The following is a 72,089-nucleotide window of genomic DNA, read 5'->3' on the forward strand; positions in this document are numbered from 1 at the left end:
CACCGTGCCGCTCTTCCATGTTGGCTTGCTGATCTTTCCAAAAAGGAGGTGGGCATGTCTGAATAACTCTGTCATTCATTTGACAACGTGAAAATCATTTTATTCATTGCTTACGAATGAATGGCCTCCTTTTGCACTGCAGGGTTTCTATGATTCTATGAACTTCATCCAATTTCTGCAATTTTGCTTTCAATTCCAAACTAAATAGAATCCCTACAGTGCAGAAGGAGTCCATTCAGCCCATTGATCTTGAACCAACTCTCTGACGGAATATCTTACCCAAGCCCTTTTCCTCAAACCTAACCCTTTACACCCGCACATTTAGGATGGCATATTCACCTAACCTACACATCTGACCACCTCTTTTAAACAACAACATGAGAAGTGTGGTCACCGCAGGGGGACCCGATAATATTGGGAGCACAATGCAATTTACTGGCTTTTTATTGGTTAGATCACCTGGTTGCACTTGACTGCTGCTGACTGTAAAGTGAGGGCAGTCTTTTTTTTATAAACTATCTCAAAACAACTAAGACAAAAATCAGTCCTACATTTTTCAGTCTGGTGTTGGAATCCACACTCCCAACACTCAGCCAATTTAGTGACAGGATCTACACATACTCAATCACAGGCTGTGATATAGTCAGGAGCCAACAATCTTCAACAAAGATTTTTTTCCCAAATACATTGATGGAATAAAATGTCACCATAGATTATTCCTTTCACACAGATCTTCTTTGATAAAGTCGAATGATGCCCTGGTCCGTGTAGACAGTCTAGTGTAGTCGTGTGTTGCAAATCCAGGACGGGTATCAATGTTTGAATGCTTCCTATCTATTAGGAAGCAATGCGGGGTTCTTTCAACTACCCAGAAATCTGCCGATATCATGCTGTCTCAGTGACTACAGAAGCAACAGGGATTACAAGACATCAAACCAGAATCCTTTATCCTATCTTCTGTGTGGAGAAACAAGAAACCAGGTTCCCTTTGAAGTACTAATTGACTGTCTGTATCAATCAACGGCTAAGCCCTTTCCTGCATGCATTCGGGTCTCCAGAGTAACTGTGCTGTGATCTCCCAGTGCCCATCCATTGCAATACATTCAACTGCATTACTATGCAGTGTAACGATGTTTTCAATGCAGTCTTTTCAGATTTCTTCACTACTTGGATCTGTGTTAAAGTACTGAAAGATATAAAATGTTGATCACGACTTTACTGCTTCTGGTATTTTCTTGTGGTGAACTGGAATGCTGAACAAACAGCTTAGAAACAGAAAACAGCTCAGGCCAGTATTCTTATTTCCTAGTTTTTACTGGTGTTCCATTTTAAGGTGTACAAGACCAGTTCAGATCATTATTCTTATTTCCCTGTTTTACGGGGCGGTGTGGTTAGCACTGCTGCCTCGCAACTCCATGGCCCTGGGTTCAATTCCCAACTTGGGTCACTGTCTGTGCAGAGTCTGCACATTCTCCCCGTGTCTGTGTGGGTTTCCTCTGTGTGTTCTGGTTTCCTCCCACAATCTGAAAGACGTGCTGTTTAGGTGAATCAGCTGTGCTAAGTTCTCTCTCCATGTACCCGAACAAGCGCCGGGGTGTGGCGACTAGGAAATTTTCACAGTAACTTCATTGCAGTGTTAATGTAAGCCTACTTGTGACTCATAAATAGTAACTATAAAATTTGAAGTTCCATTTTGAGGTATAAAGACCAGTTCAGATCACACATTTCCCAGCTTTTATTATTTTTTCCTTCTGGGTGTTCACAATTAAATTATATCTTAATGTCTTTTTCAGTCTGGGTTAATGAAACTTGCTGGCTAATCATCGCAACATTGATTTTTTTAAAAAAATGATTTTATTCTAGTGTCGTCTCCTTTAGTTTTGCATTATTCCTTCAAAATCAACTGTAGGTGGTCTCACGGGACCCTCTTCGGATTTTGAGTTTTTATTGAAAAACACTGCCATCAATGCTGTATATTTATTTGGGGCCTTGAATATAGTAAAACGCCACAACTTCCCTGATAGGAGGTAGTTATCTATCAAAATTTAACATTGAGCGACGCACAGAGACATGGTGAACAAAAGCCTGGACGAAGACTTCAGTTTTAAGAAAGGTTATAAAAGGCGGAAGAGAGATCGGGACGTATTGAGAATTAAGAGGGAGAGCTAAGGGTCTTCTAGGCAGTTGAATGTGGGAGCTCAATAGTTGAGTGAAGGGAATAAAGGATACATACAGAACAGGTAGGGATTTTAATCTGATCCAATTCACGATGAAACCTTATTTTGACTACAGATTATTGATGTAAATGTGGGATTCTGCGCCTCCATGACGGAAGAATTTAAATAAGAATCCACAAAGCTGTACAGTTTTCTTAAAGTCCTATGGATGGCCGGAATCTTATCACTGTTCACGTCAACGGGATTATCCCATCCCACCGCAGTGAATGGAGATTTGGCTGGCACCTCCGACTTCGCTGCAGTGGGAGAACGGACGTAAACGGACAGTAAGACCGGGCCCCATGCCCCCATCTCTTTCCTCCAGTTTCACCGTAAGCACAATAATTTCGGAGTCTCTCAGTTGGTTTAATCTCGGGTCCACGAGCATAACCCTAACTAATGTGTGTGCAGCCTACTCCCTAACCAGTAAACTTCATCCATCAAACATGAATTGGCAGTGGCTGATTGGCAGACATAATGTGGCGACCTAGGGAGGCTGATGCTCTGCCACTGAGCTGCATTTGTGGGGGTTCCCCATTCAACGTTAGTGAAACAGATTGTCAAAGAATCTGATCACCTATATGAAAGACTGTGCAATTTGGAGAACTGTCTTGACTTGAAGTTGATTCATCTAAAGCCTATAGACTATTGCAATAATTCCATAAGAGCAGGATGGTGGATTTATCTGTAGAAGGGCACATCCTTATTCCAATCTTCTCATTACAGCAAATTCAATCAGAGTTATATGTTACTTCCAAAATCACAATGGTCTAAATCTTATTATTACAAAACATGCTACGAAAGCAGTAACATGAAGTTTGCATGCTGTGCGCTTCCTGTCCGGAGGGAAAGGTGGAAGGGGGAGCAGATCGGTCATATCCCAGTCACAGTCGTTACCCAGTCTCTGACATACATTAAACAGAGAAGTCGTTACCTGTCTCCTAACCCCACTTGTCTCTTCTCTTGTCATTTGCTTCTTACTTGGACTGCAGATCCATTATGCATTCTTCAAAAAAAAAATCAGTGGGAACAGAGCCTCTCTGTTATTTAACTAAAAACCGATGCCTGATTATATGTGCTCATTAATCAAATTGCATTGTAACTGTAGCATGTTCACCATTTTTTTAAAACACAGTAATATTGCTGCAAAAGCATCCTTAGGGGAGTCATATTAATTAGCACAGGGCAAACCAGGGCCTTTTTCATATTACAGCATTTTAAGTACCCTTATGGGAAGAAGGTGAATTATTTTCCCTTGTTCGAAGGAAGAGGCATATCTATCATTAAATCTGCATGGAGTTCAAAAGATTTGTTTTATATTCTCTGCGGTTTTATCAGGCTTCTTCATTAGTTAGTCTTCCTGTCAGAAACAGACAAGAATTTTGGTAACCTGAAACTTAGACCTGTCCATTGCCAATGGAGAACCAATTTGCTTTGCCATGCGCTGAATGTAAAGACATTTTAATGGAAAAAAAAGTCACTGAGGGATACCACATTGCTTTAGATGGCAGCAGTAAACTATACTCTATAGGTAACATAAACACCATTTTCGTCCCTCTTGGTAACTGCTTTTCTCCTTTGTCTAGAAATAAAGTAACGCTTGGCTCGAGTTATCTTTAACACCCCCCCCAAGACGTTGTGTAGTTTCATGTGCAACCTTTAATTTGTCAATTCTAATGATGTCTCTGCACAAAATAAAGATTCTAAAGTTTAATGATTTAGGTCATTATGCTTTATACTTCTAGACCTGTACTATATGAAGCTATACCTCTACACCTTGGGCGGCATGGTGGCAAAGTGCTTCAGCACTGCTGCCTCACAGCACCAGCGACCCGGGTTCGATTCCCGGCTTGGGTCACCATCTGTGTGGAGTTTGCACGTTCTCCCAGTGTCGGTGCGGGTTTTCTCCAAGTGCTCCGGTTTCTTCCCACTGTCCAAAAATATGTGGGCTTGGTTGATTGGCCATGCTAAATTGTTCCTTAGTGTCAGGGGGTTAGGAGGGTTATGGGGATAGGGCCTGGGTGGGATTGTGGTTAGTACAGACTTGATGGGCCGAACGACCTCCTTCTGCATTATAGGATTCCGTGATTCCACTTACCCTTTAAAGATCCTAATTAAATTCAACATTTTTTTTAGGACATATTCTGAGGATTTTTACTTATATTCATTAGGGTTGGAAATGTGCAAAACCAAGGTGCAACTTGGATTAAATGTCAGGATGTCTACAGTTGAAATTTCCCATGTAGGCCCTGCCAGATTTCACCCCTAACCCCACCCCCAGTGAGATATACTTCAATAAGTCCCTTAACTTTACAAACAAATTTCTGGAGACCAAGCCCATGATCCAGATAGAAGATTGGGAATACCACTGGCCTTGCAGGATGAAGGCTGGGTCCTGTGATTACATAGCACCGTGAACTCTTTCATCTGGACTTGCCATATTATTCAGCTGTTGACCTAACCTTCAGACCTCAATGTATGGTTGGTTGAATTTTGTCACGGATATCTTTGTAGATACAAGGGGCTGGAAGGGATCATTAAACGAATGATTTTTAAAAAGTTCATTGCTTTTCCTTTGCCAATTTCTTTTAAATTTCCCCTCCTAAATGAGAATGAAATCAAATCATTTGTTGCTAAGTGATAATTACAGCTTGATCCCACACACATCCAGGTGTTAAACGCTGAAGGAAGGCATGGTGGCATGATGGTTATCACTGCTGCCTCACAGCTCCAGAGACACATGCTAAATTCTGACCTTGGGTGACTATCTGTGTGCAGTTTTCATGTTCTCCCCATGTCCATGTGGGTTTCCTTTGGGTGCTCCGGTTTCTTCCAACAGTCCAAAGATTATGTAGGTTAGGTTGATTGGCCATGCTAAATTGTCACTTTGTATCCAAAGATATGTAGGTTAGGGGGATTAGCCGGGTAAATACTTAAGGTTACGGAGTTAGGGCCTGGGTAAGATACTCTGTCGGAGAGGGGGGAAAGAATTGATGGGCTGAAAGGCCTCCTTTGACACTCTCATGGAACATAGAACATGGAACATTACAGCACAGTACAAACCCTTCGGCCCTCGATGTTGCACCGACCTGTGAAACCAATCTAAAGCCCATCTAACCTACACTATTCCAATATCATCCATATGTTTATCCAATGGCCATTTAAATGCCCTTAATATTGGCGAGTCCACTAGTGCTGCAGGCAGGGCGTCCCACGCTGTTACTACTCTCTGAGTAAAGAACCTGCCTCTGACATTTGTCCTATACCTATCACCCTTCAATTTAAAGCTATGTCCCCTTGTGCTAGCCATCATCATCTGAGAAAAGAGGCTGTCACTGTCCACTTATCTAATCCTCTGATCATCTTGTATACCTCTATTAAGTCACCTCTTAACCTTCTTCTCTCTAATGAAAATAACCTCAAGTCCCTCAGCCTTTCCTCATAAGACCTTCTTACCATACCAGGTAATATCCTGTTAAATCTTCTCTGCACCCTTTCCAGAGCTTCCACATCCTTCCTAATAATACGGCTACCAGAACTGTACACAATACTCCAAGTGCGGCCGCACCAGAGTTTTGTAATAGCTGCAACATGACCTCATGGCTTGGGATTCTATGAATCTCTTCTGTGATTCTAAGTAACTATATGGGAATCTTGATCCACTCACACTCGGAGGACGGCATTGTGGCATAGTGGTTAGCACTGTTGCCTCATAGCGCCAGATTCAATTCCAGCCTCAGCTGACTGTCTGTTCTTCTCATCGGTTTCCCCTGGGTGTTTGGGTTTCCGCCGCACGGACCAAAAGGTGTGCGAGTTAGGCTGATTGGCCATGCTAAATGGCCCCTTAGTGTCAGGGGGACTAACAGGATAAATACAGGCAGGGGATATATTTATGCGGGGTTTACGGGGGATAGGGCCTGGGAGGGATTGGTGTCGGTGAAGGCTTGATGGGCCTCCATCTGCACTGTAGAGATTCTATGATTCAAATATATGAGGTTAAAGTCCAACAGGTTTATTTGATAGTAAACCCACTAGCTTTTCAGGTTTGCCCCTTCGTCAGGTGAGTGGAGAGTTCTGGTCACAGACAGAGCATACGGTAAACTGTGTGTGCCTTTATATGCTCTGTTTGTGACCAGAACTCTGCACTCGCCTGACGAACGGGCAAACCTCGAAAGCTAGTGGGTTTACTATCAAATAAACTTGTTGGACTTTAACCTAGTGTTGTAAGACTTCTTACTGTGTTTACCCCAGTCCAACACCGGCATCTCCACGTCATCAAATATATGAGAGCAGAGGTAGGGAACGCAACCAGGCTTTGCTTTTGCAAAATGATCTCTCAAGTATATTTTAACACAGATTTAATCAGTTTGTCTTTCTATTCGAAAATAAAAAGGGAGAAATGGGTCCCCAAAGAGATGTAGCTTGGTGTTCAAATGAACAAAAGCCCAGCAGGCATTCAGAGGCCACCTGGGTACCTGGACACTCTGCTCTGTTTCTGCATCAGCTTTATCCCCACCAGACTGCATGCCGCCACCTGCCACTTCTCCACAGCACGCAACTTACAATTACAGCCGATTGGAGTGGCTGATGGGGGCTCGAGAGGCGGGTAGCTAGGATTACAGTGTGCACTGAATGTCAGCACGTAATTGGGTGGAACCTAAATCTCAGGGCTGCACAGGTGTCTGATCGCAAGCAAAAGCAAAGCTCACAGCAAACAAAATAAAGGATAACCTTCTCCGCTGTCGCTGTTTAGTTCTTTTTTCGCACTGGCCTACTTCAACCTCAACCTTCATAATAAGGGTTTAAGCTTCTCAGTTCTTTTTTTTATTCCTCCCCCCCCTTCTCTTTTATTGGTGCCTGTCAAGATTTAATCTGGACTTGATTGATTGTGAGAAACTCTTGAACAAATGCCTGCTGAATTACATCATGCGTCACACTACCGCTTCCTCCAAACCTCTGAATTATGCCCTTTCTACACTGAGCCCCCCCGCATGCCTGAAGAGATTGCGTCATCATGAATGAACAAAAGGTTGTGCTGCTATGGTTGATTTGAGCGCACTGAGTCCATCTTGGCACGGGATGAAGACACTTCTCAAAATGGACCCTGAAATCCTCCAAATCCAGCAATGCTGTGTGCTTCGGGAGGCACTGAAGTCAGTCGATTGGAGTACGCGGCGAGTTATTTTAAAACTCTCCGTTTTTTTTAAGAAAAGAACTTTTTATATGGCTTTTTATGAGCTGTAACTTAAAGAGATAATGTCCCCTGAATGGGCCAAGGTCCTTGAATATCGAGGGAATACCTCATCTGCCCTGAGAACTTAACTTCGGTACAAAAGAGTTTGGCAGTCACCGAGTGTTATATAACTGGGAGTTGACAGTTTTATTTTCTTCCCCTTCTCTCCTTGTGAAGGCACACAGTTGCAGGGTGCTGGCAGGCCTCCAGCACCTTGTCAAAGTGACCATTCTTTGTACGGGCCGAGGCACTAGTTTCAGCAGGCTGTAGGGATGTGTCACAGCCAATCAGCCTCACACACAACTTTCCAGCAAGGGTCATGGGATAACAATCAAGAGCGGGGACCTGGGGTGACTTTCTCTCCCCTCGCTGACCCGAGGGAGCTGAAGCCTATTTCTGCCGCCCTACCATTTGTCTTGGCTGCAATCAGCTATTGCAGCACATACTTGGGGGATTGAAGCTGCCCCCTCCCTGATCTTGATGACTCAGAATCATCAGCGAGGCTTTGCATTTATTCACCAGGGTATGAGGAGTTTCGTGAGCAAATGTGTTAGAATGCGCTGAGCCATGGAACAGGAAATTATTGCCACTAAAACAAATACAAATAACACATTTTCTGGTTGTATCACAGCTTGGTGTGGCTCCTGTTCTGCTCAAGACTGCAAGAAACTACAAAAGGTCATGAATGTAGCCCAATCCATCACGCAAGCCAGCCTCCCATCCATTGACTCTGTCTACATTTCCCCTGTCTCGGCAAAGCAGCCAGCATAATCAAGGACCCCACACTCCCCAGACATTCACTCTTCCACCTTCTTCCATTGGAAAGAAGACACAAAAGTCTGAGTCAAACTGACTCAAGAACAGCTTCTTTCCTGCTGCCATCGGACTTTTGTATGGACCTACCTCGCACTAAATTGATCCTTCTCTACATCCTAGCAATGACTGTAACACCTACATTCTTCTTTCCTTTCCTTCTCTGTGAATGGTATGCTTTGTCTGTGTAGCGCACAAGAAACAATACTTTTCACTGTAAATACATGTAACAATAATAAATCAAATCAAAGCATTTAGATTAAGAAAGGAATAGTGTTTTTCATGGCCTGGGGACATCGCAAAGCACTTCTCAGCCTTTAAAGTGTACCCACTGTTGTAATGTAGGAAACATGGGAGCCAATTTGCACACAGCAAAATATGGAATACTGACCAATTAGTGATACTGCTTATCAAAATAATGCAATGGGATCTTTCACATTCACCCAAGACAGTGGATATAGCCTTCATCTTATGCCTTCTGACTTTGCAGCACCTTGTATTCTGCTGTTTGAATGTGATCAGCTCTCACTCCTATAAACTCAAGTGAGTATTGGGCCAATCTGCTCCAACTTTCCTTAGAACCTCAAACTCCTCATCTCAGGAATCAGCCAAGTGAACTTTCTCTGAAATGCTTCCAATCATAGAATCCCAACATTGCAGATGGAAGCCATTTGGCCCATTGAGTCTGCACAGATTTTCTGACAGAATATCTTACCCAGGCCCTCTCCCCTGCCCTATCCTTGTAACCCCACAGATTTATCGTGGCTAATCCATCTAACCACCATACCTTTGGACACTAAAGAACAATTTACCATGGCCAATCCACTTACCGCCACATCTTTAGACTGTGGGAGGAAACCAGAGCACCCAGAGGAAACCCACACAGATGCAGGGAGAATGAGCAGACTCCACACAGACAGTGACCCAAGGCTGGAATTGAACCCGAGACCCTGGAGCTGTGAGGCAGCAGTGCTAACCACTGTGCCACCGTGTCTTTATATGTAACTATATCCCTCCTTAAGTAAGGAGACAAAAACACAGTAGTCCGGATGCAGTCTTGCCAATGCCCTGTACAACTGCAACAAAACTTCCTTATTTCTTGTGATTCATGTACAAGGAGACCCAGTTCTCTCAGTACATCAACCTGTTACAGTCTCCCTTCATTAAAAAAGAATCTATTTTCTTTCTGCTAAAATTGGCAATCTAACATTCTTGACCATGGTACTCCGTTAGCCAAATTTTTGCACACCCACTTACCTTTTCATATCCCTTTGCAGACTTTCTGTATCCTCCTCACAATTTGCTTTCCTACTTACCGTTGTCTCATCAACAAACTTGGCTTTAATATGGTCTGTCCATTGACCCAAGTCTTTGATACAGATTGTAAGTAATTGAGGCTCCATCACTAGCCCTTACAACACTCCACTAGTTTGTGTTTGCCAACCTGAAAGTTTTGGATTTATTCCCACTTGATGTTTCCTGTTGTTAGCCAATCCTCTACCAATGCTAATACATTCACCACCGCCCCCCCACCCCCCCTCCACACACCATCAGTTTTTATATCACCCAGTAAGCTTTAATGTACCATTTTATCGAATATCGTTTTGGAAATCAAAATACACTACATCTATTTCTTTCCCTTTATTCACCTTGCTGGTTACAACCTCAAAGAATTCTAACAAATTTGTTAAACACGACTTCCCTTTCACAAAATCCATGCAGAATCTGCCTGATTGTATTATAATTCTTTAAAAGCCCCGACACAACCTCTTTAATGACAAGTTCTAACATTTTCCCAATGACAAATGATGCGGCAACTGACTTGCAGTTTCCTGCTTTACTTGTTTTTTTTGAACAGTGGTGTTATATTTGTGGTTTTCCAAGCTGCGAGGACAATTCAGGATCTTGGGAATTTTGGAAGATTACAACTAATGCACCAAAACATAAATGTCCATCTTTTCTTTCAATTTGATACCATCCTTAACTTTCTTTGATAGTCATAGATGTTTAAATTTTGAAGTTTATTTATTAGTGTCAAACGTAGGCTTACATCAACACTGTAATTAAGTTATTCTGAAAATCCCCTAATTGCCACATTCATGCCATTTTTGCATTTTTTCCAATCTGACTTCACTTGCTGGTGCATTCTAATGTTTGCACGTTCTGTCCCTACCTGTCAATTTTAACAGTACCCACATTGTTATCCTGCATTATTGCCTGAACCTTTCCCTTTAACTTTCTGAATGACTCCTCATGTGAGCCTTGCCCTGCTAAGTTTAGTTGAAAACCTTCTTTATAGCTCTAGTTGTATGATTCACATGCATAATGGCCCCAGTGTGATTTAGCTGGGAGTTGTTCTAGTGATGCTTCCCTCTTTCCCCAGTGTTGGTGTCAGTGCTCCGTGAATCAGAACCAAGCCCTGATTTTACTGGTACACCTGCCCTGGAATTGCATTCTCCACAGGCCTCAGGTGCGATCTTATGAGCCTCGGGTTGACATGCCAGTAAAATCCAGGCCCTTATTTGATTTGATTTATTTTTGTCACATGTATTCGTATACAGTGAAAAGAATTGTTTCTCACGTGTTATATAGACAAGGCATAGCATTCATAGGGAAGGAAATGAGAGAATGCAGAACGTAGTGTTACAGTCATAGCTAGAGTGTAGCGAAAGATCAACTTAATGCAAGGTAGGTCTATTCAAAAGTCTGATGACAACAGGGAAGAAGCTGTTCTTGAGTAGTTGGTATGTGACCTCAGACTTTTGTATCTTTTTCCTGACGGAAGAAAGTGGAAGAGAGAATGTCCGGGGTGCGTGAGGTCCTTAATTATGCTAGCTACTTTGCCAAGGCAGTGGGAAATGTAGACAGGGTTAATGGATGGGAGGTGGTTTGCGTGATGCATTGGGCTACATTCATGACCTTTTGTATTTTCTTGTGGTCTTAGGCAGAGCAGGAGCAATACCAAGCTGTGATACAGCCAAAAAGGATGCTTTTTATGGTGCATCTGTAAAAGCTGGTGAGAGTCATAGTTAACATTCCAAATTTCCTTAGTCACAACTTTCTCCCACACCAATCTTTGAGCCATGCATTCAACTCATTAATCTTATTTACCCTTTGCCAATTTCCTTATAATTGAAGTAATAATCAAGCCATTATTGCCTTTTGTGGTTCTACTTTTTAATTTTGTTCCTAGCTCTCAACTTCTCGCAACAGAACTTCTTTCTTTATCCTACATATGTCATTGGTATCTACATGGATCATGACCACTGGATTCTTCCCCTCCCACTCCATATTTTTCGCCAGCTCTCAGGAAAGCAGGCACCAGCAGGCAACACAGCTCTGGGGTCACAAGTTCACAGCAGATAAGAACAATATCTTTGCTTCTAAGTACATTGTCCTCGAATGTAACTACATTCCTACTCTATGATGCTGTGGTCAGTTTGCCCATCCTCGCTGCAGTTCCTAGTCTCATCCATACAAATTATAAGAAACACAAATCTATTGGGTAATTACAGGGGCTGAGGCTCCTCCATTGCTGCCTTTTAGATCCTCAAACCTGCCAGACTCAGTCACACTTTCCTGAACCTGACCATGGACCAAATCTTGAAGTGTCCCCCCGCACCCCACCCACCCCCACCAACCCACACTCCATAAGACCATTATAAGAGCAGAATTATGCCATTTGGCCTGTTGAGCCTGCTTCGCCATACAATCATGGCTGATATGATTTTCATCCCCATTCTCCTGCCTTTTCCCTGTAACCATTGATCCGCCATTGATCAAGAACCTACCTATCTCTGTCTTAAAAGATACTCAATGATCTGGCCTCCTCAACCCTCTTGGCAATGAGATCCACAGATTCACCACCCACTGACTGAAGAAATTTCTCCTCATCTCAGTTTCTAGTTCCAAGAGTCACTGGTAGTCGACAGACCGAAAAGAAGCCCACCTCTTTTCCATAATGTGCTGAGTGTCCCTCAAAAGGAGAAAGTCCCATCCTCAAGAGCTGTCAGTCAATCAGACTGACTGGCAACCCCTGCAGTCCCACCAGTGCCTGAACCGTGACTGCAAGGAGGCCCACGCAAAAGGCAGCCACAGCCATACTGGACCCAAGTAAGTATGAATGGGGAACTGTTAGGCTGCCTTTAGGAGTGCTACGAAGGGATTGGGAGGGCTTGCTTTGATGCCAGGCAGGGAAGTCAAAGTGCGGAGGAAATAATATCTTGGAGGGGTGCCCCCATTGCACAAAGGGAACTCCTCTAAATGACGTGCCCACCTTCCCTTCCATCTTTACAATAAAAGAACTACCTGCCAATGCCAACCACATCACTGCATGGGCAGCATATTATATCGGTCAATGACATGTTGGCAAACTCAATTGGCCCTTCATTATTTGTTTAAAAATGGTGGGGGTGCTGCCAATTTTGGTGCCCTCTCACCTAGTGGCTGGACATTTACTGCCCTGTCTGCCACAGGAATCGGAGTGGGTGAAGGATGGACAATGGAAAGATGCTTTGACACCGGGCAGGATTTTACGGTTTTGGAACAAGTGAGGCCGTAAAATCTTGCCCAACATGTTTTGAGGACAATTTGTGGATAGGTGGCAAAATGGTGGGCTTGAAATCCCTCGTATTTTATGCATCCCCAATCCCTTGTTGAAAATACACCTGTGGTGGTTTGAAAATCCAGCCCTAAGTGTACAGATAACTTACTCTTTCCTTGATGCATCACAGGATCCGAAGCTTGGATTCCGACTCATCTACTCAGAGTTAAATTTCCTCAAGCTGCAGGCACCGATTGCAGATGTGGTTGCTTTAATACAGATACAGCTGTTGTGTTCACAGGTTCCCACGCGGTGCAGCAACAACACATCAGCTGTCCTTTCACCTTTATTGTGTTCAGCTTAATTAATTAGAATTCAAGATTAGAAATATCACTCAACAGTTGGTTACACTGAGTAATTTAACAAGTTAAGCCATAATTTTAATGCAATACTTTACCACCTGAATGCTAGTTTAAACTGTGCTCGAAATTAGAGGGATATGATCTTAAAGGCCTACCAAACAATTACTTACCTGCTCACCTAATTAAAGCTGTGAATACGCTCCAGCCTCCGGAGGTTGAAAGAAAACAGTACTTCTTCCCCATTCTGCATCAAAATCTTCAAGTTAAAACTGACATCTCATCGCACTTGGGTCATGCTGCACTCTGTGTGTTATAATTGATTCATACAGACATGTGCAAATTTCTCAAGTCATGTCTTTAAGATAAACTTACATTTATACAGCACTTTTAATGTGTTATAACATTCCGAAGCGTTTCACAGAAACTTAACTGGAAAATACTGACACTGGATTAAAGGAGGAAACCTTTCTTTATTCATTCGTGGGACATGGGTGTCGCTGGCTGGCCAGCATTTATTGCCCATCCCTAGATGGCCTTGAGTGGCTTGCTAGGCCATTTCAAAGGGCAGTTGAGAATCAACCACATTTCTGTGGCTCTGGAGTCACATGTAGACCAGACCAGATGAGGATGGAAGATTATCTTCCTTAAAGGACATTAGTGAACCAGATGGGTTTTTCTGACAATGGTTTTACGGTCATAAGTAGATTCTTAATTCTAGATATTTTTATTGAATTCAAATTCCATCTGCCATGGCAGGATTCGAACCTGGGTCCCCAGAACATTAACTAATGACTGAACATTGCCAACATAATAATACTTACTGCATTTCAAAGTCTAACATCGGCCGTAAAGTTGTCTCAGAGATCCTGGGCGGGGTTTTATGCTCCTGCTTGCCCAGGAACTGTAAAATCCCACCCGTCTCAACAGACCCATCCACTGCCTGCCCCTCAGCTGCTCGGAGTCCCGTGGCGGGTGGAGCAGTATAATTCCAGCCCCTGAGTGCAGATGGTAAATTCACCATATTCACAGGTGACCTGAGGCTGCTCTACACTTTGAGGGGAATAGTTGATGTGGTGGTGATTTAACCTGAGGATCACCACACCTCAGGCAAGGGGCAAGGTTAAGAAGGCTGAGCTCTCATGAATAATCTCGGCTGGTACGGGAATTGAACACACTCTGTTGCTGTTTCTCCGCATCACTAACCGGTCATCCAGCTAACTGAGATGACCAACTCACTTGTGAAAGGTGTTGTATTAAAGGATTCCGTTGCTTTATTATCTTTTGTTCACTTTTATCTTTTATTTACTTAACAGGCTTACATTCACACTGCAATGAAGTGACTGTGAAAATCCCATTGTCGCCGCTCTCCGGCGCCAGTTTCGAGTACATTGAGGGAGAATTTAGCGCGGCCAATGCACATCATTCAGACTGTGGGAGGAAACCAGAGCACCCAGAGGAAACCCGTGCAGACACGGGGAGAACATGCAAACTGCACAGATAGTTACCCAAACTGAAAATCGAACCCAGGTCCCTGACACAGTGAGGCAGCAGTACTAACCACAAGTGCTAACCGCTGTAAATATCATAAACGAGACAAAGGCGGAATGCAAATTATTAGTTGATTCTTCTAGAATTGGTGTTCCTCCTTTCTAAGTGACAATGGGGGCAGCATGGTGGCACAGTGGTTAGCACTGCTGCCTCACAGTGCCAGGGACCTGGATTCAATTCCTGGCTTGGGTCACTGTCTGTGTGGAGTTTGCATATTCACTCCGTGTCTGCGTGGGTTTCCTCCATATACTCCAGTTTCCTCCCACAGTCCAAAAATGTGCAGGTTAGGTGGACTGGCCATGCTAAATTAGTGTCGGGGTAAATGCATAGGATTATGTAGATAGGGCCTGGGTGGGATTGTGGTTGTTACATTTTCAATGGGCCAAATGGCCTCCATCTTCACTGGAGGGATTCTATGAGTCTTCAGTAGCCTGACCAAGAGGGGTGGAAAATCACACCTGGCTAATTTTACCCAGAAACCTGCAACCCTTTGATTTTGTGTTTAACTGGTGTAAGGAACAAAACAAATGAGCTTGGCTTGCTGGGGGTTATTTCTCTTTCCTCAAAGTGCCACTATTACCCTGCAACTAGAACCTCCTCCCTTCATGTTTTATCTTGTCAACACCCCCAGCCCAAAACACCCTAAGATGCTGCTCCCTCACCTTTTTCTAAACCAATTCCTCTAGAGATGTCCCTGAGCTAGCATTTGCTGTCACTGAACTGTGATAAACTTAATCAGTGTGGCCTGTCGTTGGGTATGACTGATTGAACAACTACGCCAGTTATAAATGGAACACCAAGGGACAATGGCAAAGGGCGGAAGGGAGCAGCACGGTGAGGAACAGTGCCAGAGTTAGAAAGAAGATTGGGTGAAAATTATAATACAAAATTATAGGTTCCAACAAGGACCAGTGGGGAAAACAGTCAATTGCTAAACAACTAAAGCAACAGATTATGAAAACTAACTCCCTGATCAGTACTTGTAGTGAAAGGAAATCGTTATTGATAAGAATTTGAATAGCTAATCAAATGCAGAATTGATCCAATGTAGGCAGAAAAGGAGGTCCATAAGCAAGTACTGTAACCTCACAGCTTGTGCACAATGCCAGGACCCAGGTTGAGCATTGCAAAATATTGCGGCACGGTGACACAGTGGCTAGCGCTGCTGCCTCATAGTGCCAGGGATGCGGGTTTGATTCCTGGCTTGGGTCACTGCCCATGCAAAGACTGCACGCTGTCTGCGTGGGTTTCCTCCGGGTATTCCGGTTTCCTCCCACGGCCCGAAAGACGTGCTGGTTAGGTGCATTGGCCATACTAAATTCTCCCTCAGTTTACCCAAACAGGAGTGTGGTGACTGGGGGTTCTTCACAATAACTTCATTGCAGTGTGAATGTAAGTCTACTTGTAACACTAATACTACTTTTGGAGACATCCCCCCCACCCTCCCCCCCCCAACTTCTTCAGCCATTGTGATATGATTTTTGGAGGAATGTTTTGCAGCGTCCCTGCTCTAAACAGACAACATCCAACTCTGAACTGACCTGAATCCCCCTGCAGCCTCCAGGCTCTGGGAGGGGGGGGCTGTGTTAAAAGCAGGAGCATTTGAGGCATTTACATCCTGAGGGAGCTGGTGCCAGTGAACTACAAATGTGGAATGGCTTATGTGCCATCAGCGATGCGGCACATGGACATGAATGAGCTAACCGCTGTAGAGCGGATGGCTTTTAATCACAGGCACAGCTTCTTTCTTTGGCTCTTTCCAGACGGCCACCCCAGAGATAAAAGAATAAGAATGACAGCTAATCTCAGGTCGCCATAACCAGGGAGGGGGGTTGGGAGTGCTTAACTGCATCAGTTCCTCAGCATTTTTATCAGGTTTTTTTTAGTGGTACGTCCTATTGTGCTTGGTATGGGAGAAACCTATAACAACAGAGTGGAAGTGACCTATTTCGACTTGAGGAAGAAGGGTGGATAGTGGTTGCTTGCCAATGCGCTTTGTGTGACCCAACTCTGGAAGTGGAAAGATGGACAATGAATTTACAAAGAATCCTCATAACCTAATTACAATTGTATGGTCTGCTGCAACCTTACCACACCAGGTTGATCAAGGAGAGCATCATGGGTCCCACCTGGTCAGCGCAGTAAAGCATCCACTGTGACTGACATATTTACTTTAGCCTGCCCGTGATGCTATCTGAAGCAGTAGCACAAACAATGGCTCCTTATTTGCACTTTTTTTTTATATATATTCGCTAGGCAAACTAGCTGGCTTTTTCTTGTGAACCTTCTGACCCGGGGCTGACCCCTGTAATTGTGGGCCACGACCTTTTGTGTTCTTTCATGAATGTTTGCAAAGAGGCCTGTCAGAAAGTGTCGCCATCACTTGCATATTGCAAGGTCAGGAACAGCATGAGACTTCCAACTTCCTGTTGAAAGAAATAAAAAGGGGAGGTTAAAAAAAAGGGGGGTGGGCCGGGCGGAGTGGGTGGACAGGGGACGAGAGAAAGAAAAGGATCCCAGCTGTGGCTTGGTGCGGCTCGCATCACTTTCCAGCAATAATAGTGCCATCAGATGACCTCACCCAGAGGTGCACTGTCAGGCCATAGTTCATGGGTCAGCGCTCCTATGCAATGCCTGCTGAATCAGATTGCGGGGCAGTGGGAGATAGTGTTCTAGATTGCAATTACATAACACCCTACAGCAAAGAACAGACCTCACATATTTAAATCAGGCACGCATATAAAAAAAACATAGCTATGGTCAAGCATTCTGCCAATAAATCTTTAGGTCTTCCGTTTGCTTCTGACTCCAAGTCTACTAGTGTTTTAGATTCCTGTAGAGGTTTTCAATGAAGTGGCCAAGCAATGAACATGTTCTGGAATATTGTTATGAGTCACTTCTCTGAATTCTGAATATATAATGTGTGTATGTCTATGTATGTACACTCATACACACATTATATATATATATATACACATACACATATATGTAAACTTTGCATCTGTGTTTCTAAGCTCCAGTGCTTTGTAGCTTATTGTGCACCATAGATGTTGTAGTTAATTCTACATGGCAATCTGTTTTGCACAGGCTGTCAACATGTTGGAATTAATCTGTGGACTTGTCTGCCAACCCCTGCTTTCTTCCTTCGTGCTTACCTGAAACCATTGCTTCCAAAGATCAAATTTCTATCACTCGCTAGTTTTAAGTTTAAGTTTATTCATTAATGTCACAAGTAGGTTTACATTAACACCACAATGAAGTGACTGTGAAAGTCCCCTAGTTGTCACGTTCCGGCACCTGTTCACGTACATTGACGGAGAACATATCATGGCCAATGCTCCCAATCTTTCAGACTGTGGGAGGAAACCAGAGCACCTGGAGAAAACCCACACAGCCATGGAGGCAATGTGCAAACTCCACACAGACAATGACCCAAACGGGAATCAAACCCAGGTCCCTGGCACTGTGACGTTCTGCCACCATGCTGCTAGATGGAGCTACAAGAGAAAGACCCTACACTTCGAGATCTGTAAGCAAGATTTCTTACCAGCAGTGAAAACTCACCTGATAAAAAAGGGTTAATTCCCGCAGTACCTGATAGGCAATTTGGATTACTGCCTGGAGTTTGAGTGATTAAACTGCACTGTATCACCTATTGTTTTTCTCTGCTGATTCCTTCCAATTGACTGCAGTCACTGTTAATCCAACAAGCTCCCTGGAAAGCACAAACATTGTGAGACATTCTGCTTACATTAAATGATGCAAACTTCACAACTGAATGAAGATGGCATTTAAATTGATCAATCAGACCATTATAGACCCAAAATCTACTTCGTTCTAACTCCCCTTTGTTCAATCCCCCATTTTCCCTGATTGTGAAGGCACTGTGTCCTCTCCAAACCCTGTTCTCAGAGACACAAGTGTCCATTTGACCCTAATCTACAACAGAAACAGGCAGGGACTTTAGGTCAAAAGCTCTTTTTACTTCACTAATTCCCTCTAATCTACACATTTTGGGAAACTAAGGGGCAATTTAGCATGGCCAATCCACCTAACCCGCACATCATTCAGACTGGGAGGAAACCAGAGCACCCGAAGGAAATGCATACAGATATGGGGAAAATCTGCAAATTCCACACAGTGACCCAAGCCAGAATTGAACCCAGGTCCCTGGTGCTGTGAGACAGGAGTGTTAGCCACTCTGTCACTGTGCCGCCTCATTTTGCACTGGGCAGCTGCATTTACCATACAAGAAGTTATATTGGAAGGGGTTCTGTAGCACTGCTGCGCCTATGTTACATCTTGTTGTACACCATATGCATTCTCAATCCCAGTCTACAATCCCAGCATGCCCTAGTCTACTTTGGAGCACGTGACCATGTCCAGAGTTGCTACTATGAAGAATGAAGAGCCGTGCTGACCTTTGCAACTCTGGACATGATCACATGCTCCAAAGTAGACTAGGGCATGCTGGGGCTATGTCTGGAGTGAGGGGCAGAACCACACTGTTCAGGGTTATCAAGGCAGCCATCTGCAGGCTGCTCTTTCGCCCATTGCTGCTGCCCCTTTGGAGTGGCAGAGGTGGAATAGAAGCAGCATGAGCTATTCTCTCTTTTAGATATCTGGACGTCTGCTCCTTCACCAGCCCCTAAACCAATATTTGCCTGCAAGCCTTGTTGGGTAACTACAGCAGCAGCTGAAGGCTAACTATCTGAAACAAGACCGCCAGCAGATCTGAGCACCAGGAAATCACTGGTCTGAGGCTGTCTGATATATCCTAACTTGACCATCAACAGCCTTCCATCAGATTTATTTGATGCTGCCTTGAACATAGAACATTACAGCGCAGTGCAGGCCCTTCAGCCCTCGATGTTGCGCCGACCACTGGAACCAATCTAATGGCCCTCTAACCTAAAGGGAGCCTTGGGAGTAGGCAAAGTTACAGAAAGAAAGTTGCAGTGATATTTGGGTGAGAAATTAAATCAAGGTAGTTCTTGTTTTTGTAACTAATCATAGTTATCATTTTAGCACTTGGACCAACAATGGCACTAGGTAAAGCAGCTCCTGATGCTAAATTGTCAGTTCATTATTCACATAAATGTCTTGTTGAAGTTGGATAAGCCATTGGTAAGGCCACACTTGGAATACCGTGAACAGTTCTGGTAACCCAATTATAGAAAAGACACCAAACTAGAAACAGTACAGAAAAGATTTATTAGGACGAATCATAGAAACCCTACAGTGCAGAAAGAGGCCATTTGGCCCATCGAGTCCACACCAACCACAATCCCACCCTACTCCCTTATCCCTACATATTTACCTGCTAATCTCTCTAACCTGCACATCTCAGGACACCAAAGTGCAATTTTAGCATGGTCAATCAACCTAACCCGCACATCTTCGGACTGTGGGAGGAAACCAGACCACGCAGAGGAAGCCCACACGGACGTGAGGAGAATGTGCAAGCTCCACACAGATAGTGACCCAACACAGGAATCGAATCCAGTACCCTGGAGGTATGAAGCAGCAGTGCTAACCGCTGTGCTACCGTGCGCCCATGCTACAAGGACTTTATGGTTTAAGGAGAGGTTGGGTAGACTGGGACTTCTTTTTCTGGAGCGCAGGAGACTTCGGGGTAATCTTATAGAGGTCTATAAAAGAATGAGGGGCATAGGTTTAAGGTGAGAGGGGAGAGATACAAAAGGGTCCAGGGAAGCATTTTTTTTCACACAGAGGGTGGTGTCTGGAAAGAGCTGCCAGAGATAGTAGTAGAGGTGGGTGCAATTTTGTCTTTTAAAAAGCATTTAGACAGCTGCATGGGTAAGATGGCTATGGAGGGATATGGGCCAAACATGGGCAATTGGGACTAGCTTAGTGGTTAAAAAAAAGGAGCAGCATGGGCATATTGGATCAAAAGGCCTGCTTCCATGCTCTATACCTCTATGATTCTGCAAAGATTGGCTAAGGAATTTCCATGTTCTTGAATACAGGATTCAAGAAGTTAGGAAAGGTCTACTAAAGAACTATCAGAGCAATTGAACCTGGACTTCAAGAGTCCTCCAGTATACTTACTAATATTCTTGGTAGCCTCATGGTTGTACTTGTACCTGTGTTACAAAGGGATACAGAGGAGTGTCATCACCCATTTGTGGAGGGGTAGGTTTCATCCGATAATTTATTGTACTGAGAGGTGTGTAGTAATGGAGAAAGAGATGTTTTTCACAGGATAAATTTGTTGTGAGATCTGCCTGTAAAACTGGCACAGGTCTCCGTTATCCTTCCGTAACGATTTCTGGCCAGCTGTACATTAATGGAGATTCCCTGGATTAAGTTCTCCATTTGGTCTTCTGGTACATTGATGGAATGCACAGTAAAACTCCTTTGGACAAAAGAAAGCCAAGAGATAAAGGCAAAATTCTGCAGATGCTGGAACCTGAAACTAAAACAGAAAATGCTGAAAAGTCTCAGCAGGTCTGACAGCATCTGTTTCGAGTCTGGATGACCCTCCCTCAGAGTGACACTGACAAGGGATCATCCAAACTCAAAGTCATAGACTCCCTACAGTGCAGAAGAAGGCCACTCAGCCCATCAAGTCTGCACGATCACAATCCCATCCAGGCCCTATCCGTAGAACCCTACTTAGTCCCCCAACACCAAGGGGCAATTTAGCACTGCCAATCCACCTAACCTGCACATCTTTGGACTGCGGGAGGAAACCGGAGCACCCAAAGGAAACACTAGTAGACACAGGAAGAACGTGCAAACTCCACACAGATAGTGACCCAAGCCGGGAATCGAATTCGGGTTCCTGGTGCTGTGAGGCAACAGTGCTAACCGTTATTCGACTGTGCCAAAATGTTGGCTCTATTGTCTCTCCACAGGTGTTGTCAGACCTGTTGAGATTTTCCAGCATTTTCTGTTTTTGTGAAAGAAAGCCAGACAATGTAGCAAACTCCAGGTCTTTCTCCTTCTGACTGTGAGACGCCACAGGAAATACATTACATTGGATGTCTCTGACAAACAGGTCATTAGTGATCTGCTTGATGCATTTGTCACTGCAATAGCTGTCCCTGGAGGCACTCACTGAAGAATCTGAGGCAAACAAGATAGGAGCAGTGATGGGTTTGACAGTCATTGACAAAGTATGGCTTGCTAATCCAATTGGCAGTGGGCCTTTTGCAAGATGCTGCAGAGGTCAGAGAGAGAATCAGGCCACATAGAGAATAAAAGCAGGAGTTGGCCATTTGGCCCTTCAAGCCTGCTCTGTCATTCATTTTGATCATGGCTGATCATCAAAATCAATATCCTGATCCCACCTTCCCCCCCAAGAGCTACATCCGTTTCCTTCTTGAAATCACACATTTTGGCCTCAGCTACTTCCTGTCATATTGAATTTCCACACTTTCACTCTCTGGGAGAAGAAATTTCTCTTCACCTCAGTCCTTACCCCTCATCCTCAAACAATGACACCTGCTCTGCTTACCCCTACCTTTTCCTGAATGACCCCACCCCACCCCCATCAGAGATATCAGGGAAATTCACCTTTGGCCCAGCGGATCTGTTGGATTTGGTAAAGCCATTTTGAGTAGCCCCATCCTCTTACCTGCTGTCACTGAACAGGCTAATGTGCTGTCTTTCCTGGTCGCTCTGCTTGCTGCTGGTGCCAGTGCTATTCCTGCTCCGATTCTATCCACAACAATCAAGCTGGAATAAAGATTACAGAAATCTGAATGCTTCTTCAGAGTAAGGCAAAAGCAGAACCAGAAGCAAGTGATTGCCAAGGTCAAATTTCCTTTGGCACCCCAAAATGGACAATAACACACAGATCATTGTTATTTGAGACCCTTCGCCTCCAAGTAAAAGTTGGCATAAAGGGATCAATTTTAACCTGGGTTACTTGTCTGACCTGGAACCGGAACCTTAACCCACCTAAATGAATAGGAAGCAAGGGCACCCGTCAAAAGGCAATGGGTTCCATTTTTCCACAAGCATTTCAGATTATATCATTAGCACCCGACTGCAATTTTAACTCAGTGGCCTGATCGGGAAGCTACTGTGCCTGCTTGGCCAACGGAGAGGTGAAATGGATCTGTGCCAGGAAAAGGGCCAAATATGGCTTTCCTTGCAGGAGCAGTGGCATGGCCCCAAGCAGTTGATCCCACTGCGAACCTGGTCTTGTTAGATCATCTCCAAGTCAGGCAGTTTTTAATCCATTCCTTTCCCAGAATGGGAGAAGAAGAAGTAGGCCGACCGGAACAAAAAAAAACCCCGGGAGTTAAAATATCCTAGGCCTCAATTCTAGGTGGCTGTAGCTCACTTTTTGGGCCACAGCCCCCAAACTGGCCCTAAAGTTAAAATTTGGGTCCAAGCTTAAATGGGGAAGGTGGGGGAGAGGGGCGGCGTGGTTAGCAAAGATGACCCGGTGCTTTTTGAGACAGGTGAGCAGAAAGAGGAAGTGAGTTGAAGGGGTTTAGGGAGTCAGTTAAGGGCTGCAAGCCGGCACAGTGTAGCTTCACAGCGCTGGGGACCCAGGTTCAATTCTGGCCCAGATCACTGTCTGTGTGGAGTTTGCACGTTCTCCCCGTATCTGCATGGGTTTACTCTGGGTTTCCTCCCACAGTCCGAAGATGTGCAGGTGAGGCGGATTGGCCATGCTAAATTGTCCCTCAGTGTCAGGGGGACTAACAGGGTAAATACGTGAGGTTAAGGGGATGGGCCTCGGTGAGATTGTTGTCGGTGTAGGTTCGATGGGCCAAATGGCCTCCTTCTACTCTGTAGTGATTCTACGATCCCAGACAATAGTGCTTAGGTGGCTGAAAACCAAAACCAGTGGTTTCTGTTAAAAGGAACAAAAGTGCTCGGGAGAGAGCGGAAAGGTGAGGGGGGGACGGGGGGTGGGGGGGGGGGGTTCTCCAAGGCAGGGTGGCTTAACAAAGGCACGCTGCCTAAACAGACTCTTGGGCAATCTCAGTAATCCTTCCTCCTTACTTTCAGCAGAGGGACGTGAGGAGAAACCTGTTTCGTGTCAGCGCTGCTGCTGGCTTATGGCAATGTCATGTGCATTGATCCCCATTCGAAACAGTGAACTGGTGCAGTTAATTAAAGTGCTATTGACAGAGCCCATTTGCTGAACTGAAGTCATTTTAGATATCAAGTCTACCACCTGAACAAACAGGAATGTTCTGTTTAGTTAGAAGTTACCCACAACTGACACCAAATCCTCCCACAACATATTTATTTTTTAAACAACGTATTATTTTTTTCCCTCCTCCCTCTCCCCCCCCACCCTTTAAGCATTTTCATTGCCATTTGCTGCTGCAGTTCTATTCATCAACTATCAATCTAGGAAAGGCAAAAAAAACAGTCACTTTAATTGGACCCACTCCCATCGCATGATCGGAGATTTTTCCCAGAGAATAAAAACACAATCGTTTAAAAAAAAGATTCTGAGTCAGACTTACAAGGAAATCTGCTTGAAGCTAAGTGCTGTCACTGATTTGTCTTAAAAGGAGCATTAGATTAAAAGTTATCCTTGGCAGCAGCCACCTATGGCTGGATTTTGTCACCTTTGCAACCAATTGTTTTGAAACATAAATTGGACTGATCCACTGAGAATTAATCACCAGCATTGATTCTGGGTGAAATGAAATTAATAGAGAGGTCCCTGCAATCGATTGATGGGCAAGGGATTATTCTGTTTCTATGGCAACCCTCCTTTCGTTCGAATGTTTGAGAGAGATAAAGGGAAATTTTAGAATATTTCAAAATGTAACTGTGCAGTTTAAAACAACCTGAGGAAGAATGAGCAGAGGCATTGCCACAAATATTTAACGACCTGTTGGTAAAAAGCGTGTCACAAGAGGACTGGCACATAACTGAATTTTATGCCTATATTTAAAAAATAGACATAGAACATTTCCCGTGAACTACAGATCAGAGGAATCCAACCCCACTGATCAGCCCTGCAGCCATTTTGTTATAGTATGCCTTTAAGGGCGATAAGCATGACATCACTCGAAGAGAAACATGTCATTTGATCCAGTCTTGGTATCACTTTTGCTTAAGCAGGGCACACACACACAACTCTGATGCTTACAAGCTTTATTTCTCCATGTATAAATATTCTCATGTGCCTAGTTCTTATAAATGGAGACACAACATGTTAGCCCAATCCCTTCTGCTCTGTGTCCTGTACAGTAAATAAGCCCAAGGTACATAACATGGTAATCAGCAGTGGTGAGGCAGGGGGCAGCAAGGTTAAGTGCAGGGATGACATGGTGAAGAGCCTTGGACCACGTTGCATGGCATGAAGAAGAGACCATTGACAATTTGGCCAGATCGCACCCAAATTGCAGCATCAGAGAGTTTTAAAAATGCAGCATGGTGACTGCGAAGAAAAGCTTTGGGGACACAGTGCTAAGTTGGATGCTCAGGTAGAGTCAGTAAGTAGACTGATTCCTCCTAGGGAGATGGCAGCGTATAAACTGCCAGTTGCATGACTGGGACATGCATTGAGAGGACGAGCACCTAATTATCTCAGTCAGAAAAGGCAAATAGTAATGCTGGAATTTTAATGCCCTGCCCACCATGGGAATCGGATGGCCGAGGGCTGGACAATGGGAAGGTCCATTGACCTCAGGTGGGATTTCATAGTTTTAGGATGGCCAAGGCTGTAAAATCCCATGTCAAGAGTCTGGGCAGGAACAATAGTCAGCTAGAGGGGGGCAAACAACAAAAAAAATCATAAAAATTGGGCCAGGAAAGGTTGAATTTATAATAGGCAGCTTTGGGAGTTACTGAACTTTAAATTGAATAAGAAACATGGACGCCATTACTTGGTGGTGCATTCCCACCACAACCCGTATTCGTGAGTGGAGGTTCTGTAAAGCACACAAAAGTCCCTATTACTAAAGAAGGAAGGTCAAAGGGATATTGTCAGAATATCCACAAAATTCCCCAATTTGAGTTAGGATGCAGATCCAACTTCAAAATATTTTAACAAGGGGGCGGGGTGGGAGGGGAACTGATGTAATCGGATTCCTGCCATAAAAGCTGGGGAAATTCCATTACCATAACTTACCATATCAACCCCCCCTTCACAGTGCCCCCCAACGCACCATCTCACCCAGCCACCCCCCGCAGCCTGATGTTGCATTGGCAAGGTTTGCGATGGGTTTTATTAACAGGGATCTGGTAAACAGTCCCCCGTTAGGGGCGCAGTGTTAAGTACAGCCCCCGCAGGCAAGTGGGTCATGCCTGGGCAAAAGAAGCCAGCAGGAAGGGGGCCCCTGAGTGACACAGTGGTCTGCTACAGGGAGGCTGTGTAGATATCCTCCGCATCTGGTGAAGGGATCACATAAACATCAGTAACATATCAGCGCTGGCATAAATTTAGTCCCCTTTGGGACTTTAACTGGATTAATTGACTTCCTGTCTACTTTATGCTCTTGTTGCCTTTTAGATCCATGATGTTGGTAAGAATCACTTTAGCTTGGGAGATGGGATGGGAATTCTTTATGTTTAATAGTTTTCATGCTACCTTGTATAATATGACGGGCTTAGACTGATCCTGTTACACTCACCCGCGTCTTTAAGGCTGCCGTGTAACGTGTGCTGGAATTTTACTGGCAATTCCATCCCAGAATCAGGGCAGACGAGGCTCACAGAACAGAATTCTCCATTGGCCTCAGGTGGGATCTTACAAGCTTCAGGTGGGTGCGGCGGTAAAGTTCCAGCACACTTAGATATAACAATTAGTTCCTTGCTAATTAATGCTTTGCCCGTTATAGATATTTACAGCTAATATAGCAATAGATAACATGGCCTCCATAGAACTGGCAGCCAACCTTCTTCCCAAACTGCCCCGAAGAAAGTTCCACAGATGTGGGGATCTGCCAGGGAACCATTCCAACATGGCTCCTCCTTCTCTGCACCCCCTCGCTCCCCCCTTCCCCGCACACCCACCCTGCCTCTGCCTCTGACTCTGTTTCCTTACAACTGGGAACGTCCAAGCCTTAGAGAATCTTCTCTGTATTCTCACCTGGCAATTCTTTCATACAGGTACTGACAACACTGCAGGTCAGTAAATCTAGTGTTGCATTGATGTATATGTATATCATTAAACTTTTCTACTTTAATGTAAATTAACGTGTCTTTGAGTCTCCAAATGTCATGGAGCATTCTGACCTGAGAAACTGGGCATGTGACAGCATATCTGTTGATGTGGTTAACAATCTAGAAGATTATCTTGTGACTATGCCACTCCCTGATATTCCTTTTGGAATTTCTATTCTGCTCTCGATCAGCCCTTTTAAAAGTTCCTATTGAATTTAAGGGCCAGGGTGCCTAACACTTCTGCCTCACCATGCCAGAGGCTGAGGTAGAATTCCCAACTTGGGTCACTATCTGTGTTAGAGTTTGCACATTCTCCCTATATCTGCGTGGGTTTCCTCCGAGTGCTCCGGTTTCCTCTCGCAATCCAAAGATGTGCAGGTTAGATGGATTGGCCATGATAAATTGCCCCTTAGTGTCCCAAGATGTGTAGGCTGGGAGCATTAGGGTAAATATTTGGAGTTATTAGGATAGGGCAGAGGGTGCGCCTGGATGGGCTGCTCTGTCAGAGAGTCAGTACAGACAATGATGGGCCGATTGGCCTCCTCTGCACTGCAGAGATTGCATGATAATTGACTTTGGGTGCCTTCCCTATTCCCTCTGTCCCAACATCCTTTTGGAAATCTGAAATGGTCCCAGAGGCATCAGGATTTGGAGACAAGGTCTGGGATGAATGTTTTCAAACCCTGCCCACAGCTGTCCCTGCCCCTGCCGGCTATTGAAAATTCAGCCCAACTTCCTAATTTAGTAGCAATCTTATTTAAATGTTTACATCTAAGAAATGCTATATTTGCTCATTGTTGCATGCACTAAATGCCAGCTGAAATATCCAATAACTGCCTGAGAATGCGGCTGATGTTGTAACAATATCTGAATTGAGACGATGCAGAAAATACTTCACTAGTCTTTTGAAAGTTGCAAAGCTATGGAAAGACAAATCTACGTGTAAGGCTTTTTGCTTTATCACATTTTGTGCTGAAGCCACATTATAAATTTCCACCCTTGCTGAGCCCCACGCCCCAGCACTAATACCTTATTTCCCCCGTGGAATGTCTTTAAGCTCACTCCCTCGTCTGATCCCTGACTCTTGTGCACCTAAAAATCAAAACGTGCAACTTTAAAATTCCTCTCTGTCTTTCTGAATGAATGCTTGCCTTTCCTGTCCATTAACCTCTCGCTGGAATGTGCATTTACTGTCTAAGTCTCCGGCCGCTTTTATTCTCCTTTTAAAACCGCCCTCCCTTCCTGGCACCAGGCTGCAAGTAATATTTCCCCTCTGCTGAATGAAGCGCACTTAACCGGGTGTTTGATATGGTCTGAGGGCTCACAGAGAAGCAGTGGAGCACAACCCGCTTTTATTTCTCGGGGCTGTGGGAGTTCAGAGAGTTGGGAGTCTCTTTCAAACCAAGCAGACAGAGCGTTTAGCAAAAGAAAAACAAATAAAAGAGTCATAATGGCTTTTCCCATCACTTAATGCTTTTAAAATTGAAAATGTTGGGTTGACGACAACTGTCTTTTTTTTGTCTCAGTGGCCAGCTATGAAACATAGTGGGACACATTAAAGCAACGTATATTACAAAGAACAGTCTTTGTTGTAGGGTGACACTTCAGTTACCAGCAATGTAAAAGAGGCATAAACATTTGGTAAATCTTTCCTGTGTTTGCCAAGCAGTGCAACACAATGATACATCCATGCAACAGCTACCAGTGGCCTGATTCCTTTCTGAGAATCCCAGCTTATGGTTACCAAATGTTATGCAGATTATAAATATACAAATATGGACATTTCCGTCACTCTTACGCATAGGCTGAAGTTTGATGTGGTTTCAAAGCAAACTGCTTCTATTTGAGTCAAGGAAAGAAAGACTTGTATTTATGCAACAACTTAACCTCATGACGTTGCAAATTGCTTTACAGCCAATTTAGTACATTGAAGGTCTAGTCACTGTCATAATGTAGAAAATGTTCAATTTACACATTGCAAGCTCCCACAAACAACCATGAGCTAATGACCACACAATTTGATGTTGATTGAGCGATGAAGATTGGATAATAAGTATCAAGGAATCACAATTGATAGATTAACACCTATCCAGACAGGGAATTGTCGGAGAAAGTCTGAGTTCCCACCAAGATGAAAATGGGCTGAATGACCTCCTTCTGTTCTGTACCAATTTTATGATGCTATGAAAGCGGAGAATGTAGCAAATTGCTGACAACAGTTTTCCTGCTTTGCTGTTTCTTCTCAGTGATCTTGGCAACATGGTGGCACAGTGGTTAGCACTGCTGCCTCACAGTGCCAAGGACCTGGGTTTGATTCTCAGCTTGGGTCACTGTCTGTGCGGAGTCTGCACGTTCTCCCCATGGCTATGTGTGTTTCCTCTGGGTTCTCCAGTTTCTTCCCACAGTCTGAAAGACGTGCTGGTGAGGTGCAACGACCTTGCTAAATTCTCCGTCAATGTACCCAAACAGGCGCCTGAATGTGGCAACTAGAGGATTTTCACAGTAACTTAATTGCTGTATTAATGTAAACCTACTTGTGGCACTAATAAATAAACTTAAACTAAACTTTTTGCTCAGTTTTGTGAAACCGTGTGTGTGTTCAGACCAGTTGAGAAACTAAAACCCAATCTTGATCTTTTTCAGAACTCCACACAAAAGCTGGATCTGACCCATAGTGCCACAATCTCCAATACCGGTAGGGAAAGGAGGCAGATTCTGAATCAACCTCAGGCTGAAATGAGGATCGAACCATGTCCTGCTGGCATCAATCTGACCCACACTGGCTGTCCAGTCAAATGTACCACCCAAGGAATCAGAGTTGCTCTGGTGACATTCACTTTTACACGTATGTTGTAGCCTAGAGCTATGGGTTTGAGAGGTACCAATTTCTTTCCATTACTGTCTAACCAGGAATCTCTCCCACTCTTATCTCTTGGCATGTGTTGGAAACAGATAAGCTGTTTGGCTGTGTTATCAATGCTTCTCCCTTGGCCATGAACTTCTGAGGTGGGACTTGAGCCCAGAGCGTCTCGGTCAGAGGTAGACTGCTACCCATTGCATCACCAGGCTTCCTCCCAGACCCAAAACAGGGACATAGTTTATTAAACATTAAATTTTTAAAAATTAAGAGTCAGATTTTCAAATCAGTGGGGTCATAACCTGGTCCGGCGCAATGTCAGAATCAGATTCATGGAGATGGTCTTTGGATCCTGATATCTCTGAGACCGACTGAAATATCCAAAGGTGGGAGAAGGCGAGGGTAACGTGTTTTCCATTGATTAATGGATGTGTAAGCTCCGTTAAGAGCTTGCTAAGGGGCCAGTGCAGTCGGGAATGGAATTTTTATTATTTACTTTGGTGAAACCGAACAGTCTGGTCCACGTTGGTCAGGATCACAGCAGGGCGAGTGAAAAGTTTACCTTTCCATGTTTAAAATAACGGGGCCCGCGGACATCCTGTGCCAGGACCCACACAGTATCTCAGTTCCATTTGGTCGCTCTCTGATTCATGGTTTCATATCCTGATGGTCCACTGAGGATCTGCCAGCTCTCTTTCATGTCCTGGCATACGTGCCACACAACTTTTCCGCTGGTGCTATGCAAGTAGCCCCGGCCTCCTGAAGGCATGCTTGCTTTGATTTGATCTGATTTATTATTGTCAGATGTATTGGTATCCAGTTAAAAGGATAGTTCCTTTTGCGCTCTGCAGACAAAACATACCATTCATAGAGTACTTAGGTACATGGACAGTACAGTGGTTAGCACTGTTGTCTCACAGTACCAGGGATTCAGGTTCGATTCCCAGCTTGGGTCACTGTGTGGAGTCTGCACGGGTTTCCTCCGGGTGCTCCAGTTCCCTCCCACAGTCCCAAAGACATGCTGGTCGGGTGCATTGGTCATGCTAAATTCTCCCCCTCATTATACCCGAACAGACATTGGAGTGTGGCAACAAGGGTATTCTCGCTGTAACTTCATTGCAGTATTAACATTAACCTTCTTGTGACACTAATGAACAAACTTAAACTTAGAAGGAAAGGATAGGATGTAGATTATGGTCATAGCTAGGGTGCTGAGAAAGATCAACTTAATACATGGTCGGTCCATTCAGAAGTCTGATGGCGGCAGGGAAGAAGCTGGCACATGGCACAAGCCTACTCCTCCTACCCAGTTAGGGTATTTGTATTGAAGCACCGGTCAGAATCTGGAATTCACCCAGGTGTCAAGATCCCAACTCAACTTTGGAAATCAAGCCCAATATGGCGGAAGTGGAACATAACATAAGAAATAGGAGCATGGGTAGGCCATCCAGCCCTTCGAGCCTGCCCCACCATTCAATAAGATCATGGCTGATCTGTCGTGGCTCAGTTCCACATTCCCGCCCTCTCCCCATAACCCTTAATCCCCTCGATTATCAAAAACCCATCAACCCGCGTCTTAAAAATATTTAGCGAGGTAGCCTCCACCACTTCAGCGGGCAGAGAATTCCAGAGATTCACCACCCTTTGAGTGAAGAAATTCCTCCTCAACTCTGTTCTAAACTGCCCCCCCTTTATCTTGAGACTGTGCCCCCTAGTCCTATTGTCCTTTCTGAGCGGGAAGAGCCTCTCCACCTCTATCCTATCCATCCCATTCATCATCTTATATGTCTCAATGAGATCTCCCCTCATTCTTCTAAACTCTAACGAGTACAAGCCAAGTTTATTCAGCCTCTCCTCATAGCTCAACCCCCTCAACTCCGGTATCAGCCTAGTAAACCTCCTCTGCACTCCCTCCAAGGCCAAAACATCCTTGCGTAAGTGCAGCGACCAAAACTGCACACAGTACTCCAGCTGCGGCCTCACCAATGCCCCAGCTGCAGCAAGACCTCCCTACTTTTATATTCAATCCCCCTCGCTATGAAGGCCAGCATCCCATTCGCCTTCCTGACCACCTGCTGCACCTGCAGCCTGGGTTTTTGCGACTCATGCACAAGGACCCCGAGGTCCCTCTGCACCGTCGCATGCTGCAGTTTTTCGCCACGTAAGTAATAGTCCTTCCTACCATTATTCCTACCAAAGTGGACCACCTCGCACTTGCCAACATTAAATTCCATTTGCCATTTCCTGGCCCATTCGCCCAGCCTATCTAGATCCTTCTGCAGACTCTCCACACCCTCCGCGCAATTTGCCGTTCCACCAATCTTGGTGTCATCAGCAAATTTCGACACCATACACTCGGTTCCCTCCTCCAGATCATCTATATAAATGAAAGGACAAATACCGCTTTTCGAAAGGAACCATTGCACACGTTTGACGTTTTGAAGTTTATGATATGGACAGAGAGAGTGAGGATTTCCTGTGTGGCAAAATCATAAATATGTGCCTTATAAATGGGTTCATAGTTTTCTTACAGATGAGAAAACTTTACCTCGCAGCTGACACTTTGAAATCAGACAAAAGAATCTCACGGTTCCTTTGATGTTTCAAGTTGCTCTGATCGATTTCATTTTTTGGTAGTTTTTGTTTATTGTATTAGAGGGACATCGAGGAGTCGGGCAAATGAAATGATTCATTTTTAACAGCATCGCATTGAAATGTAAGATCCAGCTCAGTTTTCATCCACCGGCTGGTTCCCTTCGATGAAACAAAAAATTGTACTGTTTCCCCGAATAAAAACACTGTAGAGTCATCATTCACAGGAAAGGATGTTTTGACTTTTTTCTCCCTGAGCTTCTGCAGCAGTCATCAAAGGGATTAGGATAAAGGGACAGTTCAAAAGAAGTTCAGTCCACCATTTGAAACCCCTTTCAAGAGATGGGTTTCAGGAAATCCAGAACACTGTGGTTTTTCTGTGCAATGAAAGAAAATCATTAATTGCTTCTCCCTTGTTTGGGGATCTATCATTTACCAACTGCTGGGAACCAGCAGTGTTCCGAGAGCAGATTTCTTCATAGCTGAAGGAATGGTGTGCCAAGTATCAAAGTTTGCTGTTGACGAGATGGCAAAGTGATGGGAGCAGAGAGTGGCATTAGCAAAATGGGCAAAACTCTGGCAGGTTGAGTTTATTTTGAGAAGCCATCCACTTTGGACTTAGGAAAGATAGACCGCAATATTTAGAAGCTAGGCACAGTGGAAGAACAGACGCATTTAGGGGACACATACAGAAATCAGTCAACCTTAATGGGCAGATACCAAAAATAATTCATGAAGCCAATGAATGTTAGCCTTTAATATCTTGGGGACAAGGAACTAAAGGGATTGAAGTTATGTATCAGATGTATGGGGGTCTAGTTAGATCACATTGGCGCGATCAGTGCTGGGCACTGCATCTCAGGAAGGATTTAGGCGGCATGGTAGCACAGTGGTTAGCACTGCTGCTTCGCAGCTCCAGGAACAACCTGGGTTCAATTCCTGGCTTGGGTCACTGTCTGTGTGGAGTTTGAACATTCTCCTCATGTCTGCATGGGTTTCCTCCGGGTATTCCGGTTTCCTTCCACAGTCCAAAGATGTGCGGGTTAGGTTGATTGGCCATGCTAAAATTGCACTTAGTGTTCTGAGATGCATAGGTTAGAGGGATTAGTGGGTAAATATGTAGAGATATGGGGGTAGGGTCTGGGTGGGATTATGGTTGGTGCAGACTCAATGGGCCAAATGGCCTCTTCCTGTACTGTAGGATTTCGATGATTCTATGATACATTGGAGAGGGCAGCACAAATCATAAGAATGTTACCAGGGTTAAAAGGTTATCCCTTTTAAGTGGAAGACTAAAGGGTGACTTGATTGATGTGTTTAAGATAGGCAACAAGAGAGGGACTGTGAGTGAATTTCACATTAAGGGGGTATGATGGAAATCAGAGCTAGGCCATAGGCTGTTGACATCGAGAAAACGTTTCTTCACACAAATGGTAGTGGAATCCTGGAACTTTTTCTTAAAAACTATTGAGACTTGAGAGTCAATTGAAAAATTCAACGCTCAATAGAGTTTTGTTAGGTTACGGTAGTACAGCGAGGTGCAAAAATAAGATAACCTCCAGTCTTTTATATTCAAATCCATGCAGGATAAGGCTAACATTCTGTTAGCTTTATCAATTAATTTTGGTACCTGAAAACTAAAGTTAGAAGATTTCTGTACCTATATCCCAAACATTTCTGTACCTTTCCTAACATGGAGCAAAAGTGGTTAATTGGGATTAAGGTTCATTTGTGTTCCAATTGTTCAACAGAACAGCTCATGAGGCCTAGTGGCCTGGCCTGTTACTGTGATGTGGAGATGCCGGTGTTGGACTGGGGTGGGCACAGTAAGAAGTCTCACAACACAAGGTTAAAATCCAACAGGTTTATTTGATGGCATGAACTTTCAGAGCTGTGTGTTACTCCATGTATGTAGCAATAGAAAAACTCCAAAAGATTTTGTTGCAATCTCTGTTTCTGTGAAATACTGACTGAAGTTTTTGACAAAGCAATGAATCAACCTGGTATCAAAAGAGAAAATGCTGGAAAATCTCAGCAGGCCTGGCAGCATCTGTAGGGAGAGAAAAGAGCAAACTTTTCCAGTCCAGATGACCCAAAGCTTTGACAAAGGGTCATCTGGACTCAAAACGTCAGCTCTTTTCTCTCCTTACAGATGCTGCCAGACCTGCTGAGATTTTCCAGCATTTTTTCTTTTGGTTTCAGATTCCAGCATCCACAGTAATTTGCTTTTATTTAGTAAACCTGGTATAGTTGACCATTGAAGTCTTTAGAATCGTGCAACCACAGAATCCCTACAGAGCAGAAGGAGGCCATTTGGCCCATCAAGCCTGCACCAATTCTCCAACAACAATCCCACCCAGGCCCTATCCCTGTAACCCCAGATATTTACCTCACCAATCCTCAAAACCTACACACCTTGGGACACTATGGGGCAATTTAGCATGGGCAATCCACCTAACCTGCACATCTTTGGACTGAGAGAGGAAACCGGGACACCCTCAGGCAACCAATGCCGACTTGGAGAGAAAGTTCAAACTCAAGTCACCTGAGGCTGGAATCAAACCTGGGTCCCTGATGCAGTGAGGGAGCAGTGCTAACCATTGTGCCACTGTGATGTCCATTTGCAGAGCTAAGTGTGTTGCTCATTGAATGAAACTATTTGTGCTATCAAGGATTTGAATTTTTCAAAGTTCTGCATTTTTTAATATTCCTGCAGTACATAATTTGCACACTTTGGAAAAAGATAATTTGAATGTATGCAGGAACCAGTTGAGATTGAGAGTGTTTATTTTTGCACTATTAAAACTTTCTTCATCTTTTCATGCTTTATATTTGGTAAGATTTCAAATAGGTAAAAAAATGGCAAGCTAAAATGATTTATAATGACTCAAGTTTTTCATCATCTTCTCCCCATAGGAGGACTTGTTACAAAATCTCAATCAGGATAAGGCTTTTTTTATTTGGTTGGAACTCATTCTACTTCTGGGTGGCATAGTGGATATAGTGAAATGGAAAGCCAATACACTGTGCCAGCTGTGTTTGCCCAGGTGCCAATTCATTTTAAAAGTTCAAGTCTCCAATGGTTTTTCCAATATAAATGTTATTTGTAACTTATTCCTGAAGTCATTGAGGAGAATTTTACAGAGTTTAGTTTAAAGTTTATTTATTAGTGTCACAAGTAGGCTTACATTAACACTGCAATGAAGTTACTGTGAAAACCCCCACATCACCACACTTTAGTGCCTGTTCGGGTAGACTGAGGGAGAATTTAGCGCGGCCAATGCACGTAAACAGCACATCTTTCAGACTGTGGGAAGAAACTGGAGCACCGGGAAGAAGCCCACATAGTCACAGGAGGAATGTGCAAACCCCACATAGACTGTGACCAGGCCAGGGAACGGGGAACAGGGTGAGAGGGGAAGAATCAGATTACCTGCACCCTGAACTAAGAAGTCCATCAGTATGATGGCACAGTGACACAGTGTTTAGCACTGCTGCCTCACAGCACCAGGGACCCTGGTCCGATTCCGGCCTCGGTGATTGTCTGTGTGGAGTCTGCACGTTCTCCCTGTCGAAATCCTAACGTTCTACGATTTCCAACTGGGCTGATCAATATTCCATTGCTCCACAGTGATAATAAACTTAATTGGCTCAGAATGGGGCTAATCTACTTGTCGATCCAATTGGCTAGCAGATCTGTAGTCCCAGCAACGTCAGAAGTGAGTATTGACCATTGCTGGAGCTGCAAGCACTCTACAAAGGAAAGTGATGAATCCCCAGTTTCAGCTCAGACATGGACCTTGCTCAGGGCTGCCTGGCAGACCCCAACAAGGAGTAGGGGATGAGATTTTAGAAGCTGAGGCTGAGACAGGTCGGAATAAAGCTGGCGGGAGAGGGGCGGGAACAGATCTTAAATCTGTGTCTCCCCTCTTTCTTGTATAATCAGCTAATAAGAACCTCTTTTCTTTGTCTACCTTATCTAAATCTGTCATCAGCCTGTATCCCTCTCTCTGATCTCCCCTCAATCCCCTTTGGTTCAAGGAGGACAATCTCAGCTTCTCCAAGTATAGTTACAATTCCTCACCTCAGACATCTCTGGCAAATTGCTTCTGCACTTTCATATTCATATCTTTCCTAAAGTGTGCTGACCAGAGCTGGTTGCAATACTCTCGTTGTGGTCTAACCGTAGCTGTATAATGCTTCACTACTTTACTAAACTTTACTACTTTTGTACTCAATACCATCATCTGTGTAGCTCAAGATCTCAAACTTTGTTACTGATGTTTCCCAAGAACAGCCGCAAATACGTTTGCACAAAACACACGCACACATGCACACACTCACATGCATAAGCGAGCACATGCATGCGGAGACACACACATAAGTAAATACATACACAAACACACACATACACATGCTCAGGCACACTGACATACATAAACACAAGCACACACAAACACAAACACACAGAATTTTCCTTGCTGTTGGTGATGCAATTGACTAGAAATTGGCTTAACTGGTACAAAAAAAATGCTCACAGGATTTTAAGTGCTATTTTCATTCAGGACAACTTATGTTTCCCTGTCGTTTGTGTTCGAGCTGAAAGTATGCACCTCCACAAATGAGGTTGCGGCCCCAGGATGAAGTTTGTGTTAAATGTGCCTATTTGCATGCCTACAGGGAGGTTTTAAGAATTAAGCTGGTTCTTTGGGAATGTGGATATGCACAGGTAAACTTTGAAAGATTTTAAGGGTGATTTTTGTTTTAATTTAGTGAGAGCTGGCTAATGTAACAGAAATATATTCGAAGCAGATTTCAGTAATTGAAGATCAAATTACTCAGTGGGGGTGGATTAAGATGTAATGAATAATTCCTATTTTTTGTGCTAAACTTGCTTTCAGCTGTTTTAATCAAACTTCACCAGGTTACCACTTCTAAATATATGAAGGAAAATGTTCTACTGCAAAATAAATTTTAAAAAAATGCTGCCCCAGTAGAGAATTTGCATTCAAGGGAACACAAATGAGGTTGAGTCGAAATTTAGGGGAAAAAAGAAAGGGCAGCATGGTGACACCGTGGTCAGGACTGCTGCCTCATAGCACCAGGGACCTGGGTTCGATTCCTGGCTTGGGTCACTGTCTGCATGGAGTCTGTACATTCTCCCCATGGGTTTCCTCCGGGTGCTCCAGTTTCCTCCCACAGTCCAAAAGATGAGCTGTTAGGGACATTAGCCATGCTAAATTCTCCCTCAGTGTACTTGATCAAATAGAATCATAAAAACCTATAGTGCAGAAAGAGGCCCTTTGGTCCATCAAGTCTGCACTGAACACAATCCCACCCAGGCCCTACCCCCATATCCCCACATATTATACCCACTAATCCACACATCCCTGGACACTAAGGGGCAATTTCTTAGCATGTCCAATTAACCTAACCCACACATCTTTGGACTGTGGGAGGAAACCGGAGTATCTAGAGGAAACCCACGCAGACAGGAGGAGAATGTGCAAACTCCACACAGACAGTGGCCCGAGCCAGGAATCGAACCCAGGATACTGGTGTTGTGAAGCAGCAGTGCTAACCACTGTGCTACAGTGCCACCCAATAGGTGCTGGAGTGTGGCGACAAGGGGATTTTCACTGCCGTGTAAGCCTACTTGTGACACTATTAAAGAAACTTGAATTACTTTTGAAGTCAGTATCAATATTGGGTGTTGGGATCAGCAATTCAGACCGATCTGGAAACTCCACTCCTTGGTATATGAGTTCAGAAGACAGTACTGTCCCTGTGCAGCGATCATCTTTAATACTCATGAATAAACATGAACAGGAGAACACATTTCGCCCCCCCACCCCCCAGGAAAAACAGAGCCTTCTTTAAAACTAACATTTTAAAACTAACATTGGAGGTTGAATCAGAAAGCACCAGTCGATTTTGATTTTAGAAAGACAGCTTCTGTAAACTGTCAGATTTGTGGATAAAGGTGACCTTTAACCTTGACCTCTCACCCACAGGACCTTGAGGTTGCACTTCAGGATGTGCTGTTAGTCTGGAGCACATCTATGCTGGGGTTATGTACTTGACATCTGTGCATACTGAAAGCTTGGCTATTTCCTATTTGGCAAGAACACTTAATCACCCAATCATCTCCATAATCAGAGTGGATTAAAAGCCAGTTTTTCTAGCTTTGCAACAGCTGGTATTTCTGACACAATAAAGGACATGTTAAATGAGGAATAGTGATAAGCAGCTGGCCTCATCCTTCTCATTTGTCCTCTTGCTTGCTCTTGTCATTCCGATAGGATAAATTGAGGGGTTAGGTTAAAAATGTAAAATTTGTTGCGATCAATGGAGGGGAAAAAAAAATCAATCCACAAATATATGCACTCAGGAATTTCAACGGTCTGTGTAATAGTCCTTTAAATGGTGGTTAGCACTACTGTCTCACAGCGCCAAGGACCTGGTTTGACTCCAGTCTAGGCTGACTGTGTGGAGTTTGAACATTCTCCCCATGTCTGCATGGGTTTCCTCCGCATGCTCCGGTTTTCTCCCACACTCTGAAAGACGAGCTGGTTGGGTGCGTTGGCCATACTAAATTCTCCCTCAGCAAACCCAAATGAGTGCCAAAGTGTGACGACTAGGGGATTTTCACAGTAATTTACTTCAAATGTAAACCTATTTGCGACACGAATAAAAAAGATCTTTCTACATCCGGTTCAGCATAAAGTGGAAAATATCACTGCCTTTTCAATTTATAACTATTCAAATTGGAACCATTTACTTTTGAAACCTCGTGTGGCCATTCTACCCTTTGAGTGGAATGATTGAAATATGATCATAAAATCATAGAATCCCTACAGTGCAGGAGAAGGCCATTCAGCCCATCGAGCCTGCACTGACAACATTCCCACCCAGGCCCTAACCCCATAACTGCATGATGGCCCCTCTCAGATGGGAGATACCACAAATTGGAGGTACTGGAGCAGGAGAAATAAAAAATCTTTCTCAAATGGTCTGCTACTCCGATGTTAAGCATTTCTAAGAGATAGGATAAGAGACATTATTCAATTTTGTAGATAGTTGGGGCAATAGTGCATGAGACAGTTTGAAGCAATTATTCAATACTAATCGTTCTGATTAAAGGTTACCTACCTGAAATGTGAGATGGCATTTACTGATCTCCCCTGTGGCAAGTTTGATGGTGGTGGGGGATATGTTATGGAGTGGGGAGCCAGTCACCTTCTTGTCTCCACCCCAATTAAGTCTGTCCTGGGAAAGATCCACACATGGCTTTCCTTCAACTGCGGCCCTTAAGTAGGCAACTGCTACAAGTGGAGGGCTCACCGTGCAGGGAGTATAACAAACAAAGCCACACTGGGTTGTTTGTGGGCCATCTGAAGGAAGGGAGGGAGGGGGTCAAGAGTACTCAGTGCCTGATTGAGAGGCATCAGGGAGTGGCAGATCCACTGGCAGCCATTCCCCCTATCCCCCACTCCTCCCCACCAACCATAACTGCCAACTCCTCTCAGAACACTACCTTGTGACTCACCTCCCACCATTGCACCTGTGGTCTGGGACCTGGGGGGATTCTGGGATTCAGCTGGGTGTCATACCGGGAACAGCCACTGCCTTCCTGTTGGTGCTGCAGTTCCGTAGAGCTGCCTGGCCTCTGATTGGCCAGCAGTTCTCAAACCTCTCCTCACCCTCCACCCCTGCCAGCACCCCTGGGACACAAGCACCTGAAGGACACTTAGCGCAGGGGACCCTCTGTAAAAGATATGAGTGGCTCCCATTGATTTGATTTTGATTTGCTTTGATTTATTATTGTCACATGTATTAGTACACAGTGAAAAATATTGTTTCTTCGCGGTATATAGGCAAAGCATAGCGTCCATAGAAAAGGAAAGGAAAAAGTGCAGAATGTCATGTTACATTCATAGCTAGGGTGTAGAGAAAGACTCTGGGTAAGCCCATTCAAAAGTCTGATGGCAGCAGGGAAGAAGCTATTCTTGAGTCGGTTGGTACGTGACCTCAGACTTTTGTATCTTTTTCCCGATGGAAGAAGGTGGAAGAGAGAATGTCTGGGGTGCGTCGTGTCCTTGATTACGCTGGCTGCTTTGCCGAAGCAGCGGGAATGTGTAGACAGAGCTAATAAGCGGGAGGCTCTCCAGTTGGCAGGAGAGAACCTCCATCACCTCGAGTTAAATCCGGCTCATTTATTTTGTTTCTTTCCCCACAGGTGCTGCCAGGCTGGCTAGATATTGTGAAAAATCTTTGCAGTATTCTGCATTTGTACTGTTGTGGCAACTTTTAACCTTTCTTCAAAGTGTCAGTTGCTGCCGAGCACGTTGTGATGTTTGAGGGGGCTAATCTCCCTCTGCTTTGTGCCCACTCAGTTGGTTCGTCTCACACTGGCATAAAGCTTGAAGATGTTTTGATGAGGTCTCCTCGGTTCTTTTCAATTATTCACTTTTGATGTTATAAAAACATTTCTTTGATCATCAATTTTTAAAGCACAATTCCCACTTCCAATCCTTTTGTTCCAGTGAAAATATCTCGCAGTGAATTTAAAAGCTGAGGTTTATTTTAGATCAGTGGCCATCTTCTGCTCCTTTCTGTTGCACTCAAACTTTTCTCAAACTGTTTTAACAATTTTTAGTTTGGGCAGTTTTCCTCAGGTGAAAGAAAGGCAGAAAGAAAGAGAAAGAGAGAGAAAGAGGAGAGAGAGAATGAAAGTTAAAGTGAGAATGAGAATTAAAGAAAGTGAAAGAGAGAATTAAACTAAGAGAGAGAGTGTAAGTTAAAGAGATAGAGGGAGAGAATGAGAGTTGAATAAACAGAGAATGAGAGTTAAAGAAAGGAACACAGGATTGGAATAAAGGAGAGAATGGGAATTAGAGAGAGAATGAAAGTTAAGGAGAGAGATATTGTGTGGGAGTTCCTGCCCACGCTTGCCCCAATCTGGAAATCCCTGACCGAAGCCAACAGATCTTTGCTTGATCTGCTTCCGGCCAATACAATTCCCATGGCGGACGGGATGGGAAAATACCGCCCTGGGAATGAGAATGAAAGAGATACTCTGTCACTTTTCTTGACTGCTGTCAGCTCTTTGTTGGAATGGTTTGGGGGTGGCGTGGTTGGGGTGATGGTGGTGGTGCCTACATTTACAGAATCAGAGAATCCTTACAGCACAGAAGGAGACCATTCATTCCAGCGGGTCCGCACTGACTCTCCGAAAGGGTACCTTACCCAGACCCGCTCCCCCACCCTATCCCCGTAACCTCAACCATAATCCACACAACCTACACATCTTGGGACACTGTATGGCAATTTACCATGGCCAATCCACTTACCCTGCACATCTTTGAACTGTGGGAGAAACCAGAGCTTCAGGAGGAAACCCACTCAGACATGGGGAGAACATGCAAACTCCACACAAACAGTGACCCGAGGCCGGAATTGAACTGGGTCCCTGGCGCTGTGAGGCAGCAACGCCAACCACTCTACCTTCACACGTCAGTGAAGAAAGCTGCAGAGCATTGGGGCACTATTTCCCAATCCAGAAGATCATCTTCCAACCCTCAGCCCCATTCCAACGGACATCAGACACAACTCCCCTCCCTCCACTGTTGGTAGCAAAGATACTTCCCAAACTGACACAGGTTGCCAACATCATGGCAACAGGGTTCTCCTTAAGCATCCACTGGTGAGCCTTCAGCATGTTTTCTCTGTCATGATCAATCAATGCCTGCATGATCCCCCTCCCCTGAACAATTTCCCTGACACAATACCTCCCCCAGCCCCTCCCCCGCATAGCTCCCCTATGCATAGGCACTCATCAGAGTGCATAGCCTCCCCCCAGTCATACCCTTAGCCTCACTCAGGCCCCCTTGGCACTGTCCCTGGCATCCTTACATGTGGGCATTATCAGAGCGCCTAATGGGCACAGCCTGGACATGCCCCTGACCGCCCGGGGACTTCGATAGCCTCCAATCCCCCCAGGGTGTCTGACTTTCTCCTCACTGTTCCAGAGGGTCAGATCAAATGTAGCACCGTCAAGTCCAGTCACTTAAGAGCAGACAAATCATCGAAAAGCAACACTGCTGTCTCCCTGGCATACATGGATGTTGCGTTGAATTGTATGCCGCATAATCGTTTTAAAATTTTGAGAAAGCAAAGACCTGTGAAACAGGAAAGCTTGCCAAGCATTAAAACATTAACATGCAGCTGGAGACCGTGTTGCTCCAGGCATAGCCACTCAATGTGCAAATGGTAATAGAACGTCAGTAGGGTGCTTAAACTTTGTGAACCTAACTCTCCACCCACCTGATAAAGGAGACGGCGGCACAGTGGCAAGGTGCTGCCTCACGGTGCCAGAGACTTAGGTTAGATCCTGGCTTGCGTCAGGATCTGTTCAGAGTCTGCACATTCTCCTTGTGACTGCATGGGTTTCCTCTGGGTGCTCTGGTTTCCTCCCACAGTCCGAGAGATGTGCCAGTTAGGTGCATTGGACATGCTAAATTCTCCCTCAGTGTACCAGAACAGGCGACTAGGGGATTTTCACAGTAATTCCGCAGTAATTTCATTGCAGTGTTAATGACGTCTACTTGTGACACTAATAAATAAACTTTAAAATATCACTAGTTCAGTCTCTGTAAGCTAAGATGCAAGTGATAATCCCAGAAGAAGCTAACAAGCGGGGTTAGCCTTTGGCTTCAATCTTTTTCTTAGTAGAGCAGCATTAAGTGAAATTATAGCAGCACCCAACAGATTTCACCTGTCTGCTCAATCCAAATGCTTTGGTTTGCTCTCAGTGCAAACAGAGGGCACAACCCAATGGTTCCTGAATGGATTTCAAATAGAGAATGGGGAGTCGCGCAACAGTGGCATAGTCCAAAGTTTACAATTCATTTTTGCTCCACTACTAAACAAAATTGAAGGAATTCTGTATTAAAACTCAGGTTCTACACCTTGAAGGCCAGTGAAACTGTTAAGTTAGTGTAGCATTAGGCCTGTAGTATGGCACTGTTGGCTCACCATGCACAATGCCTCCAATTCGATTTTCAAGTTTGCTGACAGCACCATCGTAGTGGGTCGGATCTCAAACAATGATGAGATTGAGTACAGGAATGAAATGGAGAATCTGGTGAACTGATGCAATCTGGTAAACAATCCCTCAAAGTCAACAAAACGAAAGAGATTGTCATTGACTTCAAGAAGCATAGTGGAGAACATGCTCCTATCTATATCAACTGGGACGTAGTAGAAAGAGTTGAGAACTCCAAGTTCTTTGGTGTTCAGATCACCAACAACCTATCCTGAACCCCCCAAGCCGACGCTATAGTTAAGAAAGCCTGTCAATGCCTTTACTTTCTCAGAAGGCTAAGAAAATTTGGCATGTCAGCTATGACTCTCACCAACTTTTAAAGATACACCATAGAAGACATTACTTCTGGTTGTATCACAGCTTGGTATGGCTCTTGCTCTGCCCAAGACCGCAAGAAACAACAAAGGGTTGTGAATGTAGCCCAATACATCATGCAAACCAGCCTCCCATCCAGTGATTCTGTCTACACTCCCCACTGCCTCAGAAAAACAGCCAGCATTATTAAGGACCCCATGCATCCCAGACATTCTTTCTTCCACCTTCTTCCATTGGGAAAAAAATACAGAAGTCTGAGGTCACGTACCAACCGACTCAAGAAAAGCTTCTTCCCTGCTGCTGTCAGACATTTGAATGGGCCTACCTCGCATTAAGTTGATCTTTCTCTACACTGTAGCTATGATTGTAAACTACCTTCTGCACTCTCTTCTTTCCTTCTCTATGAACGGTATGCTTTGTATGTATAGCTTGCAAGAAACAATACTTTTTACTGTATGTTAATACATATGACAATAATAAATCAAATCAAATCAAAAACCATACTGCATGCTTCAGAGAGTGACTGGCCATTACATCAAATACAAATAAACTGATTGTCATATTTATTTCTGATTCTGCTTATCATTGAATTTTTCGATTTAATTTGGAGCAACACGGCAACTTCCCATGATCCAGGGAATTGCTATATATTACTGCCACTTCTGAAGAATCACAGAATCCTTACAGTACAGAAAGAGGCCATTTGGCTCATCGAGACTGTAGCGACCACAATACCACCCAGCCCCTATTTCTGTAACCTCATATATTTACTCTCCAATCCGCCTAACACTACAGTCAACTCAGCATGGCCAATCAACCTAACGCGCACATCTTTGAAGGAAATTGGAGCATCAATGCAGACCCACACAGACATGGTGAGAAAGTGCAAGTTCCGCAAAGATAGTGACCTGAGGCCGAATTGAACCCGGGTCCCTGGCACTACGAGGCAGCAATGCTAACCACCGTGCCGTCATAATGGGTCATACAGACACAAAACAATGACCAGAATCTTACTGGGGATTTGTCAAAGTGTTGGTTTTAGACTGAAAAATGGTCTGGATCCCGCTGACTTTGGTATCGGGTTTCTGCCAGGAATTTTCAATTTAAATGGACTAAGCTTTGTTCAGCATGAGTTGCAGACTTTGCTAATGGCATCCTCTCGCTGATTTGCTCACCCAAGAGGAACTTCAACTGTGCAATTGCCATTTAAACACCTCCTCAGTGCTCCTCAGCACTTGTTGAGCTATGAGAGGGGATGGCTGCCAGGAAGCCAGCATCATGATTTAGAGGTCTCTTGGACAAGATCATTGGAGCTGTAGAACAGAGGCAGGATCACGTCTACCTTCACGTTCATCTCTACCCCTCGCTCCTGAAGAAGACCCCCCAGCTATCTTACCATGCCTGCCTGGGAGGTACTGCCTACAAGTCAGTCACAATACACCTTTGAGGCAGGGAACACCCCCCAGGTGAGTGGAAGGCTGCAACGGAATCAGCCCTCCAGGATCATGTGGCTAAACCCCCCTACCCTGGCCCCATTTATACTTATGTGTATTCCTCCAGGTCCTCTCCAGTGCCACCAATGCATTGAGCACCCTGTAGGGTGATGTCCCCCTGTATGCTCACCTCTGAAACCCCCCTCAGAGGTAAGAGTGGCAGGTTCACACTTCGATAGAGAAGTTACAAATGATGCCAGCATAACATCTCTTCGACGTACTTTGAATATTCTGTGAGCTGTGGAGGAACTTCTTCACTCAAAGTGTGTGAATCTGCGGAATTCCCTGCCCAATGAAGCAGTTGAGGCTACCTCACTGTATGTTTTTAAGGCAAGGATAGATAGATTTTTAAACAGTAAAGGAATTAAGGGTTATGATGAGCGGGTGGGTCAGTGAAGCTGAAGTGAACTGGAGATATCAGGGGTAAGTGGAGACGTCAGGGGTAAGTGGAGACGTCAGGGGTAAGTGGAGACGTCAGGGGTAAGTTTTTCACTCAGATGGTGGTGGGTGCGTGGAATCGGCTGCTGGCAGTGGTGGTGGAGGCAGATTTGATAGGATCTTTTAAGAGACTTTTGGATAAGTACATGGGACTTAGTAAAATAGTTATAGGTAAGCCTAATAGGTTGGGACATGTTCGGCACAACGTGTGGGCCGAAGGGGCCTGTTTGTGCTGTGGTTTTTCTATGTTCTATGAAGCTGAGCTCACAAAAAGATCAGCCATGATCTTATTGATTGGCAGAGCAGACTCGAGGGGCCAGATGGCCTACTCCTGCTCCTAGGGGTGAAAATCCTGCGAAAGTGGCTGATAATGAGGTGCAAATGTATTTAAATGAGCTTTTTGACGTTCCTCTGCGTGATCTGCACTGCTTCACCAGAGAAGGGCTTTGCCAACTGCACCCCTCAATTACACAAGCGTGAATCGCACTTTTCAACTTCCGTGGTGCTTTGGCAGCACTCCGGAAAAATCGTAAATGGAGAGTGTGGGGTCAAAATCTCCCTCTCCCTCCCTCCTCCCTCCCTTCCTTCCCCCATCACCCTACCCCCCCTTAATTCATAAGAAAGAAATAGGAAATAGGAGCAGGAGTAGGCCATCCAGCCCTTCGAGCCTGCCCCGCCATTCAATAAGATCATGGCTGATCTGTCGCTGCTCAGTTCCACTTTCCCGCCCTCTCCCCATAACCCTTTCTTTCTTTTCTGTTTCTTTCTTCACAGATGCTGCCATACCTACTGGTTTTATCTGGCTTTTTTCCTTCTTATACCGTTTCCACTGAACCTGGATTTCATTGTTAGTTGCAGCAATGGTTCTATGATTGCCTTCACTGCACACAGTGGAAAGAATAAAAGTGATTGATGCATGTTTACTGTCACAGCATGTTCTGGGCAGATTTCTAAAAGCTATTTGGGATGTCATCCCTTATGATCACAACCCACTTTCAACATTATCACCTTCTCCCGTTTGTATGTGTTTGTTCACTTGTTTAATGGATTTAAATTGTTGAGCAAACATCCACTGCATCTTGGTGCAAAATATGGCAATCTTCCTTTTTCACTCGATGTGGAGTTGCCGGTGTTGAACTGGAGTGGGCACAGTAAGAAGTCTCACAACGCCAGGTTAAAGTCCAGCAGGTTTATTTGGAATCACGAGCTTTCCGAGTGCTGCTCCTTCATCAGGTGAGCGGAGAGTTGGGTTCACAAACACGGCATATATAGACACAAGTGTAAGATAATGGTTGAAATGTGAGTCTTTACAGGTAACCAAGTCTGTACAGGTGCAGACAATGCAAGTGAAGAGAGGGTTAATCACAGGTTGAAGAGGTATGAATTGTCTCAAACCAGGGCAGTTGGTAGGATTTTCTAAGACAAGGCCAAATGATGGGTGTTACATGTGACATGAACCCAAGATTTTCACTAGAGGCATGGGATTTATCAGATGCTACATCTCATTGTGTAGTTTCTCATTTGGCATTCAGCATATTCTAACTTCATTAGGAGTTGACTGCATCAACTTTCTCAGCAATGAGCTGCGCCAAACCTGCCCTCATTCTCCATACAGAAGACAGTGAGAAACCACTCATCCTTTAGCCACAGGAAGTACTGCAGGAGCTGCTTGTTACTGGCTGAACTTTTCTCTGCTGGCCTAGAACAGTTATTCCGATTGGCCACACTCCTCACAATGGCCAGTTTCGTCTCCAGACAATATGTTTCCATGATGCTGAGACCTGGTGATTTCACCAATGTTGCATACGTGCCATGTTAGTAAGTAACCATTAAACAGTAACATGCGACAAACAAAAAACTCTGACTCTCAGCTTTCCATTTTACAATTTTGCATCCGACATACAAATTTGTTAAAGTTCAAATACCTAATGCTGTGCAAATATGGTTACCGAGATCATATGCCCCATGGTAGTGTCTATTAATCATTTTTTATTTGCTAAACAAAAATGGGGTTAGTCACATCTGGATTCACAATTAGCTGTGGCAAACGTAATAGATATCACACACAGTATGGTAGACTGTAAAACTGATTCTGTGCATTAGAACCCCACACAGAGTGGAAGTAGACTCATCCACACCTCAAAGTGCAAATCCCTGAAACTTGTTAAAAGTCCACTGGAGTGTGTGGTGAGTGATTCATGCTGGAATGTGACATGACTTGCACTCCGAGACAGGGATACATTGCATGAACTGCCACTGGTCCCTATTCACCCCTTTTAGTAGTGCCTGGGAACTTCTTTTTTACCTCAAATACAGGGGAAAACGCAATAATTGCAGCTTAAATGAGGAGGTATGGAACAGGTTGGCTGATAAAACAACAGCAATCCCCCGAACAGTAGAACAAGGTTATATGTGTGTGTATGTGTGTGTGTGTGTGTGTGTGCATGTGCATGTGCACGCATGTGCGTGTATATGTGCATGTGCATGTGTCCGCATGCGTAGAATTGTGTGTGTGTGTGCATGTGTGTGCAGAACAGACTTGGAATTGCACATGCATGTGTGTGTGTGCGTGCATGTATATATGTGTGCATGCGCATGCACATGTGTGTGGACCAGACTTGAGGGGCAGAATTGCCTCCTCCTGTTCTTAATGGTCCCAAATTCACGAGACATTGGTCATTGTCATTTTCAACCTAAGAGTGTGGGAACTTGGAAATACAGATGAGGAAATGGCACAGTGATACCAGTGTGGGCCATCATAAACTAGTGTCTGACAAACCATTGTTGATGTTGAAAATTCCAACAGGCAACTCCTATGAAAAGTGTCACTTAAAATCATAGTGTAGTAAGTTGAAGAAAAAATGTGTGTATTTGCAAGATTTTTGATAATATGTTGGTGCACTCTTCTAAAATGATGTTGTGATACTTAGCCGTACAGTGAACTATGGAGGTTTGATTAATCAATTGTGTAAAGCAATATAGAGTCATATTTCTCAGGGACAGCGGCAAGCGTCATTACAACACTGGTCATTATTATATTACATATTTTTGGTTAACAAAGAAGGTCCTGATTTTAAAAGTTAAAATATTAAGAAGTCCCATACACCAAGTTTTCCATGTTCAACGACCTAAAACTTTAATTTGTTGAACAATAGATCTTTAGGGAGGAGCATTTCAATCAATTGGAAACAATTGGTTCCAAACCAAATCAGGTTTTCAAATTCTAAAACACTTATAACAAAGTTTCTAGAGAGCTCTGAAACCACCTTTAATTTTCACGGTGGAACAGTGGTTAGCACTACTGCCTCATAGCGCCAGCCTTGAGTTACTGCCTGTGTGGAGTTTGCACATTCTCCCTGTGTCTGCATGGGTTTCCTCCAAGTGCTCGGGTTTCCTTCCACAGTCCAAAAAATGTGCCGGTTAGGTGGATTGGCCATGATAAATTGCCCCTTAGTGTCAGGGGGACTAGTAGGGTAAATGCATGGGGTATGGGTGAGATTGTGGTCGGTGCAGACTCGATGGGTCAAATGGCATCTTTCTGCACTGTAGGATTCTATGGTTCTATGATTCAAATATGGGCCCTGTTGAATTTCAATACCAGGTAAAAATTGGACTATAATCATCTTCCATACTGTTTGCCTGAAACAAAGTAACACATAATACGATGATACGCACTTCTGCCTCATAGCACCAGGGACAGGGGTTCAATTCTGACCTTGGGTGACTGTCTGTGTGGAGTTTGCACATCCTCCCTGTATCTGTGTCGTTTTCCTCTGGGTATTCCGGTTTCCTCCTACATTCCAAAGATGTGTAGGTTAGGTGGATTGGTCAAGCTAAATCGTCCCTTAGTGTCAGGGGGATTAGCTAGGGTAAATGCATTAGGTTATGGGGATAGGGTGGGGGTGGGCCTGGGTAAGATGCTTTAGTGGAGAGTCAGTGTAGATGAGATGGGTCGAATGGCTCCCTTCCGTATTGCAGAGATTCTTTGATTTTTTAAAAATTAGGTCTTTAGAAATACGTCTGAACAACATTACTTTTGCCTTTACTCCTATGGTATTGGTCATCTTCATAGACTGTATCTGCTATGACTGTTCCTCTTTATCCTCCACATCCTTGTATTATTGAATCTTTTCCATTCAGACAGATACTCATCCTCTTGGAGCATTTTCCATCTGCTGCTAACACCATTAACAATAGGGATTTATGCGTAGTGTTGAGTATGAGATTAATTAATTACAATTAAATATAAGGGAAAATATCCACGTCCAGTCTCTAAGTAGACAGGAAAGTATCATCAAATCACAATATCAAATTTAAGTTTATTTATGCGTGTCACAAGTAGGCATACGTTAACACTGCAATGAAGTTATTGTGAAAATCCGCTTGTCACCACATTCCGGCGCCTGTTTGGGTGCACTAAGGGAGAGTTTAGCATGGCAAATGCACCTAACCAAAGATGCGGGTTAGGTTGATTGGCCATGATAAATTGACCCTAGTGTCGGGGGTATTAGCAGGATAAATAAGGATTATAGGCATAGGGACTGGTGCTGTGAGGCAGCAGTGCTAACCACTGTGCTGCCCAAAACCAAAGCATCACAACACAAACAAAGTGAAACACTCATATTTTTTTCAAAACAAGCAATTGATTTCAAATTTCGATCATTGTTTCTTCATTGAGGCCAATGAGAACAGGGAGTTAAAATAAGGCCGGGGATTTGGAGGTCATTCTATGACTTGGCAAGAACTTGGACTTTACTTTAAGTCCATTTACATGGGCTAGGATTTTACTGGCACACTCGCCCTAATTTGAGGCTTGCAGAGCGGCATTGTCCGTTGGCCTTGGGTGGGATCTTATGAGCCTCAGGCAGGCGAGGCAATAAAATTCTGGCAATTATGTCCCTTCTTTGGGTACTGCCTGCTACCCCAATAATGGCCATTACTCCTCATGGCGTTGCTGGAATGGGCAAACAACCAGCCATTTGATTGGTCAGCACCACTTGGAAGCAGAACTAAATCCTGCCTCAAGCCAATTAATGGCCATTAAAATGTCTATGAGGCAATCCAGGCAAATAGAGGCAGGCTCACCTTTGACCTTTCAATCAGGGGGAGGGGGGCATGGTGCCATGACCTCTGGGCAAAATTCCAGCATGCATCAATTGTCCAAAACATATGGATAACATTTAAAGCTGCTTAATAGATCTAGAAGTTGTGTATGCCCTAATAGTGATAAACCGGTTCTCATAAATTCGGCCAAAGGTACAGAATAACGATACTCTTGGTGCTGAACTGTGACAACCCAACAAAATGCCTATTACCAATGCTTGCCTGTTATTCTTGAGTTGAGAGTTGTTGGGAAGAAATATAGCACTACAGGGGGTAGGCTGAATGCATTTTGAATCCTGCTTCCAATTAGCATGCATAACTATCAGTCCCCCTAAGGTTTTGTCCAGGCTGATGTGTTGTTGATGAAATCCAGAAATGCTCATCATTCACATGATGTTCTTATTTTTGTTCTCTACTTTGTTCGCCGCTAAGCAGGTGGTGACATTTATTACTGTCCTATGTCTAGCACGAGCATCACTTTGGGATGAGCTGGAACTAAATAGATCTGTGTTTTGAGTTTCATTCATTATTTCATGTGAACTTTTCACTCGCAATAAATATTTATAACCTTATTTATGTGCCCTTGTACCTACATCAGAGGTTAAACAAACTGCAGGCATCTATGACCCAGCCGCAACAGTGAAGTTTTAATACATTTCCAGGATGCCTGGATCCTCAGAGGTGAGTCTAGGCCTGCCTTCCCTCACTTAATTGGCTATAGTAATAATGAAACTAAATGTATCTTCGTTATGATATTCTAGTGTTGTTGGTAACACTGAAGTAGCAAAAAAAGAACTTCTTACCCGTTACATAGAATTGCATTTGTTTTCCAAAGATCATGTTATTACAAAGGGTCCTTTTTACATTGAGGGACTGTTGCTGCTTCTACCTGTGTCTATTTATCTTTCAGTTCATAGTTGATGGTTGCTTGCAGCAGACTAAATAGTTCTTCTGGAGCAGTCTATCATCCATCACTCTGGAATATGTGCTACAAAAGAACAAGGATTCCCTGCTCAAAATATAAGTGCAAAGCTGATCATTGTAGGAACAAGGATATTTAGGAATCCGTACAGGGGAACATGCGTGAATGAGTCTTTTCATCAGTTTTTTAAAAGTAGATTAGTTTATTTAGTTTTATTTCAAACAAGCTTCATTTATTGAAGATGGCCTGCATTCTGGGCTTATCCTTTTGCATGGAAACTAAATTCTAAATTTGCGACGGTTCCAAAATTAAATCTCTCGCCTCCAAAACTGCGCACTCCACAGTTGCCAAAGCTCCTTTCAATGTTGAATATAAAATGAAGGTACAAGGCGCTAAATGTTGATGCAGTGAATCACTGCTGATTGGCTTTATTTCAGAAGAAAGAAAGATTTGCATTTATATAGTAAGTACAGAAAGTATCGGAAAAACTCGGCAGATCTGGCAACATCTGTGGAGAGGGAGACAAAATTCATGTTTCGAGTTGAATATGATTTCTTCAGAACTGCACTGTCTTTCATTGCGTCACAATGAGCTTTACAGCCAATAAGGTGTTGTCATTGCTGTTCATAAGTTCATAAAATATAGCAGCAGACTTAGGCCATTCGACCCATCGAGTGAACTCCACCATTCGATCATGGCTGATATGCTCCTCATCGCCATTTTCCTGCCTTCTCCCCATCACCCTTCAACTCGTTACCAATTATTAATCTGTCTAACTCCTCCTTAAATTTACTCAATATCCCAGCATCCACCGCACTTTGGGATAGCGAATTCCATAGATTCCCAACCCTTTGGAAGAAGTAGTTTCTCCTCAAGTCTGTTTTAAATTTGCTGCCTTTTATCGAAAGAGAATGACCTCTCGATCCGCTCTTTGTCTACTTTATCCATACCTTTTATCATCTTCTATACCTCAATTTAATCTCCTCTCATTCCTCTAAATTCCATAGGCCTAAACTGTTTAATCCCACTTCGTATGACAAATCCCTCAGGAAAATTAGGAAACTCAATTAGCACACAGCAAGATCCAACAAAGAACAATTACATAATGACTAAGGCCTGAACGTTAGCACCATTCATGCCAGCAGAGTTTTCCTGTCTCACTGCAGTGAATGGAGCTTTGGCTGGGCGCCAAATTCTCCAACCTCGCTGCAGCAGGACTGGGACAATAATGGCCAGTAAGACCGTGCCCAAAACCTTTTAGCTTCTGGCTATTGGTTGAAGGAGGAAAGTTTTTCACAACATATTTTAGACTGGAATTCCCTTACGGTTGATTTCACCTGGATGAAAGCATTGTACTTGGGAGCTATGAAGAATGGTACTGGTTTATCAGAAAAAACAATTTTGCAATTATTAAATAATGCATCGAGGATTCCGTCTAAGAGATTCAGCCTTCAGACTGTAGCATTGACTATTGACACTGGCCGGAATTCTCCGACCTTGCCAGCAGCTGGAATTCTCCAGTCCCGCTGCTGCTAATGGAGATTTGGCTGAGCATCAAATTCTCCGTTCTTGCTGGCATCGGTGGAAGGACATGCAGGACTGGAGAATTCCGCCTAGTGTTTCAGAGATGCAGAAAGTAAGCATTATAACTGACCTCCAGAAAACCTGTAACCACCGTGCTAATTATATCATTGAATGTATCTGCAAGATGCACTTTAGGAACTCACCAATGTTCCTTAGATAGCACCTTCCAAACTGACAACTGCTAACATCTCGAAGGACAATCACAGTAGGCGCATGGGGACACCAGCATCCAGATTTAGAAATATATCACTATTCCTTCACTGTTGCTGGATCAAAATCATCAAACTCCTTCCCTAAAAGCACTGTGAGTGTACCTCCACCACATGGAAGTTCACATTTCAAGAAAGCAGCTCACAGCCACTTTCTCAAGGCAATTAGGGTTGGACAATAAACACTACTGAGCGAGTGATACCCACATCTTTTGGCCATTTCCATGACGTTTTCTGCAATGCAGTGGGTCGGATCTCAAACAATGATGAGATGGAGTACAGGAAAGAGATAGAGAATCTGGTGAACTGGTGCGATGACAATAATCTCTCCCTCAATGTGAACAAAACGAAGGAGATAGTCATCGACTTCAGGAAACGTAGTGGAGGAGATGCCCCTGTCTACGTTAATGGAGATAAAGTAGAAATGGTGAAGAGCTTCAAGTTTTTAGGTGTCCAGATCACCAACAACCTGTCCTGGTCCCTTCATACTGACACTATAGTTAAGAAAGCCCACCAACGCCGCTACTTTCTCAGAAGACTAAGGAAATTTGACATGTCCACTATGACTTTTACAGATGCGCTATAGAAAGCATTCTTTCTGGTTGTATCAAAGCTTAGTATGGCTCCTGCTCTGTCCAAGACCACAAAAAACTACAAAGGGTAGTGAATGAAGCCCGCCCATTGACACAGTCTCCTACCCATTGACACTGTCTACCACTTCAGGCTGCCTCGGAAAAGCAGCCAGCGTAATCAAGGACCCCATGCACCCTGGACGATACAAAAGTCTGAGGACATGGACCAACCGACTCAAGAACTGACTCTTCCCTGCTGCCATCAGGCTTTTGAATGGACCTACCTTGCATTAAGCTGATCTTTCTCTACACCCTAGCTATGACTGTAACACTACATTTTGCACTGTCTCCTTTTCTTCTCTATGAATGGTATGCTTTTTCTGTACAGCGCTCAAGAAACAATACTTTACCCTGTACATTGATACACATGACAATAATAAATCACATTAAATAAAAACTCTGGGCTCATAATCTACATTTCAACTTCCCTGTTGAGAATAGCAATGTGACAACTTGTCTCTGTGCGCCTGGGCTTAATTCTTCACTGCCCCATGCTTTAGAATAGTGGGTACATTTCAAAACTCTTTCAATGGCTAAAAAAAAACCATTCTGACAACATGAAATAAGCTCTATAATTTTTTCCCCCTTCTTACTGCTCTCACATTACAGATGTATACATACTTGGTGTGATTAGAGGCTAAGGATGAGTGAAAATTTTTCCCTTCACACTAATTGAAACTGTACAAGGTACTGGTGAGACCACATCTGGAATACTGTGAGCAGTTTTGGTCCCCTTATTCAAGGAAAGGTATTTCACTGGAGACAGTTCAGGGAAGGTTCACTAGGATGATCCCTGGTATGGAGAGATTGATTGTCTTATGATGAAAGGTTAAACAGGCTGTGACTCTTTTCCTTGGAATTTAAAAGAATGAGAGGTGATCTCATTGAAACATATAAGATTCTTATAAAAACTTTTATAAAACTTGTAAAATTCTAACAGGGTTAGACAGGATAGATTCAGAAAGAATTTCCCCAATGGTGGGGGTGACCAGAACAAGGGGTCATAGTTTGAGGACGAGGGGTAAATCTTTTAGGACTGAGTTGAAGTGACGAATATGTGGAATTCATTAACACAGAAAGTAGCTGAGGCCAAAATGTTGTCTGATTTCAAGAAGAAATTAGATATAGCTCTTGGGGATAAAGGGACAAAGAGACATGGGAGGAAGAGGGGAATCAGGATATTGAATTCCATGGTCAGCTATGATCAAGATGAATGACGGAGCAGGCTCAAGGGGCCAAATGGCCTACTCCTGCTTCTATTTTCTATGTTTCTATGTAACCTATGATTCTGACATTCTATGTAACCAATTCATGTTCCCATAAAAATTATTAGCAATATTTGAAGAGATATTCTTTCTTCTCTCTGTCATTCCACTAAAGTAGAAATAATAATTATTGATGAAATCTGGGATTCCAAGTTTTCCTTTTGATTATTTTGAGGAGAATTTTTGTTGGCTCTTATAAAGTAAGATCATGACAGTGGCAAAATCTGTGGTGGTGTGGCGGCGGGGGGTGTGGAGTAGGGGTGGTGGAGGTGAGTTGTCTCAGGCCCATTCCTCTACAATATAAGTGGGGCGGAAACAACATTTAAACATTCAAAAACCTTATGAAGGCCCATAAAGTAGATCAAGTAGGCAGCTCACCACCACCTTCTCTGGGGCACCTAGGGAAGGGCAATAAATGCTGGCTAATGATGCCCACATCTCATGAGTGAATAAAAAACAGTAAGGGCTATTTTTCCACGTTGTTGGCACTTTGTCAACAGCAAATCTACGGGCCCGCACCACCACCACCACCACCACCACCACCAAACCTCCCCCACCCCATCTCCGACATGATGTGTGAAGAGACCGCTAGCTGACTCTGAACAGCAGCTTGTGGGGGAATTTTTTGACTCAAAGACGGGATTGTGGGCACTACACAGAGATCCCACGGTGCCAGCGAAAACCTCAGAGGGATTTTGCCTTCATCCATTAATCTTTACACATTAAAATAAAATGTTCTTTGGCTTCCATGCAGTAGTGGCTACCATTGGCTTCCTTGCTTAGTAGTGGCTACCATTCCTGATAGCGCTGTTTGAGGTTGCTGAGCCACAGGCCCAATCCCTAGGGGATCAATTGGCCATCCTAAACAGGATGGCAGCAGCATATTCATGAGCTGCCGCCTGTAAAATCAAAGAGGAAGTCTCTTTGGACGCCCATGCCCATTTCTGACACATTTCTCCGGCTGCTACCGGGACCCTACCCTCTTTGGGAAAGTACCACCCTTATTATAGAACAAAGAACAAAGAAAATTACAGCACAGGAAAAGACCCTTCGGCCCTCCAAGCCAGCAAGAACCATGCTGCCAATCTGAACTAAAACCCCCAACCTTTCTGGGGACCATATCCCTCCTATTCTCATCCTATTTATTTATTTGTTCAGACGCCCCTTAAAAGACACTATCATATCTGCTTCTTCTACCTCCTGGCAGTGAGTTCCAGGCACCCACCACCCTCTGTATCAGCAATGAAGACCAAGTTGAGTCTATCCCTCACTTGCATATCTTTTGATTATCTTTTCTATAAATGAGTGAAAATGACACTAATGTTTAACAGATTGTATCTCACATTTAGGAAGAGCAATTATTATAATGAGGAGCACTTGGGACTCATTCAGATTTAATAGATTTCTATACACCCATCTGCAAAGAAAATCCATTTGCACTGTCCAAGCACGGGATCAGTACTGGGAAGTGAAATGACAAACCATTGGCAGGAAACGCAGAAGAGCCCGATATTCTCACCTTGATATAGAAAAAAAAACCTTAACCAAGTAAAGTTAAAGTTAGTAGTTTATTTATTTCTTGGTCACAAGTAAGGCTAACATTAACACTGTGAAATTCCCCTAGTTGCAACACTCCAGTGCCAGTTCGGGTCAATGCACCTGCCCAGCACATCTTTCAGACTATGGGAGAAAACTGGAGTACCCGGAGGAAACCCACGCAGGCACAGGGAGAATGTGCACACTCCACACAGACAGTGCCCCAAGCGAGAATCGAACCCGGGTCCTTGGCTTTCTGTGAGGCAGCAGCGCTAACCACTGTGCCATTGTAGGTGGAATCAAGTGAAACAAGTGGAATCATGCAAGGATACAACGTGTGATGCTAGCAACACGTTGTCAATATAAGATGTTAACCTTATGGAATCAGTTTCAGACTTGATGGCATTGGTCAGGGTTCTTTTTGTCATCAAGTAAGGGGAAAGTTTCCCTCTCTCCATAATGGGTAACTAAATCATAGACATGTTTTGATGCTACTATTTCTAATGTTGCTCCAAATTGAGAACAAGCAAATTTATCCTTGCGGAAGGGCAATAATACAAGCAGAGGATTCCATAACTGTGCGGTTATGAGGAGGTGTTTTAACTCCCTTCAGACAGCAGTCACTGGAATTAAAATTGAATGGGTCAATTCAAGCCCTGCACTTGTTTTGACGCTGCTCTTTTGTCTCATGACCATGGTGCCCAGTGGATCCAGTGGGACCTTTATGTATTAAACCAGCAACCACCCAAGCCAATGCAGCATTCTGTCACGGTGATTGTTGACAAACAGAGGTTGTTGAGTGTTCGAGACGACAAAGCTGGAGATCCACTGCAGAAAGATGCTATGTAGTTTCTATTACTTTTCACGTTTCCTCAAATTTAAAAAAAATGACACATCCAGACAGCATGTCAACATCGGACTGGATAATACTATCACTCATCTGCTTACTCTTCCCGTGGTAAGTTGACCATTGTCCCACTTCCCTTTTCATAGTCCAATCCAAGATGTGGCCTCCACAACCAGTCAATCGGAGGGCAGAATTGGGGAGTGGGAAGAAGATGCTCCATTATTTGTTCTTACTCTTGGCATCCCAGTATGATAGCAAATTAGCAAGTGTACACTGGATGATTCTCACTGTGTGAGTGAGCAGATCAGTTGCTGGATAGGACAACATGTAGATGGTCCCCCAGAGGACAAGAAAGGGTTTGATCTGTGCTGAAGAATGAAAAGTTGTGGATTTCAGGCATCCGGTTTTTAAAAGTCAGATCTTCCACATGCACCTGCAATTGTCCGAGGCATAAGCTACCCAACTATGAGCTGCTGGACCAGTCTGGGGTGTGGATGAGTCTGCTTCCACTCTGTGTGGGGTTCTAATGCATAGAATCAGTTTTGCAGTCTACCATACTGTGTGTTTCCATCTTGGTCTCAAGCTGCTCAAAGTTTTTGCCTGTGAATATCTCATAGGACCTCATTTAAACATCAGAAGCCTTTCATCTAACATGGTGAAGTCACTAGGATAGGCAAAGCAATATTTTCAGAAAGGCAATATATGCTCACACCCCAGGTGATAATTCTGTCTTATACTATTTTTGTCAGCCAGAGTTTGGGATCAATTTATCTGCAGAGTGCTCAGCGTCTTATTTCAGGTCTCATGCCTGTTGCTGTTAATATATGCTGAGAAGTATTTTCTTGCTGATTAGCTTTGAGGCAAGTTTAAGCAAGATTGTAGGTATCTCCAGGTCCAGAATTGGTATCAGTGGAACAGGAATGTTTCTAGACATCAACAACCTGAGTATAGGTACATGCAATAAATGCCCCATCAAAAAGCAACTGGAATGGTCATTTCCAGCCTTGGCCACCCATTGTCCAGCAACACCATGTCTGAAATTGGCATCAAAGTATACATTATTGGACGTCAATTTGCTTACTGTCGTGAAGCCACTGCACTCGAACGAACTGTCCCTCACAAGATCTCCACAAGGCTGGTATGTACTACAGTGAGGTGGGAAGTGACACACCATTCTTTACAGTGAAAGTTAACTCTGAGGGGTTCTGCGGTGTTGGAGTATTCAAACTGGTAGAAGACCTTGAACTCTGAGAAAAGTGAGAATTTCTATTCACGTACAGTTGGAGTCCAATGAGTTCTCCTTCCCCTGAAAAGAGTAATGAGATTTGAAACATGTAAGGACGTCTCAGGAATGGAATCGCTTTGAGAAACAAACAAAAATGGATTATTTACATCACTTAATTTCAATTAGTTTTTAAATGATGCCTTAATTGTTTATTTTCACACACATTTCTTTCAGTCTGCTGCCTAATTTACAGATGATAAGGAAGTTAACTATGAGGAGAATAGATACTGAACCGTTTGCACTCTCTGAGTTGCACAAGATTACACCTCTTTCATGAAGTGACCTAGACAAGCATAGTGGCCCATGCTATGCCCTGAAAAATTGATTAGGCTTCACCCCACCCACATCCTACACACTCCAATCATTCCTTGCTCTGATCATTAGTCTATGGTTCCCTGTGAGCCTTCATATCATTAATTCAGCGATACGAAGTTTTCTTTGCATCAGCTCTGACAGCCGATGAAGGGGAGTTCGACAACTAAAGCTGATTTAGTAGTCACAGTGGCTTGCTGAATAGGCTGTGACTTGATGTAATTTTTCATGAGAGGTTGTTGCAAGGACAAGGGATAACATTGTGCGATGGAGTTATTACAGCTCACCAGGGTTGCTGGTAACAATTATTGATCCTCAAATACATTTCTTCCGTAGAGACCACCAATAACATGAACTGAAAACCCAAATTTCCTCTGTATTCCCTTATGTTTTCCTTCAGAGACTTGGGGCTGGAGTTCCAATCCCACGTGTGATCATTTTTATCTTTGTAGTTGTTCATTCTCATTGGTAGTAATGGGCACCTGGCCTGTGATCCTAACCTGAGGGCTGGCTATCTGCTCGTAATTTTTCTTATTTCGTGTGTGCTAGAGTGAGACCAGTCAGCCCATTATGTCTATGCTGGTTCTCTGCAAGAACAACTCTGCTATTCCCCCTGTTCTGTACTTTTATGTGTACCCTAGTATTTTCCTCTCTTCAGGTGCTTATCTAATTCTTTTTTGAAAGACACAATTAAATCTACCTCTCTACTGTTTTTATATTCATTTGTGGGACACGGGCGTCACTAGCTGGCCAGCATTTATTGCCCATCCCTTGGAGAGCAGTTGAGGGTCAACCACCTTGCTATGGCTCTGGAGTCACATGTAGGCCAGACTGGGTGAGGAAGGTAGATTTCTTTCCTGAAAGGATATTAGTGAACCAGATGGATTTTTCCGATAATCAACAATGGTTTCATGGTCACTGGTAGATATTTAATTCTGGATTTTTTTTTATCCATTGAATTCAAATTCCTGTGCCTGTTGTGATGGCAGTCGAACCCAGTTCCCCAGAACATTAGCTGAATTTCTAGATTAATAGTCTAGCCATTACACCACTAGGCCATCACCTCCTCTGCCTAAGAAGTTTGACGTGATTTATATTCAATTACATACAGGAATGTTGTTGGATCAGCCGTGATCCTATTGAATGGCAGAGCAGGCTCGAAGGGCTAAAAGGTGTAATCCTGGTCCTATTTTGTACGGTCTTCTTATCTACATGCATTTGATATCAATTGCACTCAACAGCAATCATTTAGCTATCACGTAACATGACAAGTACTGTAACTGACATTAATGTAATTAATTAAACCCAACCACAGTACTGTAACGTTTGTGATTAACAATGGCATTTAAGCATTCAGACACCAAGAATGATCATAAGAGTTTATTTTCCACATTTCTGAATTTTGATTGCTTCAAAGGCTTGTAGCTTCTCAGAGTGAGGCATGCCAACTCCCTCTTTTTCAAGCTTGGATTGATCTGATTCACTCTGTAGTTTTGCAGTGATGTTCTGTTTGAATTCCTCACTGCAAATAAAGTTGCTCTGATTTACCTTGCCGTCAGTGTTGTAATTGGAAGAATTGGTACCCACCAGTTAGCACATAAAGAACAGTTTATTTATTAGCGGATAGAGAATCATAGAATTTTACAGCACAAAAGGAGGTCATTCGGCCCATTGTGCCTGCACTAGCTCCCGAAAGAGATACCCAGCTTGTCCCATTCTCCAGTTCTATTGCCATGGTCCTCTAAACTCACCAGTTTCAAATATATGGTCAGCTCTCTTTTGAAATCCCCTATGGAATATACAAAGTACTTTTACAGATGCACCATAGAAAGCATTCTTTCTGATTGTATCACTGCTTGGTATGGCTCCTGCTCTGCCCAAGACCACAAGTAAATACAAAATGTCGTGAATGTAGCCCAATCTATCACACAAACCAGCCACCCATCCGTTGACTCTGTCTACACTTCCTGCTGCCTCAGCAAAGCAGCCAGCATAATTAAGGACCCCATGCACCCTGGACATTCTCTCTTCCACCTTCTTCCATCAGGAAAAAGATACAGAAGTCTGAGGTCACATACCAACCGATTCAAGACCACCTTCTTCCCTGCTGCTGTCAAACTTTTGAATGGACTTACCTTGCATTAAATTGATCTTTCTCTACACCCTAGCTATGACTGTAACAATACATTCTGCACTCTCCCGTTTGCTTCTCTATGAACGGTATGTTTTGTCTGTATAGCACGCAAGAAACAATACTTTTCACTGTATGTTAATACATGTTGCAATAATAAACCAAATCAATGTCAAATCTTCCAGCTCTAGGATCTATTCTGGCTGCAAAAACCCATGCTCTGCACCAAGATCCCCACAATTGTTCTCCATTGGGTGACCTGGTCACATGACCCTCTCGGTGTACACCCTTGAAAGGAGCCAGCTACTCCACCTTATGAAAGTCCATGTATACCACATCAATTGCATTGCTCTCATTAACACTCTCTGTTACCTCATCAAACACTCAATTAAGTTAGTTAACCATAATTTGCCCTTTCACAAACACGTGATTTCTTTAGGCAATCATCAGTTGTTAAAGGACAAAATTAATGTTGAATTCATCATTCATAAAAGCTTTTACATAATTGAGCTTAAGCTGACCAGTTGGTAGTTACCGCAAATATCTTTTGAATGGACTTACCTTGCGTGAAGTTGATCTTTTCTCTATATCCTAGCTGTGCCTGTAACATTACATTCTGCACTCTCTTGTTTCCTTTTCTCTGAACGATATTTTGTCTGGAGAGCACAAGAAACAATAATTTTCACTGTATGTTAATACATGTGACGATAATAAATCAGATCAAATCAATGTTAAGATCCTTTTTTAGGAACAAGATCCTCTGGCATAATCCTGCCAGATTATGGTCAGCACTTCTGCAATTTCCACCCTTACTTCCCTCAGCATCCTTAAATGCATCCTATCTGGTCCTGGTGACTTAACATCTTTAAATACAGGGAGCTTTTCTAATACCTCCACTTATCAATTGTTAACCCATTCAATATATCAACTGAGTTCAGTGAGAAGCGAGCATAAATGTGATGAGAATTCAATGTGAGGGGCCATAAAAGTAGACAGAGTTTGGTGAGGGGAGCTAGCTGACATGGCCGCTATCTCCTGTAGACCGGCAGAGCCATGTTTGGAAATAAAACTCAAGGTGTGACATCACAGTGAAGCATTGATTGGATGATGAGTACTTCTTATTTATCTTTTTTTTATTGGTTCATGGGATGTGAACATCACTGGCCAGCATTCATTTGTGGGAAGTTAAGAGTCAACCACATTGTGTGGGTCTGGAGTCACATGTAGGTCAGATCAGTTAAGGACAGCAGATTTTCTCCCTCAAGGACACTAGTGAACCAAATAGGTCTTTATGATAATCAACAACGGTTTCATGGTCATCAGTAGACTTTTACTTCCAGAATATTTTTTATTGAATTCAAATTTCATCATTTGCTGTGATGGGATTTGAACCTGGATCCCCAGAGTATTACATTGGGTCTCTGGATTACTAGTCCACTGACAATACCACTTTGCCAGTGCCACCCCCTAAACTAGGGAACTTCAATTGACTTAAGTGAAACATTTTTTGAAAAATAATGTAAGGACAAGCAAGACTAGATGTATAATTTAGACATGTAATGAAGAAAATAATTAATTGAAATGCAATGAAGTTGGCATGGCAGGCGACGCCTCTACTTTCTCAGGAGACTAAGGAAATTTGACATGTCAGCTCTGACTCTCACCAACTTTTACAGATGCACCATAGAAAGTATCCATTCTGGTTGTATCACAGCTTGGTATGGCTCGTGCTCTGTCCAAGACCGCAAGAGTCATGAATGAAGCTCAGTCCATTCCGAGGCAGCAGAAAGTGTAGACAGGGTCAATGGATGGGAGGCTGTGCATCCCAATGTTTGATTGAATCAAGCAACATGTTCCTTTAGCTAGTTCTAATAGGCAGAGTGCAGACCATACTGACTCAGCCTGTGCTTGCAAATCCCTTGCTTATCAATCCCAAGTTGCTAATAGCTGCACTGACAAAAAATTTAAGGGAATTAGCTGAGCTCATAACTTGGCTCATTTACACTTGCTGGAAGCAGCATCCATTCATATGCAATAACTTGCTCTCTGTAAACAAAAGGAATACGTTCAAGTCTTGTGCCTTTCTTGAATTATCTGGGAGTTTGTGGAGCCTATGGGTCCAGGTTGTCATCTCTATGTAAACATCTCGGCGGCATGGTGGCACAGTGGTCAGCACTGCTGCCTCACAGCACCAAGGAGCCAGATTCAATTCTGGCCTGCCTGAGAGGGCAGCACGTTGGCACAGTGGTTAACACTACTGTCTCATAGTGCCAGCCTTGGGCGACTGTGTGGAGTTTGCATATTCTCCCTGTGATGCTCATTTCCTCCCACATTCCAAACATGTGCAGGTTAGGTTGATTGGCCACGCTAAAATTGCCCCTTAGTGTCAGGGAGATTAGTGGGATAAATTTTTGGGATTATTATGGATTAGGGCCTGGGTGAGATTGTAGTTGGTGCAGAATCAATGGGTCAAGTGGCTTCTTTCTGTAGGAATTCTATAAATCAGAGTCAAATTACTGACCAATCAGCACCCTTTTCCTCTGTAATATAAATTGTTGCGATTATTTCAGTTTTGGAATTCTTGCATTTGTCCGAATGAGTGCAAGCCAAAAAACTTTGACAACATGTATTTCGTTTCGGCAATATTCAGGTTCTGTACCACCAAGTGCAATCTTTTCACATTTCCCCATAGCCCTGGAGCTGGCCTAGTTTATTTGATGAGCACCACACAGGCTATGATGTAAAATATTGACTTATTGAATGGTGAAGACACTGGGGGTGAAATACAACTTCAGTGGAAGCAGAAAACAGGTGGTAGCAGATCCAGCCATGTGTAATATACTCTATCTGACTGAGCTTAATCACAATGAACACTGACAACTTTGCACAGTGGTGGCATTCAGCTTTTATATTCATATCTGATCAGGCTGAACACTTCTGGCGAAACTTGAAGTAGATTTGATTTTTTAAAACTTAATTTGATTTGATTTGATTTGATTTATTATTGCCACATGTAAAAGTGTACAGTGAAAAGTCTTGTTTCTTATGTGCTATGATGTGGTCTTATGTGCTATGCAGACAAAGCTCATAGAAAAGGACAGGGTGCAGAATGTAGTGTTACAGTCATAGCTAGGGTGCAGAGAAAGATCAACTTAGTATGAGGTAGGTACCTGATGGCAGCAGGGAAGAAACTGAACTCTTGGGCCTGCTTTAAACCCATTGCAAAATCACCCAGTTAACATAGTTAAGGAGCTGGGCGATGGCTCAGTGTGGAGTCAACAGTAACTTTTAAAAGGAAATTGAACAAATACTTGAAGGTAAAATTTGCAAAACTAGAAGGAAATATTAGGACTGGAATTTTTCCGTCCCACCCTCTGTAGCGGGCGATGGGCGGACCATGCATTGTTCCATTGGCCTCGGGCGGGATTTTCTGATTTTGGGGTGAGCGCAGCTGTAAAATCCTGCCTAGGGAGTGTGACACAAGTTAGACAGCTGACAATAGACCAAATGCCCTCCTGTGATCCATCACCCTATGGCTCCGTGATTAAGTACCACGTTCTATGTACTGCAAATCTACTCGACTATCAGTGCTATGCCTCAAAAGGCATGTTGCTGAAGTAGATTACCTAGGGAACCCCAGTCCGTAAAGCTTCCATAAGTCATGGCAATGCCCCTTTAATTAATGAAGAACAGCTTCAAGACTTCAATTACATCTGTTATGTATACTAAAAGACAAATCCTGCTTCTTTGATATCCAGCACACCTTTAATGACATATTTTATTATCCGATGATCTGCAGCTGCATTCCTCCTGACTGCTTTAGCATAAATTATTGTAAGAAAGAATGTTTATTTAAACAGGCATTTCAAAATGAAAAATTCCAAGCAGTGAGTGAAGCTGGAAATGTGTTTGACTATTCAGAAACCCCGACATGAGAGAATGGACAGTTGCAACAGCGACAAACTTCAACCACATTAGAGCAAGGCCAAAGATAAGTTCGGTAAGTAGACAAGTCCGATGAAGTTTTATTCATTAGTGTCACAAGTAGGCTTACATTGACACTGCGATAAAGTTACTGTGAAAATTCCCTAGTCGCCACACTCCGGCGCCTGTTCGGGTAAGCTGAGGGTCAATTTAGCATGGCCAATGCCCCTAACCAGCACATCTTTCAGACTGTGGAAAGAAACCAGAGTACCTGGACGAAACCCATGCAGACACGAGGAGAATGTACAGACTCTGCAAAAACTGTGGCCCAAGCCAGGAATTGAACCTGAGTACCTGGCACCGTGAGGCAGCAGTGCTAACCACTGTGTCACTGTGCCACCCACAATTTTAATTGTGATTATTAGTAATTATTAGTTGTATGCTCCATGTGAGACACCATGATAGGCTCATATGAAATGGGAAGTTATTGAACAGAGTAGTTGAGTGTTTTCCAGGAGATAGAGCAGGTAATACTGATCGAACGATTTAAGAATGTAAAGGAGATGTAATTGCTTAATAAAATCTACTGCCTCCTCACTTGGACCTGAACATGCTGACACCAGCAGCTAGCAAAAACAGGAAAACACATATGGACATCAAAATGGAATTTTTAAGGGAGATGGGAGAGGCAGTATGTTAGCCATTAGCTTATTGAGATCAGTGCTATGAGGTACCATCTGGAATTCTCCAACCTCACCCGCGGTTGGAATTCTCCAGCCTTGCTGCAGCAAATGGAGTTTTGGCTGAGTGCCAAATGTTCCATTCTTGTTGGCAGCAGTGATAGGGCACACCAGGTCAGAGAATCCCAGCCACCATTATTTAAAAAGGACAGGAAATTGGGCCTTTGCAACTATAGGCACATGAACTTGATTTTGGTTAGAACATAGAGAACATAGAACATTACAGCGCGGAACAGGCCCTTCGGCCCACAATGTTGCGCCGACCAGTCTTATTTTAAAAAAAAAACATTGACCCACTAATCTAAACCAATCCCTTTTCGTCCATAAACCTATCCACCAATCTCTTAAACGCCCCCAAACTAGGCGCATTTACAACTGCAGCAGGCAGGGCATTCCAGTCCCTCACCACCCTCTGGGTAAAGAACCTGCCCCTGACATCCGTCCTATAACTACCCCCCCTTAATTTAAAGCCATGCCCCCTCGTGCTAGATTTCTCCATCCGAGGAAACAGGCTATCACCATCCACCCTATCTAAACCTCTAATCATCTTATATGTTTCTATAAGATCCCCTCTTAGCCGCCTTCTTTCCAGTGAAAACAACCCCAAATCCCTCAGTCTCTCCTCATAGGACCTCCCCTGCATACCAGGCAACATCCTGGTAAACCTCCTCTGCACTCTCTCCAAAGCCTCCACATCCTTCCTGTAATGTGGGGACCAGAACTGCACACAGTACTCCAAGTGCGGCCGCACCAGAGTTGTGTACAGTTGCAACATGACACTGCGACTCCTAAATTCAATCCCCCTACCAATAAACGCCAAGACACCGTACGCCTTCTTAACAACCTTCTCTACTTGATTCCCAACTTTCAGGGATCTATGTACACATACACCTAGATCCCTCTGCTCCTCCACTCTATTCAAAGTCCTCCCGTTAGCCCTATACTCAACACATCTGTTATTCCTACCGAAATGGATTACCTCACACTTCTCCGCATTAAACTCCATCCGCCACCTCGCGGCCCAGCTCTGCAACCTGTCCAAGTCACCCTGCAAACTTCGACACCCTTCCTCACAATCTACCACACCTCCGACTTTGGTGTCATCAGCAAACTTACTAATCCACCCAACTATACCCTCATCCAGATCATTAATAAAGATTACAAACAGCAGTGGCCCCAAAACAGATCCCTGAGGCACACCACTTGTAACCGAACTCCATGATGAATAATTACCATCAACCACCACCCTCTGTCTCCTATCTGCTAACCAATTCCTGATCCAAGTACCTAAATTACCACCAATCCCATACATCTGCATTTTCTGCAGAAGCATACCATGGTGAACCTTATCAAACGCCTTACTAAAATCCATATATACCACATCTACTGCCTTACCCCCATCCACCTCTTTGGTCACCTTCTCAAAGAACTCAATAAGGTTAGTAAGGCACGACCTTCCTGCTACAAAACCATGCTGACTATCTCTAATCAATTCATTACTCTCCAAATAACTATAAATCCTATCCCTAATAATTCTTTCTAAAACCTTGCCCACTACAGAAGTAAGACTCACTGGTCTGTAATTCCCAGGGAAGTCTCTGCTCCCCTTCTTAAACAATGGGACAACATTCGCTGTCCTCCAATCTTCTGGTACTATACCAGAGACCAACGACGACCTGAAGATCAGAGCCAGTGGCTCTGCAATCACCTCTCTTGCCTCCCATAGAATCCTAGGGTAAATCCCGTCTGGACCAGGGGACTTATCTATTTTCAACCCATCTAGAATATCCAACACATCCTCTGTATCAACTACAATACTTTCTATTTTACACCCCTTCACCCTAGTGACCTCCTCAGCTACATTCATATCGTCCTGCGTGAACACCGAAGAGAAATAATGGTTCAATGCCTCTCCAATCTCTTCCGGTTCCACACACAACTTCCCCCTACTGTCTGTAACTGGCCCTAATCTTGCCCTAACCAACCTTCTGTTCTTGACATACCTATAGAACGCCTTAGGATTCTCCTTAATCCTATCAGCCAAAGTCATCTCATGCCCTCTTCTAGCCCTTCTTAACTCCCTCTTCAACTCCCTCCCAGCCAATCTAAAGCTTTCTACTGCACTACCCGAGCCCTCAAGCCTCATCCGAACATAAGCCTCCTTCTTCTTCCTAACCAACAAATCAACTTTTTTTGTGCACCACGGTTCCCTAGCCCTACCAATTCCTCCTTGCCTGACAGGGACATACCTATCACAGACCCACAGTAGCTGCTCCTTGAAAAAACTCCACATTTCAGACGTTCCTAGTCCCTGTAATCTCCTAGTCCAACCAATGCTTCCTAATTCTCTCCTAATGGCCTCATAATTACCCTTCCCCCAGCTAAAACTACTGACCCGAGGTTCATGCCTCGGGTCGAAGAGGTGGCGGAGGTGGGAGGAGGATGAAGCGGTACTGTTTGAAAGCTTTATGAGGGATGTGAAATCAATAACTTGGAGAGGTTAGCACTTGCTGAGGAAATATAGGCTGTGCCACACTGACCTGACTGAGTAAACGAGCAGAATTGTGGATCACAGAAAGTATCTTCCCAGTTGTATCACAGCTTGGTATGGCTCCAGCTCTGACCAAGACCGCAAGAAAACACAAAGCGTTGTGAACGTAGTCCAGTCCATCATGCGAACCAGCCTCCCATCCACCGACTCTGTCTACACTTCCCGGTGCCTTAGAAAAGCAGCCAGCATAATTAAGGACCCCACGCGTTCTGGACATATTCCCTTCCACCTTCTTCCATCGAGAAAAAGATACAAAATTTGAGTTGCATACCAATCGACTCAAGGACAGTTTCATCCTTGCTGCCATCCAGCTTTTCAGTGGAGCTATCATATATTCAGTTCTCTTTCTCTGCAACAATCCGTAACTGTAACACTATATTCTGCACCCTCTCCTTTCCTCCTCCCTTATGTACTCCTTGAATGGTATGTTTTGTCTTTATAGCATGCATGAAACAATACCTTTCACTGTGACAATAATAAATCGAATCAAATACAGTTCTGTGGATGTGGAGCCGTGTAGAATTACACAGATAGAGTCCATTCAGCCCAATTAGTCTATGCTGGTTTTTATGTTCCCACCAAGTCTCTTCCTGCTCTATTTCATCTTGCCTTGTCAAAAAACCCTTTTACATTATTGTCCAGTCCAGGACTTAGACCTCAACCAACACTTATAATGGACCATCACCTCATTGCTTTTTGGGAACTTACTGTGCACAATTTAGCTGCCACGTAATTTTGGAAACATGATGCTACAGATGTCACATGTCACCCCAGTGACATTTATAGAAAGCTTATTGTGAGCATTCTTAGCTAAAGACCCATCAGAAATATCATGAGAGAACTGAAAATAAATGTGACGAGGGCGGAGGTTATGGCCGATTGAAGTATTATTATCAATGGATTACAGTTCAGAGGATGCTGATATGCATGTTGCCCTCTGGTCCAGAACAGACAGTATTTAGGAAGAAGTTGTTGATAATAACATGTAACTTATGCAGAACTTATTAGTGCAGTGATAGATAGCTTGAGGTACAGCATGGTGGCATGGGCAGCATGGTGGCACAGTGGTTAGCACTGCTGCCTCACCAGCGCCAGGTTCAATTCCTGGCTCACGTCACTGGCTGTGCAGAGTCTGCACAAACCTTGTGTCTGCGTGGGTTTCCTCCAGGTGTTCTGGTTTTCTTCCACAGTCTAAAACATGTGCTGGTTAGGTGCATTAGCCGTGATAAATTCTTCCTCAGTGTACCCAAACAGGCACCAGAGTGTGGCAACTAGGGGATTTTCACAGCAACTTTATTGCAATGTTAATGTAAGCTGACTTGTGACATTAACAAATAAACTTAAACTACAGATGAGCAATGAATTGTGCAACATTTTTTAATCAATATGTACCATAAAAACCTGCACTGAAGGAATCCAGTGGTGTAGTTTAAAATCTAAAAAGTATTTACACATTACTTTATGAAGATGTTGATATTTCTGCACAGTATGCATTTTATAGAACAGTGGCTGTTGGTAAAAATGCATCATTTCTTCAAATAATCACCTTTTCTCCTCAGCGAACCCCTTTGCGACCTCAATCTATTAAAGTGGTATGGCAAAAACGCCACTTGCCTGAGACTTAAGATGCAGACAGAAAGTTGGAGAAAACACGAACCTTGGGTTATACTTAGGGCACTCGCAGGAATACCTAACATACTGTTCTGACATTTCTCTCTCCCCTGTTTTCATTTGAAACAGGTTGACACTTCCTCTGGAGTTGAGGAATTTCAGATCAGCGCTTTAAACATTTGCTCACTAGAAATCGACAGAATAATTTTTGGGTTGTGGTTGAGATTGGTAGCACTGAAGGAAGAAAAAAATGCAAAGTTGGACACTGGAATTCACAGTGGACCGATTCCTAAAAGAAAATCTAAAACAAAGTCATGAGCATTGTTTCAAAATATGTCCTCCGTTCTTTATTTCCTATGTATTGTGCTCGGCAAAATAAATGACAACTATCTGGGGAATGGGACATGTTCTCATTTTGCATCAATTAGCAACATTAGTGTAAACGTCATTGCCTAAGTCCAGTAGGGGTGAAATGCAACTTTGGCAAGGTCACAAGGTCAGAGGCTAGCAATCGGACATACGTTAAACATCTTGCCCAGCTCCTCTGCTCATTGAAGTCACTAACCCGTGTCCGAAATAAAGAGCAGCAGGTGGCACAGTGGTTAGCACTTCTGCCTCACAATGCCAGTGACCCAGCTTGGGTCACTGTCTGTGCAGAGTCTGCACGTTGTCCTTGTGTCTGCACGGGTTTCCTCTGGGTGCTATGGTTTCCTCCCACAGTCCGAAAGGCAGGCTAGGTGCATTGGCTGTGCTAAAATTCTCCCTCCGTGTACCCGAACAGGTGCATGAGTGTGGGATTTTCACAGTAACTTTGTTGCGGTGTTAATGTAAGCCTACTTGTGACACTAATAAATAAACCTTAAACTGTATTAAGTACCTGATCTGATCTGTACTAAGTTGCTTGGTGTCAAATTCTGTTTGATAATGGTGTTGTGAGATGCCTTATATATCCAATTGCATTAAGGATACTATGCAAATGTGCATTGGTGTTGTTACTACCACCCATTTTGTGCCCATGGCAAATTTGATTCACCTCCCCTACCCCTTTTTTGCGTTTTGTAAAGAGTCTGATATTTAAATATGGGAATCTTAAAGGAGTGACAAACACCCCAGCTCTGCACATAATGGGAGCATTGCTGCCAACACATTGACCCACCATGGTTCATTACATAAAGGCTGATCACCACATCTCATATTTGAGCTCAACAGAAAAACTTGCATTTTCATGCACATAACTGTGGCCAGATGTTAAGAAAAAGCTTTGAAATAAGTGATCCCCAACACCTACAATAACAGATTGCCTTTTCTAATGTCTGAAGGCCTTAATGATTCTTTTCCCTCACTTAATCCCCGGTATCTTTGTTTCAATGAGCAGTCAACGCAAGACAGTTTGTCATTGAAATCGCCAAGTGTATGAAAAAAAATGAACATTACACAGATAGGTTGTGAAGTAGTGTGTAAATCGGAAAGTGAAGGGGATTACTGGGATGTAAAGAACTTACTGAACTGCTTGAAATACCTGACAGGCTTAATACATTTTAAGTGGTGACTTTGTAATTGATTCTTGTGGTACAAGCAAATGCTGAGTGCTATTTGATCTCGGTGATTGCCCATGCAGTGATGATGGTAGAACTGGTTGGGATGAATTCCACTGCTGAAAGGAAGGCATTGCTAAATTAAAGGAAAAAGTAAAGTTTATTTATTAGTCACAAGTAAGACTTACATTAATGCTGCAATGATGTTACTGTGAAATTCCCCTAGTCGCCATACTCTGGTGCCTTTTTAAATCAATGCACCCAGCCAGCA

Source organism: Carcharhinus amblyrhynchos, chromosome 10 (assembly GCF_965287045.1).
Source record: "Carcharhinus amblyrhynchos chromosome 10, sCarAmb.v2.hapA, whole genome shotgun sequence".
NCBI classification, from domain to species: domain Eukaryota; kingdom Metazoa; phylum Chordata; class Chondrichthyes; order Carcharhiniformes; family Carcharhinidae; genus Carcharhinus; species Carcharhinus amblyrhynchos.